The following is a 72089-nucleotide window of genomic DNA, read 5'->3' on the forward strand; positions in this document are numbered from 1 at the left end:
AATGATTTCTTAAGATTTCTAAGAGAGAAAATGAACCACTAGACAGATGCATGGGGATATCCACAACCTGCAGAGGAAATACACACACACCACAGACCAATAAAATTGTCTTTTATCCCTCATTCTCCCTCCATGATGGAAGGCTCATGATAAATAAATTGGAGGAGGCTTCTAAACTATGGTTTTAGGGAATGCAAATCTACAGAATGCCTTGAATGTAGTGTAATCATTCTCCTGGAGATCTATACTACCAATAAGGAGGTGTCCTACGTGTGTCAATAGAGTTCCTGAATGATCTGCTGGTTCCCCCTCGCTGCTTTCTTATATGTGTGTAATTCACATTTGGAAATACTCTAAAGCCACACCCATCATGCCTAGTTAAATCATGGCGCTCATTTCTACTGCATTTTGGGGAATCTTTGATCATTAAGAGATTGTGTTGTTACCCTATTTCTTCTTTCCTTCCTTTTGTCTGAGGTGAGATTTGAACTCAGGACCTCTCATCTCTAGCCCTGGTTCTCAATCCACTGAGCCACCCAGCTGCTTCCAAAAGGAGTGTTAAGTAATGTGGCATAGGGTGCTGGACTTTGAATCAGGAGATGTGGGTTTGAATCCCACATCAGACATTAGCTCCTAATTGCCATTGGATCATGAACATTTCATGCCACCTCTCCATCTCAGTTTTCTCATCTGTAAATGAAGATAATAATTCTTTCACTATATCTCATTGGGCTTTTATGAGGAAAACATTTTGCTAATCTTAAAGCACTATGCCATTGTGGATTATTATTAAAAACAGTTCTTCTATTCTATTCTGGAACCCAGATCATTGTCTGCATTCTTAGACAAGGTATGGATATATACAGTGGATTTACTATGAAATATATTTCATCCATTTGGTTATGATTTGTTAACCTGATTTCTTTTGAATAATCATGGGTCTCCTTAAGGAAACCTTATATTGTTTGGGGCTTAATGTAATTAGGGCGATGTCTCCCTCAAATGGAAACATCTGGAGGACCCCACCATTTAGAGAATCACCCAAGATATTGTCTACAACTTTGGTGAACTACTTTGAGGAATACACGGCTCCTTGTTTTAAGCTTCATTTGGCATTAATAATCAGGGGATCGTTAAGCAGCCATCAATCTCTCTTAAATTTATCATAAACATAAAAGATTTTTCCTTGTAGGAGAGTTTTAAAGTCTGTGCTATTCACTAACAAGTCAAATCCTTTTTTCCCCTTCAATCCACAGATTACAGGTACAATGGGATAGTTTTATATCTTTAATTGTTCAACTGTAGTAATATTGTCTGTTATGAAAAATCCTTCATGAAGCCTTCTATTTTTCCTCCTGCGTTTTCATTGTGGATATCTTTGTTATGGATATAGAAGATTTTCAATAAACTTGTAAATGAATTTTAGTAGTATAGTATTCCAGCTAGGTGGTGCAGTGGATGAAACAACAGACCTCCAATCAGGAAGTCCTAAATTTGAATCCTGCCTCAAATACTTCGTAGTTGTGTGACCCTGGGAAAGTAATTTAAATTCTATCTCAGTTCTGTCAAATGTAAAATGGGGATAATAATAGCACTTAGCCCCCTATGTTTGTTGTGAGGATCAAATGAGATAACATATGCAAAACACCTTAGAACGTCATGTAAATATTTGTTTTTATTTACTATAACTTTTTCAGCCATCCCTCAATTTCTTTTAGACCCTTATATTCTGTCTTAGAATCAATACTAAGTATTAGTTCTATGGTAGAAGAGCAGTAAGAGGTAGGCAATGGGTTTAAGGGACTTGCCCAAGGTCACACAATTAGGAAGTATTTGAGGTCAAATTTGAACCAAGGACCTCCTGTCTCCAGCCTTAGCTCTCAAACCACTGAGCTATCTAGCTGACCCTATTCCCCCAATTTATGAACAACAACTTTATGAATCAGTCATCATATGAATGCTTTTTATTTTCTTCCTCAAATTACATTTTATTTGCTTATCTATGTAAATATTGTATATTTTCAGTTGAATAAAAGTTCCTTGAGGGAAGGACTTAAAAATTTTCTTTTTTAATATCCTGAACTCCAACAAAGTGAACCCCAACAAATCCTGACTTTGCACAGTACTTGGCACACAGTAAACAATACATGCATTTTGATGGACTACTCTATATAGTAGGCAATGGATTCAATTGAATCGAACAAATGAATACATGGAGTGATAGGAAAGAATCGGAACAATGCAGAATGCAAGGAACTGCCATCTGTCTTACTACTTGGAGAGAATCTCTTCATTCTGTTTTACCTTCCAGGGTTCAGTTTGTCTAGTGGTGCTGGTGGAATATGGAATTGATTATTGGGAGACAGAATTTCAAGAGCAGAAAGGACCCCAGTGGTAATTTAGCTCTACCCATTCCTGAGAAGTAGACTTCTCTACAATACCCTGGACAAGGTCATCAAGTCTCTCTTTGGAGACATCCAAGGGCAGAGATTTATTGTTTTTCAAGGTGGCCCATTTCTCTTGCTGAAGAGTTTTAATAGAAGGATAGATCACATGCTAAGTCCTTAGTATGTGCCAGATACTATTCTCATGCCACCCCAAATAAGCCAGTCCAAATAATACAGTACAAGCAAGACAATTCCTGCCCTCAAAAAGCTTAGATTCTTTTTAGAAACTTTCTTTAAAAATTTTATTTTTAAGCATTAGCTAGATGGTTCAGTGGAGAGAGTGCCAGGCTTACATTTGGGAGGTCTTGTGCTCAAGTGTGACCTCAGATATTTCCTGGCTATGTGATCCTGGTCAAGTAGCTTAACCTCAGTTATCTACCCCTTAACTGCTCTTCTGCCTTGGAACTGATACTTGTATCAATTCTAAGACTTAAAGGGTTTTAAAAATTATTTTTAAAATTAAATTTTATTTTTTTTCAATGAATGAAAATCCAACTTCTTTACATCCTGCCTTCCCTCTCGCCCTTGAAAAACAACTGTGTAACTGTGAAAAGTAAAAATTCTGAGAGACTGGGTTTCAGGTAAGAAAAATAAATTAATTGACTAGGCAAAGCAATAATCAATAAATTAATGGTTCATCAACTTTCTTGGTGATCAGAGACAATTTGTCCTGTATTGAATCATTTAAATACAGTTCTGAAAGCTTATTATTTAGTCTTCCTCTAGACATCCCAAGACAACTCTAATTAAGATACCAAACAAGTAGGTGGGCTGATAGTTTCCATTCCATCCTTGATTCTCTCAGGATGGGGGGGGGGGGGGTGAGGGGTAGGGAAGTCTCATGCCTGATCACAGGATTCCAACATCCTTGTTGATCTAGATGGAGAATTTGGCTTGGTTACATTGTTCATCCTAATGAAAGAAATTAAGGACACAGCTATGCTACCCTTGGATATATTTGATTAAAGCTAGTTTTTGCTCATGGGAAAGGACAGAATGTCCATTCTCAATCTTAATTATCCCAATTTTAGATGCTTTGGGGTAAGGAATGTAAGGTCATTAAAGGCTCGAACATAAAACGCAACTTTACAGAGCAATTTTAAATACAGTATTAAGAATAAATCTTCTCACAACAAAAATGCATAGTTGAGCAAAACGAATCCCCGCATTGGCCAGATCTCTCTCTTCTACCCTTCTGAAAGAGCATTTTTCCTTCCCCAATTACTATCAGTGGCCACAAGAGGGCGATGTTTCCCACCCTTTGCGGCCTCTGCTAATTCACATTTGTTTGCAATGGATGGATCGTCAATAAGAATTTATTGTGTGCCTACTAGGTGTCCGGCGCTGGGGATACCAGCACAAAGAATGAAATAATTCCTACTTGAAATGGAGCTTAGCTTGGAAAAACCGAGCGTTATTGGAAGCGATAATGACAGCAGTAACCACTCGTGTATGAGAGCTAAAAAGGACCTCATAGGGCGTCTGGTCCAGCCCCGGCAGGTTACACAGGAGGAAACTGAGGCTTGTGGGAGGGGGGAGTCGTCGTGGATGGAATGAATGGCTCAGGGTTACACAGCCAGGCATTAACAGAGCCAAGATTTCAGCCTGCGTCTTCTGAGCCCCAATCCATGGTTCTTCCACACGGTCTCTAGAAACCCTTCGAGTTTTGGGAGCACGTTCGCCTACGCGGTCCCGCGGGGTCCTACAGCGGCCCCAGAACGTGGACAGAAAAGGTAGCGTTATCCCCACCCGGCAGAGGAGGAGCCAGAGAGGCTCAGAAGGTTTAATGCTATTAAGTAGCAGATGCCGGAGAACTCATTCTGATGCCAAGTCCCGGTCAGGCTGCATGTGTATGTGTCTCTCTATTTATGTATACATTTATGTGTATGTAATAATGTAAACTAATATAATATAATCCAAAAACAAATGTGACCAAGTAATTACTACTTATAGTAGTAATTATAATAAACATGTAGTTTAGTCGTAATTATATAGACACACATTACCTTCTGATTTAATATCAATTAAAAAAAATCTTTACCTTCCATCTTAGAATCAATACAGTGACAGAATAAGCGATAAGGGCTAGGCAATGGGGGTCAAGTGACTTGTCCAGGATCACACAGCTAGGAAGGGTCTGAGGTCAAATTTGAACCCAGGACCTCCAGACTCTAGCCCTGGCTCTCAATCTATTGAGCCACCCAACTGCCCGCAAAATTTTTCTAGCAGAGGATGGTTTCAATCCACTGACCTCTGGGTTATGGGCCCAACATGCTTCCATCATGCCACTCTGCTAGTTCTTAATATCAGTTCTAAAACTGAAGAGTGATGAGTTAGGTAATTAGGATTAAGTGATTTCCCAGGATCACCTAGCTAGGAACTATTTGAGATTAGATTTGAACCCAGGATCTCCTAACTCTAGCCTTGACTCTCTATACACCGTGCTACATAGCTTCCCCAAAAATGTGTTTGTGTGTGTATATATGTTAAAATTTTTAAAAAACTTTTTCTTCCATTTTAGAATCAATACTGTGTATTGGTTCCAAGGCAGAAGAGTGGTAAGGGCCTGGCAATGGGGATTACATTCCAGGGGTCACATGGTTAGGAAATGTCTGAGGCCAAAATGTATATTTTTTAGGAGAGAAGAAAAACATTTGTTTCAGTAAACATTGCATAAAGGTTTTCCTCCAACAAAGCATTTCCCATTCAGATGGGGGAAGAAAAGAAATGCATACATATTTCCATATACTCTCTGGGAGGCATCTGGGTGGCACAGTGGATAGAGAGCCAACCCTAGAGACAGGAGGTTTTAGTTTAAAATCTGGTATTAATTCTAAGATGGAAGATAAGGGTTTAAAAAAAAAGAATTGATATTAAGTCAGAAGGTAAGATTTGTAAAAAAGCCAAATGATTAAAAAATATACATTTTATAGATGTTTTTGCATCACTTACATTTTACATTGTATCCCCTTCCCTAGCCCCTTTCCAAGAGGTATTCCTTATAATAATAATAAGTAAACATTGAATTTAGTAATAAAATAAACTTTTAATAATAAAATGAAAAAGTAAACAATAAACTTAGTAATTATAAATAAGTAAATATTAAAATAGTAAGTAAGACAGGGAAAAACAGTTCCCTAAAACTAACCAACATAGCTAAAAAGCTTGACATTATATGCAGAGTTTGATACCTGTGGCTCCCCATTTCTGCAAAGAAGGGCAGAAGAGAGATATAGTCTCATTTTTCTTCTTCAGGACCAAATTTTGTTTTTATAATTTAGTAGCATTCTGTTTCAATTGCCTTTTTGTTGTTAACTCCATCAATGGAAATGGATAAACAATAAGATCTATGGTAAATACTTTTCTATAATTAACAAATAATAAACAATAGTAAACAGTCATCTTGTATTCTCATTCTCTCTATATTTAGGATCAGAACTATGAAACTGTAAGGGGCCTTAAAAGTCATCTACCTCAAGCCCACATTATAGACCATGAGACTAAAGCCAGGTGTGGTAAGGTGATTTTCCTGAATCAGTTTTCAAAATCCATGCTACACCCTCATAGTTTACTAAGAAGTAAGACTTTCTTGGCAATGGCATCAGTCACAATTGTGAGTGATGTAAGCATTATTCCAGTTTCTATTTCTTAGCTTCCTTTAGAGAATAGTATTTCCCTGGTCTCCCTGTCTGTTTCTAATAACCTTTACCTTCTGTCTTCCATTCCAAGGCAAATAGGCAATAAGGGCTAGGCCACTGGGGTTAAGTGACTTGCCCAAGGTCACATAACTAAGAAGTATTTGAGGCCATATTTCTCCCTAGGAAGTCCTGTCTCCAGGCTTGGCTCTCTATCTACTGGGCTACCTGGCTGCCCCTTTCAGTTGTGTTAATCTGACTCCCTATTCAGAACTTCTGTGAGCTGCATTACCAACTTTTGATGTTCCTACACTAGGTGACTTTCCAGGTCATGGTCCCTGTGAGTGATCCTTTTTGCTGCTTGGATCAGCTGACAGCCCATGGCTATTGTATTTCATTTTATTACTGTTGTAAGGGGGTGGGAGTTTTAGAGTAAGCACTGGTAAGCAATTCATTTCTAGGATGAATCAGATCAGATCATTCAAGTTTCCAAACAATCCAAATGAATGAAACAAATGAATAAATGAAAAAATGAAAAAATACTAAGTATTGACTATGTACCAAACTAAACAATGGAGATATTAATACACAGAGACAGTCCAGTCCCTGTCTTCAAGAAGCTCACATTCTCAACAAAGGATGCAACACATATAAGGAAGTGGCAGAGAAGAAGGAATAATTTGGTTTGGATAATTACAGAGATAGTGAGTGGAGTCACAGGGTAGGAGATTGACACACTTTTTTTTTAGTAGAGATGTCAGCACTAATTTGGTCACAGCAAAAGAACTGAAAATAAACCAGGGAGCAGTATAAAAGGTAGAAGGTCACTTGTTGGAGAGAGAATTATCTCTTCTGAGCTGTGAATCAAATTGAGAGAAAGAATTGAGGGAAGGGGGAATATGGAAGGGGACAGGAAGATTGCCACTTGTAGATCTTCTTATCACATATGACTTCTAAAAGAATAGTCCTTTTCCAACTGATAAACAAATAAAGGATATGAACAGGCAGTTTTTGGATGAAGATATCAAAGTATATGTAAGCAATTATATGAACAAATGCTCTAAATCATTATTGATTAGAGAAATGCAAATCAAAACAATGGAGATATGTCATACTTATCAGATTGACTAAAATGATGAAAGGGCAAAATGAGGAATGTTGGAGGGGATCCATTTGTCCAAAATGGGAAAAGGAGACACTAGTACACTGTTGGTGGAAATGATTTAACCATTTTTAACAGCAAAATGGAAATATGCTCAAAGAGTTATAAAACTCTTAAATTAAAATTTAATTTTAATTAATTAAAAAATACCCCATTCCATAATACTACTTTAAGGTTTGTTTCCTAAGGTAATCAGAGAAAAAGGAAAAGAATGGATATTTTCTAAAAGATTTAAAGCAGCGTTCTTTATAGTGGCAAAGAACTGGAAATTGAGGGGATACCCATCAATTGGGGAAAGCTGAATAAGTTGTGGCACACAACTGTGATGGAATACTACTGCACTAAAAGAAATGATGAGCAAGCTAATTTAAAAAATGGAAAGACCTACATGAAATTATGAAGAGCAAAACAAGTAGAACCAAGAGAACATTCAATACAGCAACAGAAATATTGTTTGAAGAATGACTTGTCTATGTCTACCTCCAGAGAAAGAATTGATAAACAGAAACAAGCAAGACATAGTTTTATATATACATTTTTTGGGTCAAATCTCTAGTGTGGGGAGGGAAGGGAGGAAGGGAGATACTTGGGAACTTTAATGTAACAAACACACAAGTGAACAAATACATTTAAAAAACTGATTTGACCAAAGCTGCCATCATCTTCCTTTTCTAATAATTCACCTTTTTTCTCTTTTGGTCCCTCAACAGCTTCCCTGCTGCCTAACCGCCAACTCTAAGGAACTCAAATCTTACTCAGATACTCAAAGAGATTTTTCTCTCCAGTGATACAGCTCATAACTTATCTATCCTATAGGATTCTTGTCTATGCTATTCCATAAAGTGACTTCCACCCCATGTGATGGAAGCCTTCCTTATTTTCTCTTGACTCCATGAGTACTCCATAGAGTACTCTGGCTGAATGCCTGATATATCTCAACCTGGCCAAATGGGCAGCCTATCTTTATTTTTTGCTTGTATATTTTTCTACTGAGCTCCTTTACTCCATTTCTTCTCCATAATTCCATATTTACTATGTGTTGTTATTTACTTCTGTCCACCACTTATCTCTTCCCTTTAGTCCTTTGTAATTCTTTAGAAACTATGGTGTTAGGGGCAGCTCGGTAGCTCAGTGGATTGAGAGTCAGGCCTAGAGATGGAAGGTCCTGGGTTCAAACTTGACCTCAGATACTTCCCAGCTGTGTGACCCTGGTTAAGTCACTTAATCCCCATTGCTTAGTCCTTACCACTCTTCTGCCTTGGGACCAATACATAATATTAATTAAAAAAAAAGAAATTATAGTGTTCCATGGCTCTCAGTCATAGGAATAAGTATGCAACATAGAAGTATTTCCATAGCACTGTTTAATTTCTTTGGGAATCTGAAGGGAGCTAGAAATTTTGCAAGGTAAACAGACTTGTGAGATGCTGGGAAGTTGTTGAGATTTGCTTGTGGGTGTAGAAATTTCTGACGTTTCCCATTTTCTTCTTTTTGCCCTTAAGTGAGATGTATTGTCATCTTTCAAATGTACAGGGGACCAGAGAGCAAAGGCAACGAGACTGAGGCTTTTGAATCAGCATACAGGTGGAAGACAGAAGACCTGAAAGGTTGTGACCTTATAGTCTCTGATATGCTTCTCCTTGACTCTCACCTCACTACCTGCAATAGAATAGCTCTAAGTTGATGCATCCTATATGGAAAGGCAACATTGGAATTTCAATAAACCAGGGTGAAGAAGTAAGGGGATACAAAAGGAATGTGGGGACCTTTTCCTGTCTGACCCTTTAATAATTTGGGGTGACTCAGTTCCCTCATCCACCAATTCCTCTGAGAACTTTGATGACTTTTGGACTGATTAACTTTGGCTTTTCTTCTCTCCCTCTCTCCCTTGACCCAGGACCTTCTCTGAGATTTTAATCAGAGCTGGGCGTCTGAGGATCATTTCTGGCCTACAGAGTTCCCAAGTTATATGCTCTGGGCTTAGGCTATTTCTGGAGGTTGGGGGGGTGAGGACACTGAGCAGGAGTGAATGTGTGTGTGTGTGTGTGTGTGTGTGTGTGAGAGAGAGAGAGAGAGAGAGAGAGAGAGAGAGAGAGAGAGAGAGAGAGAGAGAGAATGTGGAGCACTCTTTCAAGGGTGTCTCCCCCCACAGTTGTCAGGCAGATTATTTACTCATGGGATTAAACTCATGGGAAAACAGTTTCTGAATTTTGACAGACATCACCCTCCCATGGGCTCTAGTGGTTTTTCTGAATGGACAATAATGGGGTGGCATATGCATGATTTATAGGTAACATTTGCCCCTATTGTCCCTCCCAGTTACACCTGTCTTTGGAAGGAATTAACTTGTCAAATGGTATTCATGCCATAGCCCATTCTGTGGAGTTAGCTGAAATTACCGTGGTGACTTCCTGGATAGATCTCAACTTGTCACCTAGTTAACTATCTCTCAAACAACTCTGATTATCCAGGAGTTTTCGGAAGAAATCTAGAGAAGGGGAATAATTGGGCTTTAGAGAATTTAGGCTTTAACTTTAAGATATTTTATAGATAATCTAAACTTCTTATTTTGTAGCGAAAGAAAGAAAAACTCAGAGAGGGGAGGGGGTCATACAAGTGGTAGACCTGAGATTTGAACTTGAGTCTGCTCACTTCAGATTCAGTTCTCTTTCCATGATCTCACTGGAAATTGGCACTTATTCTCCCTTTAGGAAATCCTTAGTTTATTGCAAGATGATTAGATTTGATAGCCTTTTTGTTGTCCTTCAGCTGGAATTAGACATGACCAAAAAAATGACTAAACAACAACCAACAATCAGACTTCTAATTAAACCTGGGGTGTTTTATTGCCATTGAGTGTGTTCAGAGACATAACTGTGTATTGACAGAGAGAACACTGAGCATGATTTGACATTAATTATCAGTGTAAGGGATAGGATTAATACCATCCCAGAGGAGGAATAGGTGTGGTTCCAGAGAGTTTTTGAGAAAGATATTTGGAGAGAGTAGCAGCGCATACTGAGTTGAGCATTTCTAGAGAGGGGAGATGCTAGGTTCAAATCTGACCTCAGACACTTCCTAGTTGTGTGACTCTAGGCAAATCACTTAACTCAATTCCTAGCCCTTAATATTAGTCTGCCTTGGAAAAAGTACTTAGTATTGATTCTAAGGCAGAAGGCAAGGATTTAAAAAAAGTTAATGATGCCATCTTGGTCGATTTTTGTGGGAAGCATAATCGTGGAGGCTTAGAAGTAGTAATCATATAGTTTTTTCCAATGAGTTTACTCCTAGGACTGATTTGTAGCAGTGTGGCCATCCTTTTGGGGAACCACACTGACCTCCCAAAATGGGTGCATGTGTAGGAAGAGAAAAAGTGAGGAGTTGATCCCATGCCCATGCTCAATATAGATAAGAAAATTGATTCTTGATAGGGATAAGTGACTTGCCAAAAGTCCTATCACTATTTAAGTAGTAGAGTTGGATTCAAATCCAGGTCTTTTGGTCAAGTCTCTAACCATTTTCTGGTTTTCAATTTTCTCCTATGTAAAAATGAAGGGATTGGAATAGATTTTTCCTAACTTTTTTGGTTCCAAGTCATAAAAAAGATCTAAAAGTAGAATTGTTTGTTTTGGGAGGTAATGGGCTTGAGTTAGGTCTTGATTAGTGCAAATAATTATTTGAAATAGCCACGTATATTCTAATTCACACTATTCCAAATTATAATTAAATAACATGTGGTTATTGGTTCCAGTCCAATGGAAATATGAAGTATGAATTAGAATAAGGTAATGATTTAGATGGCTTCATTATTCATAGTAATTGGAATCTGGTTGTAGAGGTCTTCAAGAAGTACTGATAGTATATTGTCAAAGGGATCCTTTTTTGGGGGAAACTGAAGGATTTGGCTCCTGAGTTTTCCTCCCAACTTTGACACTGTGAATAACTATTATTTATAGCACTTTAAAATGAATGAAATATACAATACAGAGCCACAAATAAAGGGAATGGACATTGACCCTCCAAAAAAAAGATAAAATGAATGAAATGCTCTACATACATTGCCTCACTTGTGAAGAGCTGCCTCCTCCTCCTCCTCCTCCTCCTCCTCTTCTTCTTCTTCTTCTTCTTCTTCTTCTTCTTCTTCTTCTTCTTCTTCTTCTTCTTCTTCTTCTTCTTCTTCTTCTTCTTCTTCTTCTTCTTCTTCTTCTTCTTCTTCTTCTTCTTCTTCTTCTTCTTCTTCTTCTTCTTCTTCTTCTTCTTCTTCTTCTTCTTCTTCTTCTTCTTCTTCTTCTTCTTCTTCTTCTTCTTCTTCTTCTTCTTCTTCTTCTTCTTCTTCTTCTTCTTCTTCTTCTTCTTCTTCTTCTTCTTCTTCTTCTTCTTCTTCTTCTTCTTCTTCTTCTTCTTCTTCTTCTTCTTCTTCTTCTTCTTCTTCTTCTTCTTCTTCTTCTTCTTCTTCTTCTTCTCCTTCTTCTCCTTCTTCTTCTTCTCCTTCTTCTCCTTCTTCTTCTTCCTCCTTCTTCTTTGCAGCAGCAGCAACTGCAATTGCATTTATGTAGTGCATAACCCCCCCCCCCCCCACAGAGTTTCAAGTTCTTCCAAAGCTTGAGACCAATTCCTGTTTTTCTTTTTGGAGTTTTGCATGTGATTGCTTATACCTTACTATCCCCTGTTGGTTCTGTTCTTTGCACTTTGTCCTTATAGACATTTTTGAGGGTTAAGTGTTGATTTTTCTGTTGACCCATTTTCCCAGACTTTTTTTGCCTATGGATTAGGAATTGTGAAAGTTTCTTACTGATTCTGTTTCCTCTGTTGCTGACTTGCAGGGATCAGCACTGAAAGCTATTTTCCCCTGTGGCTAGGTCTTTATCACAGCCATGCAGGCTTGAAAGGACCCAGTGTTATAGACTTCTGGGTCTCACTACAGGATGGTGCCAGGTCCTGAAACTTCAAAGAGTGGGTTTGAGGTATTCTTTTGTTGGTGTAGCCCAAGTCCTGGGATCCCAAAGTTAGCCTATGCCCAGTTGCAGAATCTGGCACAGTAGGTGGGAGGGATGGTTGGTCAGCACTCCTCTGTATGCAGTTTTGCTTCTGGTTCCCCCTTATCCCATGAAAATCAACTTTCTCTGCCTACCTTTCAAGTTATGTTTAGCAGGAATGCCCCCTCACTCTGTCTTGCTGTTGGTTTTTGAGTCCTTTTTAGGCACTTTTTAAAGACTGGTTTGGAAGGATTGTCAGAGCAGTTTTGGATTTCACTGTTTCTATGTCACCATCCTAGTTCTACCCCCATTTTCAGAGTTTTGGGGAAGCTGTGGATGACTCATGAAGGCTAGCAAATGACATAAAAAGTTTGGAAACTCAGAAATGCATAAAATATATGTAAAACATTGCATATAATATCAACATTTTTGATCTTTTAATTCCACAAACAGATACAATTTCTTTTTTAAAGTTAAAATAAGTAAAAAGTTTGAAGAAAGAATGTGAAAGTCAGTAGATGACACACAGAAGCTAGAAATTTAGAGATATCCTAATTTTAATCTACACACAGTCTGTGGTCAATTTTTTTTATAACATAATTTTATTTGGTTATTTCCAAGCATTATTCATTGGAGACAAAGATCATTTTCTCCTCCCCCCCATCCCATAGCTGACGCGCGATTCCACTGGGTATCACAAGTGTTCTTGATTCGAACCCATTTCCATGTTGTTGGTATTTGCATTAGAGTATTCATTTAGAGTCTCTCCTCAGTCGTATCCCCTCAACCCCTATAGTCAAGCAGTTGCTTTTCCTAGGTGTTTTTACTCCCACAGTTTGTCCTCTGCTTGTGGATAGTGTTTTTTCTCCTAGATCCCTGCAGATTGTTCAGGGTCACTGCATTGACACTAATGGAGAAGTCCATTACGTTCGATTGTACCATAGTGTGTCAGTCTCTGTGTACAATGTTTTCCTGGTTCTGCTCCTTTCACTCTGCATCACTTCCTGGAGGTTGTTCCAGTCTCCATGGAATTCCTCCACTTTATTATTCCTTTTAGCACAATAGTATTCCATCACCAACATATACCACAATTTGTTCAGCCATTCTCCAACTGAAGGGCATCCCCTCATTTTCCAATATTTGGCCACCACAAAGAGCACATCTATGAATATTCTTGTACAAGTCTTTTTCCTTATTATCTCTTTGGGGTACAAACCCAGCAGTGCTATGACTGGATGGAAGGGCAGACAGTCTTTTATCGCCCTTTGGGCATAGTTCCAAATTGCCCTCCAGAATGGTTGGATCAGTTCACAACTCCACCAGCAATGAATTAATGTCCCTACTTTGCCACATCCCCTCCAGCATTCATTACTTTCCTTTGCTATCATGTTAGCCAATCTGCTAGGTGTGAGGTGATACCTCAGAGTTGTTTTGATTTGCATCTCTCTGATTATAAGAGATTTAGAACACTTCTTCATGTGCTTATTAATAGTTTTGATTTCTTTATCTGAAAACTGCCTATCCATGTCCCTTGCCCATTTATCAATTGGAGAATGGCTTGGATTTTTGTACAATTGATTTAGCTCTTTATAAATTTGAGTAAATAAACCTTTGTCTGAGGTTTTTATGAAGATTGTTTCCCAATTTGTTGCTTTCCTTCTGATTTTGGTTACTGTGGCCAAATTCTTAACCCAAATGTCACAATAAGGCACTGTAAAGACCCTATAAAAAAAGCAGATTTTTCTTGTATGAAGGGAGGGCCAAAGTATTTTAAATGGATTTTCTAGATTATGGGGTTGCTGCACTCCTAACTCCCACAATGTGGAAGGGTTACCTGTACTTTGAATCAAATGCTTTTCACACAAATAAAATCAGATATGAACTACTGGAAAAATATTAATTGCACATGGGTAGGCTGAGTCAATATAATAAAAATGACAAATTTATCTAAATTAATTTATTTATTCAGTGTCATATCAAATTACCAAAAATAATTTTGTAGTTATAAAAAATAATAACAAAATTCATCTGAAAGAACAAAAGTTAAGAATATCAAGGAAATGAATGGAAAAAATATGAAAGAAATTAGCCTAGTTGTATATCTCAAATTGTATTTCAAAGTGGTAATCATCAGAACAATCTAGTACTAAGAAACAGGGTAGTGAATCAGTGGAAAACACTGAGTACACAATACACAGTAAGTATTAACTATAGTAATCCAGTGTTTGATAAACTCAAAGATCCTAGCTTTTAGAACAAGTTTGATCCCAGAATTCAGGCTACACCAACAAAAGAACACCTCTGACCCACCCCTTGAAGTCCCAGGCCTTACCACCAGCCTATAGTGAGACCCAGAAGTCCATAACATTTGCCCTGTGGGAAGGACAGAGACTTTAGAACACTGACCTCTGTGGACCCTGGGACCCTAAAGTCCATTGTGGGTGGGAAGCAAGCAGTGAGGACTTAACTGAGGACCAGGTCACCAGGGTCTCAGCTGCTGATGAGAAAGGGTTGAAAGAATTCGAGGAAGAAGTATACCATCTGGAAATTTCTTATTTTAACTAATTATTTTTTGTTTTTAACTAATTTAACTAACTTTTAATTATTAATTATTACTAATTATTAACTAATCTAACTAATTTTTTTGTTATCTAAATGCTACACTCTGTTATTTCTACCTACTGGAGTGAAAATGCTGCTAGCATCTCTCTAAATCATGTTGCTTTGGGTCAAAGCTTGAGTTGCCCCATTCTAGTTCCTGAGGTTCTTAAAGAATGGGAGAACCAGAAATTAATCTAGTTGAGGAAAATATGCCCTACATTTTGCACAAATGGAAGATTTTCTAAGATTAACAAGCTTCTCCTTAGGCTGCAAATATAACACATCCTGAGTTGTCTATTAGTCATAAGCTGTTTTGCTTAATCCCTTTAATGGTATTAGTTCTAAATCCCAGTGAAAGTAGTTTCAGTGGGGAAGAAGGAAAGAGAAGATTACACAAAACAGGACTGGTTAGACTCCTACTCCCCTTGGTTCCAAAAAGATCTTGATAAGCTGCATTCCCCAAGTCTTCACTCTCTATCTTTACCATGGTTATTGGCAGACTCCCTTAATTGTGGGGATCTCTAGACACCTCCTTCCAAAATGCTGAAAGCTTTTCACTACAAATTATAGACTCTAAGGACCTTGATTTATAGAACCTAGCTCTCTGGACCTTTGTAGATAAATCTGACTTCTTACTTTATTCCATTGATTGCAGGCCAGCTATATAATCTCTCTGTTCCTTGGTCCTTGAGGCAAATGGGGTTCTTTCTGCTGTGGAACCACTATCCATGGTCAGTTTTAGCTTTTTACTTGACAATGTTGAGGCTAGAGGAGTTGATCCTACCCCATGACTACTACTTGGAGGCCAGAAGTTGCATATATTGTTGTTGATCCTTCATTTTGGAAGAGGATCAACGACATCATGAGGGAGATGTCTTGAATTGCTCATGAATTGGATTTAAGTGAGGTAGGGATGCAAAATCTTCAGCCTCACTCTTTCTTCCACAGCCATCAAAGTCAAGTGGCTAGATAAAAATAAAAATTACTGAAGCTCTGAGTATAAATCACCTGGTGCAATCTTGATTAAATTACTTTTCCTTTCTAGGACTCAGTTTCTCTATCAGTAAATGAAGGTGGACTTAATAATTCTTTCCCACTAAATTTTGAATTCAGTTACTCTAGTTCTCACCTTCTTAGAATCACAAAACTTTTGACTTGGAAGGGAACATGCTATTTCCCTTAATAATGATACAGTATTCTGAACCCTATGTTTCTCATGAGTTCGCATGAATAATAATATATTGCTTGCCTTTCTATTGGGCAGGGGAGTAGCTGGAGGGAGGGACAGAATTTGGAACTTGGATTTAAAAAAAACATTGAAAATAAGTAAGTAGACCAAAAAAATGGTTCGCTAAGAGTTCTCTAATAAACTGTTACTTCATCTTTTAAAAGTATTATTTTGTTTTTTTTTCATAAGTTTATTCCTTTAATTTCTTTTTTCTTATCTTATTGATATAGCTAGCATTTTTAGGACTATACCAAACTGTAGTGGTATAGGGGACATCTTGCTTTACCCTTGATCTTACTGTGAAGCTATCTAGTTTATTACCATTACTTATAATGTTAGCTCTTGGTTTTAGATAGATAATACTTACTGCACTAAGGAAAACTCCATCTATTCCTTTAAAAAAAGTAAACCCTTACCTTCTGTGTTATAATTAATACTAAATATTGGTTCCAAGGCAGAAGAGTGGTAAGGGCTAGGCAATGGGAGTTAAGTGACTTGCCCAGTCTAGTTCTTTTTGAAAAAACAAAACAACAAAACAACTCAAAACAAAACCAGATATGGGTGTTGCATTTTGTCAGAAGCTTTTTTTGTTGTTGTTGTTGCTTCTACTGATATAATTACATAATTTTTGTTGTTTGTATTAATTAAATGGCAAATTATGTTTCTAGTTTTCCAAATGTTGAGCCAGTTCTTTATTCCTGGAATAAATCCAGTCTGTTCAGTCTGTGCACAATCTATTTGATCTATAATTGTAGCCCCAATTACTTGACATATGTTAGGAAGATTGTTTCATTAGTTCAATATAAGATGTATTGGCCAGAGAAGTTGAATGTAAGGAACCCAATTAAGAGGCCATTGCTATAGTCTGGCAAGGCCCCCTGCCTTTTTTTCGTAAAATGAGGGGGTTGGACGTTATGAATCTTATGAAATCTTATGAATTTGAGAGCATGCTGGTGCCAGCTTCAACCTACTTGGAAGAGTCAATTGACAGATTTTCAATGTGTAAAAATGAACATGATGACAAATATCATTTTGCTGATATTCTGGATTTAAGAAAGTGATGGAGGAAATATTAAAATTTTTTAATTAAAAGTAATTTTAATTAATTGATTGATTTAATTAAAAGTAGATTAAAATATGTCATACATACATGCTCTCCCCCTGGAGAGCTGGTTGTTTAATATTTACCATCACATTTTTGCCTCTGATTTTATGATATTATGATTTTATTAAACTCTTGGCTGTCCAGAGTCCTCTCTGTTCTTAATGTTATGATTTTAGGCCTCATGACATCCATCTGGGGAGGTAGGGAGATAGTGTGGGGAGAAGTACAGTGGAGAGCTCACTGGGCTTCGAGTTGGGAGAGCTACCTGATGGAGCTTTTGACCCCCGATTATCCTTTCTCTTGATGCCTCTTTCCACACACAATGGTGTAAGGAGAAGGGCTGAGTCCCTAACTTCCTGGTCAGGGTGGAAATTCTTAGAAAAGTGATTAAGTTGGCTTATATGGTTGTTAGGACCAGCCCAGTCATGGAGCAATATTAATAAAAATAATAAAATGAATGGCTTTGTAGTGCTCTGCAGTTTCCAAAGGCAATAGCCTTGGGAGGAAATGGAATTTCAGAAAGTTTAAGGGACTTGATTTATCTCAGAGAAAGACTTCAGAATGCCAGAGAACTTCAGAGCTGAGGGAAACTGAGGTAGAGGAAGTCCACATTAGGACCCTCTCTCACTTTGCTGGTACCCACCTTCCTTTTAGTGACTGTCCTTATTCTCATGCCCAGAGCTCTCAGGAGACAGGGATTTGAGTTAAAATTCTGCCTCAGAAAGGGCTTGATTTATTGTTTTATTATCTGGATTTCAGAAAGAATGGAGAAAATAGTATAGATTAAACTTAAAAATTATGTCATACATACATATATATTTTTTCCCTGGCAGGCTGGTTGTCAAATATTTATTGTCATACTTTTGACTATGATTCTATAATCTTATGATTTTACTGTTCTCCTTTCTGACCCCTCTCTTTCCTAATGGTAAGATTTAATACCTCATGATATCCAAGGAAAGAAGCATTTTTATTTTATTTATTTTTATTATCATTCTTTATAGTATCTCACCTCACGGAGTTGTAATGAGGATCAAATGATACAATACATCTAAAGCATTTTGTAATCTTTGCAGTGTGGTCCCATATAAAGGAAAAACCACTGGTTCAAGAGTGGGAAGGCAGTTAGGTGATGCACTGGATGGCATCTCAGGTCTGGAGTCAAGAAGACTTGAGTTCAATTCTGGCTATTGAAACCCACCAGATGTATGACCTGGGCAAGTCACTTAAGAAGGAGGCAATTTTAGATAGGATTTACTTTAAGACATGTTACTTTCACAGAACTTGGCATAGGACTTGGCCATATTTGGGTACACCTGGCCTCAACCTCAGCTACTCTGTCTTGTCCTAGATTTGGGACAACATCTCCTACCTTAAATTTGGACCGATATGCATTGTGTTTTGGAGAGAATGGGACAAGGACTTGATCCTGTCCTCTCTAGGGTAGGATCCAAGAATAGCCTTGGGGAATAGAATTATAGAGAGAGAGGGAAGGAAAGTATGTTCTTTTATTTATTTACTTTGGACTGTTTAAAAAAATTAACTTTTTTGGTTCCATTTTGAGTTCTGAGTTGTCTCCCTTCCTCCCAAAGCTGCACAAGAAAAGGTCAACATTCTGTATAGATATATATGTGGGACCATCCAATCCATACTTCCATGTATCAGTTCTTTTTCTTGAGGTGGATAGGATTTTCCTTCCTAAGTCTGTTGTAGTTGATTTGAATATTTTTATTACTCAGAAGAGCTTAGTCATTCATAGATATTCTTTAAACAGTATTGCTGCCACTGCATATAATATTCTCTTAGTTCTGCTTGTTCACTTTGTATCATGTCATGCAAGTCTTTCATGTTTTTTTCTGAAATCATCCTGCATCATTTCTTATAGCCTAGTCGTATTCCATCATAATCATACCTCACAACTTATGCATCCATTCCCCTGTTGATGAGCACCTCCTCATTTCCAGTTCTTTGCTACCATAAAGAGAGCTGCTATAAATATTTTAGAACACAAAAGTTCTTTTTCTTTTCCCCTGATCACCTTGGGAAGTAGTCCTAATAGTGGTAATGCTGGGTCAAAGGGTGCACCCAGTTTCTTTTTTAAACCCTTACCTTCCATCTTAGAATCAGTACTGTGTATCGACTATTCCAAGGCAGAAGAGCACTAAGGGCTAGGCAATGGGGGGTCAAGTGACCACCCCAGGGCCACACAGGTAGGAAATATCTGAAATCAGAGTATACTCAGTTTTATAACTCTTTGAATAGACTTCCAGATTGCTTTCCAAAATGGTTGGATCAATGCTAGTGCAATTATCAATAATATGGAAATAGGTCTTGATCAATGACACAAGTAAAACCCAGTGGAATTGTGTGTTGGCTATGGGTGGGGGGAGAAGAGGGGAGGGAAAGAACATGAATCATGTAACCATGGATAAATATTCTAAGTTAATTTATTAAATAAACATTTTCAATTAAAAAAACCAAAATGGTTGGATCAGTTTACAGTTTTACCAACAATATATTAGTATCCCAATATTTCCACATTTTCTCCAACATGTCATTTTCCCTTTCTACCATTTTAGCCAGTCTGATATGTATGTTGTTTTAATTTGCATTTCTCCAATCATTAATAATTCAGAGCATTTTTTCATGTGTATAAATATAGCTTTTATTTCTTATTCCAAATACTGCCTGTTCATATCATTTGATCATTTATCAATTGGGAAATTTATATTCTTTTAGAAGATATACGTGATAAGAAGACCTACAAGTGGTAAACTTCTTAACCCTTTCCATGTCCTCCCTTTCCTTAATTCTTTCCCTCAATTTTATTTGCATCTCAGAACAATTATCTATCTCCCAAGTGACTCTACTTTTCATGTCGTTTCTTGGCTTATTTTCAGTTTCTTTGCTGTAACCAAATTAGTGCTGACATATCTACTGGAAAGGGTGTGTCAATCTCCTGCCCTGTGACTCCACTCACCATCCCAGTAACTTTCCAAACCAAATTATTCCTTCTTCTCTGCCACTTCCTTATTGTTGCATCCCTGGTTGAGAATGTGAGCTTCTTGAGGACAGGAACTGGACTGTCTCTGTGTATTAGTATCCTCATTGTTTAAGTTGGCATGTAGTAAGTACTTAATGAGTGTTTTTTTATTCATTCATTTATTCATACATTTCATTCATTTCACCATGCTGTGTTTGGAAACTTGAGAGATCTGAACTGATTCATCCTGGAAATGAATTAGAAACCATTGCTTATCCTAAAACTCCCATCCCCTTACAGCAGTAGTAAAATGAAATAAATGTCCATGGGCTGTCAGCTGATTCTAGCAGAAGAAGGGATGGATCATGGAGACTATGATCTGGAAGGTTCCCTAGTGTAGGAATACCAAATGTTGTAATGTAGCTCACAAAACTCCTGAATGAGAAATCAGATTAAAATGTAGTTGAGAGGGACAGCTGGGTTGCCCAGTAGATAGAGAACCAGATCTGGAGAGAGGAGCTCCTGGGTTCAAATCTGCACTCAAACACTTCCTAACTATGTGACCCTGGGCAAGTCATTTAACCCCCATTGCCTAGTCCTTATCCCTCTTCTTCCTTGTAACTAATGCTTAGCATTAATTTTTTTTGAAACCCTTACCTTCTGCCTTAGAATTGTGTATTGATTCCAAGGCAGAAAAATGGTAGGGACGAGGCATTGGGGGTTAAGTGACTTGGACAGGGTCAGACAGCAAGGAAGTATCTGAAGACAGATCATGGAACTTAGATAATGTTAATTTGTGATTTTCTAGGCCAGTAAGTGTTAAGGTCCGGGTTTTCACCCACCACCAAGGAAGTCCGGACAATGTAATCAAGCAAGGAGAAAGCCTTTATTGGGAAAACTGATATGCGCATCAGTGGGAATCTCTACCATTAGAGTTCCAAATTGCTTTTGACAGGCTGGGGTTTAAATACTTTTTCATGAATAACCTTTGTTGAAAGTTGCTTTTTGTGCCTGGGGTCTCGGTGCTGAAGTTTTATCAGGGACCTTGGACAGGCCCCAGCACAAGCCCGGAGCTTATCTGTCTGTGGGGACTTGGCATTTTTCCTGGCTGAATTTCTCAGGGCAACTTTCAATTTTGATCTCCCTCATAGGTAGTTGGCAGGAATTCTTATCTATGGTTTAGTGGCCCTTTTTTCTACTAGATTTTGATACCACTGCTTTAGTCCAATTCCTTCACCTTATAGATGAAGATATTAAAGTCCTAAGAATGATAGAATTTGCCTGAGGAAGGAATAAATATCAGAGGTAGTATTCAAAAAGAAGTCTTTTGATTTGAAGCCCAGGAATCTGTCCATTATTCCATGCTAACTCTTCTGGTTAGATATAGCCAAAGTTCCTGGAGCCTTTCTCCCATCTTTTTCTTTTTCCTCCCCGTTAGTTAAGATAAGAAAGTCAAAACTTAGAGGCTCCAAAGTGGGCCTCTAGTTATTTATTTATTTTTATTTTTGGGAAAATTTTATTTAATTAATTAGTTTAGAATATTTTTCCTTGGTTACAAGATTCATGTTCTTTCCCTGCCCTCCCCCCCCAACCCCCTTGTATAGCCAATGCACAATTCTACTGGGTTTTACATGTGTCTTTGATCAAGTCCTATTTACATATTATTAATATTTGCACTAGGGTGATCATTTAGAGTCTACATCCCCAATCATATCCCCTTCAACCCATGTAATCAAGCAGTTGTTTTTCATCTGTGTTTCTACTCCCACAATTTTTTCTCTGGATGTGGATAGTGTTCTTTCTCATCAGTTTCTCAGAATTGTCCTGGATTATTGCATTGCTGCTAGTAGAGAAGTCTATTACCTTCGATTGTGCCACGGTGTATCAGTCTCTGTGTACAATGTTCTCCTGGTTCTGCTCCTTTCACTCTGCATCACTTCCTAGAAGTTGTTCCAGTTCACACTGAATTCCTCCAGTTCATTATTCCCTTGAGCACAATAGTATTGCATCACCATCAGATACCACAATTTGTTCAGCCATTCCTCAATTGAAGAGCATCCCTTCATTTTCCAATTTTTTTGCCACCACAAAGAACACAGCTATGAATATTTTGGTTCAAGCCTTTTTTATCCTTATGATTTCTTTGGGGGTACAAACACAGCAGTGCCATGTGGGTCCCTAGTTATAATGAATGAAATGAAACAAATGTCTATGTCCCTAAGTGCTGGACGTTTGCCCTGGCTGGTACCACTCCTCCCAGGATAGTGGGGACAATGGACAGATCCATTCAGCTCCCAACTGCTTGGGGTGACTCTACCCAATCAGACCAGAATTCCATGTGGAGGCACTACCTGTGTGTACAGTTATGGGTTCTGGCTTGGGCTGTAGAGGGTAGGGGAGGCAATGCCAGTACATATGAGATGATAATTAACAAAATAAGGCAGCATGATATGGTGAGAGGAACTCTGAAATAGGAAGGAGACAAGTATTATTAAGTACCTATTATGTGCCAGGCACTGGCACAAGTTCTTTACAAATATTATTTTATTTGACTCTCACAAGAATCCTTGGTTCTTGTCCCAGGGTCACACAGCTAGTTAAGTGTCTGAGGCTAGAATTTAGGTCTTTCTGCCTCCAAATTCATTGCTCTGTCCATTGAAATACCTTATTGTTGTTGTTTAGTCATCCAGTAGTGTCCAACTCTATGGGACTTCTTGGAATTTTGTCTGTGAAATTTTCTTGGCAAAGATACTGGAATTATTTGTCATTTCCTTCTCCAGCATGTCTCCATATTATAGATAAGGAACTGAGGCAAATAGGGACTAAGTGACTTGCCTAGATTCACATAGCAGTAAGTGTTTGAGACTGGATTTGAACTTGTATCTTCCTACCTCCACTCCCACTGCTCTTTCTGCTGTACCACCTTGCTTCCCTATTGAAGTCTACCTGCCTCTAAGTTCCAGAAACAAAAAGTTTTATTTAGTCACCCTGCTGCTAACTTGCTGTGTATCCTTTGGCAAATCACACATCCATTCTGGGCTTCAGATTTCCCATCTGGGAACCTAATGGCTGAAGGGTACTTCAGAGGCCATCTAGTACAGGTTAGATCTGATGGGGAACCAAATGTACAAACATCCCCAACAAATGGTCACCCAGCCTTGGACTGAAGTCCTCTCATGATTGGCAACTCACCAACCTTTTGAGGCTTGGCACTTTGGGGAAATGCTGATTGTTGTTACATTTTCCTTTATATCAAAATTAAGTATACTGTAGGGAGATGACGGTGAAAACAGTTCCCCTGAAAAAGATCTGGAAGAGTTGATGGACTGTAAGCTCAAGAGGAGCCACCAGTGTGATGTCAACCAAGAAAATCAATGGAATCTTTGATTCCAGTAAGAGAAGCAAAGTGTCCTGGAAGAGGGAGCTGAGACTCCTGCCATACCCTGCCCTGGTTAGATCACCTCTAGGGGACTGCGTTCAGTTCCATGTATCATCTTGTAGGAAGGGCTGGCATAAGGCAGAGAGTGTACAGGGAGGGCAACTAAGATGGCAAAGGGTTTGAAGAGCATGTCACATAAGGATAGTGTGAAGGAATTAGGGGTTGTTAGTCTAGAGAAGAGAAGGAGATGATCTTTATCTACACAGGTCCAACCTTCCGGATAAATGTCAAATCACTGCTATACATAGTTCTAAATAAATACAACAAGCTATTAAGTAAATACAACAAATAAACATAGTAATAGATTGTAAGCTCCTTGAGGGGACTATCTTTTGCCTCCTTGATATACATCACAGATGAAAGCGCACAATGACAATCGTCATCCTCTGGTTACCGAGAGACTACTACTATAGCCAGGCTTAGCACAGTGCCTGGCACATAGTAGGTGCTTAATAAGTGTTTATTGATTGATTGATTGATTGATTGATTTCAGCCCCTACAATGAGTTCTTTGGATGGAAATGAACTTCTTGGACCTTTATACAGGTCTAGTTTTCAAGATCCTTGTTCTTCCTTCTTGCTTCACATGGTGACCTGGGAAGTTTCATCTTGACCTGGGGTGTAGGCTGTGGACTGTGAGAGTGTGTGTAACTCCATGCCCAGGGAGAATTCTCTTTTTGGGGGTTTAGTATTTGCTTTGGTGGATCAGTTCACCTCAAAGCCTTCTCTAGAATCTGTTTTCCTTTTGTGAGTTTCACTCAGATCAATTGGAAGCCTAGTGGGGAGGAGAAGGACCCAGTTGTGAATAGCCAGAAAGTCAAGCTGTGGGTAAATGGAGGTCATCATAGTAGGTTAAGTGTACAGCTTGGGGGGCAGGGTCCCTCCTGGCTTCCCCTAAAGGTTGCCCTGCTACCATCAGAGCCCTGTCCTTGGCGTGGGAGGGGAAGAGAGAAGAGGATGTTCCCAGCCTGATGTGTGTAGATGCAGAATATCTTGCACATGGCAAAGGTTTAATAAATGTCTATCATATTGTGTTCAACCAATCAATCAACATTTTTATTAAGTACCTACTATGTGCCAGGCACTGTGCTAAGTGCTTGACATAAAAAAAAGAGGCAAAATATGGTCCCTACCCTTAAGGAACCCACAATCTAATGGGGGAGACTGGAAACAAACATATACAAGCAAGCTATATGCAGGACAATTTGGAAACAATTCACAGAGAGAAGGCACAAGAATTAAAAGGGACTGGGAAAAGCTTTCTTCAGAGGTGAATGTAAAGACACACAGAAACACACAGAGAAATAACTTGGATGATTTACCCCCAAAGAGCTCTAGATATCAGTAGGTGGTGGGAGAAAGCAAGGAGAGATTGGATATGGGGTGGGAGGAGGTATTTTAGCTTTAGCTGTAAATTTAGATTTTGTAATATCAGTTACAACTGGTATTTATTGGCTAGTTTCTTGTATTCCTGGATATAGATTTCCCCCTTCTATTCTTTGAGGTTTAAACTAGTATCTTTCCTTGTTTACTTCTTGAAATTCCATTGTACCCTTCCTGCCTATATAACCCAAACCATATAATGTAGCTTAAAAATGCTGTTCTGAGCACACTGATTTTTTTTTTTTTGATACATAGTGAATGAAGGCTTGTCCTCTGAGAGTAATAAAAGTACTTTGCTTTGTTTGCATTGTTGATTTGGTGACCAATGGCAGTACCATGTCAATGGACCACTGGCTAATAATTTTATCACAAAGACAATTAGCATAATGGAAAAAGCCCTTGCAAAGGGTGCCTGAGCCTCTTGCCTAAAGTGGGGCAGCTTCTGGATGTGATTTACATCTGAATTTTGGGAAAATGGATGAAAGGTTTGTGGTCTGGCTCTGTGACCCCTGTTGGGGATTAACTTGGCAAAGACACTAGAATGCTTTGCCATTTCTTTCTTTAGCTCATTTTACAGATGAGAAAACCAAGGCAAACAGGTTAAGTGACTTGTCCAGGGTCATACAGCTAGTAAATGTCCAGGACTCTTTTTGAACTTAACAAAAATGAATCTTCCTGACCTTAGTCCTGGCATTCTATATACTGTGTCAGCTAGCTGCTCCAGGATTAGGGGCTATAACATTTTAGATTTAATAATAATAATAGCTAGCATTCATATAGTGTTTTAGGGTTTGTAAAGCACTTTACAAATATGATTTCATTTGATTATCACAATATATCTTATCTGAGGGATAGATACTTTCTTGACCTTTATTTTATAGATAGGAAGTAGGCTGAAAGGGATAAAATGACTTGCCTTGTTAACAGCTAGTAAGTGCCTGAGTCTGGTTTTGAACTCAGACCCTCTGATTCCAGGCTCAACACTCCATTCACGGTTCCACTTACCTGCTAGAAGGCTGTGAGAGGTCATCTAGTCTAACCTTTTCATTATCCAGTTGTTTTCCAGTTGAAGAAACTGAATTCCAAAGTAATTAAATGAATTGTTCAAGGTCACACAGGGAGTAAATAATAGTACTGGATTCCAAGGCAGGAACTTTAAACCCAATCCTAGTTTCTGAGTTCAGATCTTGCTTTTGCAATTTATTAGTTATTAAAACTTGCATGAATGTCTTAAACTTCTTGGAGTACAGTTTCCGCACCAATAAAATGAGGGCTTATGGAAGATGATCTATGTCAGTAGTTTGCATGTTTCTAGTTTTAAAAATATCTCAATTCCTTGCAGTAGTTGGGGGTACAAGAGGTTCTGGAAGCCTTAGAGCGTTTCTGTCTGCTGTGGGTGGGTGCTGAAACAGAATTTGCCTATGACTCTACAGATGCTTTCCCCTCAGCTGAAGTTGCTTATTCTGCAGGAAAGAGATTTTAAGGTTTACCTCATTGCCTGGGGTATAGAAGGTAGGAAAGGCTAGAAGACTGGCTGGGCTGTGATGATGGAATCCAGGCTTCTACCCTCTTTATCCTCTGGCTTGGCAGCTTGCTCAACCTAATTATTCTAACCTGTCTTGGAGTTTAGAAACACTTAACTGAACCATCCAGTCAAGAGTCAAAAATGAAGTCATCCTATTTAGCCTTTGTTCTGTGCTGGAATGGAAATCTATTTGAAACTTCTCTTGGACTGAGGCTTTGTGATGAGTGATTGAGTCTCTTGTTCTAAGGTGGATGTGATTTACATCTGACTAGTGGAAATATATCCTTTTGAAGTTCTTGTAATCACCGATGTCTGTCATCTGGTCTAAAAAACATCTAAAGAATGAATCTCTTTTGAAAGATGGAATTTTCATCTTGGGAAGCTGGTTTTCTGCTTGAAGAGGTCAAGCTGTGGTGGCAAGTGGGTGGTTCAGTGGATAGAGAGCCAGGCCTAGAGACAGGAGGTCCTGGATTCAAATCTGACCTCAGATAATTACTAGCTTGTGTGACCCTGGGCAAATTATTAAATCCTGTTAGCCTTAGTTCCCTCATCTGTAAAATGAGTTGGAGAAGGAAATGGTAAACTCCTCCAGTATCTTTGCAAAGAAAAACCCAAAAGGAATTACGAAGAGTTGGAAAAGACTAAAATGACTCAACACCAACAAAATTTAGGTCTCATTTATCAAATATATAATGAACTAAGCCAAATTTATAAGACTCCAAGTCATTCCCCAATTGATAAATGGTCAAAGGATATGACTAGGCAGTTTTCAGATGAAGAAATCAAAACTATTAATAATCACATTAAAAATTTTCTAAATCCTGCTTGCTTAGAGAAATGCATATTAAAACATCTCTGAGGTATTACCTTACACCTATCAGATTGACCAATATGACAGTAAAGGAAAATAATAAGTATTGGAGGGAATGTGGCAAGATTGGGACACATGCATTGCTGGTAGATTTGTGAACTGATTCAACCATTGAGGGCAATTCGGAAAGAATGCATACCTTTTGATCCAATAATACCACTAGTAGGTGTTTATCTCAAATAAATAAATAAACAAATGGGAAAGGACCTGTTTGAACAAAAATATTTATAGCTGCACTTTTTGTGGTGGCAAAGAATTAGAAACTAAAGGAATATCCTTCAGTTGGGGAATGGCTGAACAAGTTTTGGCATATGATGGTGATGAAATAGTATTGTGCTATAAGGAATAATGGACAAGATGATTTCAGAAAGAGCCAGAAAGACCTACATGAACTGATGCAGAGTGAAATAAGTAGAACCAGGAGAACATTATACACAGTAACTGAAACACTGTGAAACAATCAAATGTGATTGACTTTGCTACAAACAACCATACAATGTTCCAGGACAATTCTGAGGGACTTATGGAAGAGAATGTTATCCACTGCCAGAAAAAGAACTGTTGGAGTCAAAATACAGATGAAAACATATCATTTATCACTTTTGAGAGGGGGTATATGTTTTGGGGTTTTGGTTTTATAAGATTATTTACTTACAAAAATGAGTAACAAGGAAAGATGTTTTGCTTGATAATACATATATAACCCATATTGAATGGCTTGTCACCTTGGGAGGGAAGAAAGGAGGGAGTCAATGTGGATCATATAACTTTGGAAAACTTATGTGGAAATTTGTTATTAAAATAAAAAAAACTAAAAAAAAGAACAAAACAAAATTCCCAGAACAATGTTTGCACATATTGGGCTCAGAATAATTAAGATAATATTTTGTAAGGGGCCTTACAGACCTTAAAATGCTATATAATTTGGACTATTATTAATAAGTATCTATTAATTGCTTTATACTAGCTATATCTATACAAAGTAAACACTAATTCCCTTTGATTTCTGACAGTAATGATATTTTTGAAGTTAAAAATTTAAAATGATAATCTATAATCATTCTAGAATTAATTAAATTAATTAAATTGTTTTAGGTATTGCAGATTTGGGGAGAAAATAGCTTATTCTATAGTTCTTAGCAAAATTCTTGATGCTGAGAAATATAATAGGTAGGTGAGATAGTGGATAGAGTGCTAGATTTGGTATCAGGAAATCCTGAGTTCAAATTCCTGCCTGAGCTATTTACTTAGCTGAGCAAGTCATTTAGACACCCTCAGTTTCCCTATCTGTAAAATGGATATAATGATAGCATGGATCTAATAAGTTTGTTGTGAAGATCAAATGAGATAACATAGCTGTAAATTCATTTGCAAACTTTAAAACACTATATATACATTAGTTATTTTTATGCCACTTTAACTTCTACAAAGTTTAACTGAGTTTACATACTGTATGTTAAGAATGTAGTAAGCTTGATCACTCTATTACAAATATTAATAATGTGGAAATGGGTTTTGATCAATGATACATGTAAAATCCAATGGAATTGTATTGTAAGAAATGAAGAAAAGGACAATTTTGAAGAAACCCATGAAGACTTATATGAATGGATGCATAACAAAATCGAGCAGATCTAGGGAAGCAATTGATACAATTGTGAAAACAGAGAAATAAACAACTTTATAAGACTTAAGGACTCTTATGAACGCTATCACCAACCATGATTCCGGAGGACCACTGATGGAGTGTGCTACCTACCTTCTGACAGAAAGGTGGTCATAGAGTGCAGAATGGGACAAAGGTGTTTTCAGATATGGTCAATATGAGAATTTGGGTTTCTTGCCAACACATATTTGTTACAAAGGTTTCACCTTTCCTTCTCCCCCCTCCCCCCAATGGTGGAGTGACATCGAGAAAATAGATTTTTGTTCATTGAAAATAATTAGGGGCAGCTGGGTAGCTCAGTGGATTGAGACTAGAGGCCTGGAGACAGGAGATCCTGGGTTCAAATCTATCCTTGTACACTTCTTAGCTGTGTGATCCTGGGCAAGTCACTTAACCCCCATTGCCTAGCCCTTACCACCCTTCTGCCTTGGAACCAATACACAGTATTGATCTTAAAACAGAAGGTGAGGGCTAAAAAAAATAATGAAAAGGATTCTGTGATTCTAAATCTAACCCTTCTTTCCTATAACTCTTCAAATTCTTAGAGAGGATCATAATACCCTTTTCTTAATACAATCTTCCCTTTTTCAGATGAAACACCCCTAGTCAATCAATCAATTAATGAATCAGTTTGTCAACTATTCCCTATGACTTAGGACTTATTTCAAGGCTCTTTTTTTCTCAAGACATGCTACAACTTGTCACTTATAAAATGTGGTATGCAAAACTGAAGACTGTTTTCTAGGTGTGTTCTGAATAGAGTGAAATCTTTTCCCATTTGTATTTTGTTCATTTCTTTTAGTCATGTCTGACTCTTTGTGACCCTGTTTGGAGTTTTTTTGGTAGAGATACAGATACTGGAGTGGTTTGCCATTTCCTTCTCCCCAGTTCATTTTGCAGATTTGGAAACTGAAGCAAACAGAATGAAGTGACTTTCCCAGGATCGTACAAAAGTAAATGTCTGAGGCTGGATTTGAATTTAGGTCCTCTTGACTCCAGGGCTACTGCTTTATCCACTCTGCTGCCTAACCTTCCTTCCTTCCTTCCTTCCTTCCTTCCTTCCTTCCTTCCTTCCTTCCTTCCTTCCTTCCTTCCTTCCTTCCTTCCTTCCTTCCTTCCTTCCTTCCTTCCTTCCTTCCTCCCTTCCTCCCTTCCTCCCTTCCTCCCTTCCTCCCTTCCTCCCTTCCTCCCTTCCTCCCTTCCTCCCTTCCTTCCTTCCTTCCTTCCTTCCTTCCTTCCTTCCTTCCTTCCTTCCTTCCTTCCTTCCTTCCTTCCTTCCTTCCTTCCTTCCTTCCTTCCTTCCTTCCTTCCTTCCTTTCTTCCTTCCTTCCTTCTCTCTCTCTCTTTCCTTGTCTCCCTTTCTCTCCTTCCTTACTTTATAGCACTTTAATGTTTGCAGAATGCTTTATGTGGGTCATCTCATTTGATCCTCACAACAGCCTTGTGAGGTAATTTCTATTATTATCCCCATTTTATATATGAAGAAACAGAGGTAGATGGAAGTTAAGTGACTTGCTCTGGTTTCCACAACTGAGGCTGAATTTGAACTTAGTCTTCCTGAGTCTTGGTCTAGCCCTAAATTTACAATGCCATCTAGCTACCCAAGTTTCTGCAGCTTCTAAAATATATCAATATATTCATCTTAATTATGATAAAAACATCATTTAGGGCATGACTGAAGAGAGAGTCATCATAGAATCAGTCTACAACTGGAAGGGACCTTAGAAGTCACTTGGTTTGACACTTTCATTTTATAGATAAGGGAACTATGGCACAAAGGGGTTAAGTGACTTATTCAAGGCCAAACAAATGGTAAATGGAGGAATCTGGATTTCAATTCAGGTCTCTTGATTTTATCATTCCATCCTGCCTCATTCTTGTAGTCAACTTACTCCCAGAATATGAATTCTAATCTTAATCAACATCCTTTGAAAATGGCAATTCAATTGATTTAAAATCTACATAATTGTATTATTATCTAGCCCACATTTGTACATTTTATCTATGAGGATATTATGAGACATTTTAAACTGCCTCATTAAGATCCATATGGTCAGTGTCTATGACATTTCTCTGATCTATCCCTTATTTGTTCCTGTCAAAAAAGGAAACAGAGTCAGGATGGCATGGCATTGCAGTCAAATAGGCATTTAACTAATAGCAATCATTCCTTCTTTAGTATCTACAAACTGTTTATTTAATAATAAGTCCTCCGATTCTCTAAAGAGCATCAATGAAACAAAAAATTACATAGATCAGAAGAGAGTTTGGGAAATACTGATAAGAAGGACAGTATTGGTTTTGCTGCTTTTTAATTTAATATAAATGTAAGTGGCCATGCACCATTGGAATTCAGCAAAGCTGAAAGCTGGAAGGGACAAAATCAGAAACTTCACAATGTAAAAGGAAAGCCCTTTAAGATGTAGAAGGAACACTGAAGTCAAGTCAAGAAGCATTTATTAATCACCTACTAGGTTTCAGACACTATAGCATAAAAAGAAAGGCAAAACCAGTCCCTGCCCTCAAGGAACTCATAATCTAATGAGAGAGACAACATGTAAACAATTCTGTATCAACAAGATAAATACATTCAAGATAATCTCAGAAGGAAATTGCTAACATTAGCAGGAAGCAGCTAGATGGCTCAATGACTTAGAGCCTGACTAGTGACAAATCTGGCTGCAGACCTGTCATAGTGTGTGACCTTGGGCAAGTTACTTAACCCCCATTGTCTAGCCCTTTCTGTTCTTCTGCCTCAGAACCAATTCATAGTATTGATTCTAAGACAGAAGGTAAGGATTTAAAAAAACAAAAAGAGGGATGGGGAATGCTTCCTGCAAAGGTAGAGATTTTATCTGAGACTTGAAGGAAGCCAGGGAAGCCAGGAGGTATGGGTGAGGAAAAGAGAGAGTGTTATGGGAATGCAAGAAAGCCAGTGAAAAACACAAGACAATAAGTGGAGAGTGGAATGTCTTGTGTAAAGAATATCTTGTGCAAAGAGGCCAATGCCACTGGATCACAGTAAGAAGAAAATGAACTTGTGAAGAGTGAATCAAATTCTCTTTGTCTATCAAACAATACTTTTAAGTTAATCAATCAAAATCTCAAGTACCCCTACTTAGTACCTTACCAGCCACTAAGTATGAGAGTTCATAAGTCACTTTCTAGAGTGGGTGACAACTCCAGAGGCCACTACCCCACCCCTGGGCAGTGCTAGGCAAATTGAAAGACTGCGATTGGTTCCCATAAAGTAGGGAAGGGACAGGAAGTGACATGGAAAAAGGACTACAAGAAGTCCAGAACTTCCTGTCCAAGGGACTGCTCCTTGAAACTTCTTGGGAGTTCTCCTTTGGAGTCTATGCTCCTTGGATCTTTTCCTTTGGACTTCTTCTTTGGAGGATGGCTCCTTGGGACTTTGGACTTTGACTTCAACTTGGAGCTTTGGGCCTTTTGACTGGAGTTTTTAACTTCAGGACTTCGACTTTTGGCTTTGGAGCTTCTTGGAGTTGGGGACTTTTTTGTTGGGTTCACTGCTGCCTTGGTGAGCTTAGCTCACAAGGGTTTTTCTTCATTGGGATCTTGTCTGGATCCTGCCCAGTTTGCTGTTGAGTCACTAGGATTCCAACATGGAGATTGGAACTCTGTCAGGTAGAGAACTTCATTTTACTAGATCAGTGTTTAGGGAAGGCTAGGCAGTCTACATACCTACATACCTCTTTTCCTTCCACATTTCCCTCTTTTTACTAATAAACAAAATTGTTAAAAGCTGCTAATAGTTTTCCTGACTTCAGGGATAATAATTGGTGACCACTTTTTATAACTCTCTCTAGTCAAAATCCCAATTTAACCATAATAAACTGGAGAAGGAAATGGCAAACCATCTCAGCATCTTTGCCAAGAAAGCCCTCAAAAGGGGCCACAAAGAATCATGCATAACTGAAAAATGACTGAACAACAAGAAGGCAGGAAGGGACCAGGTTTTGAAGGGCTTTAAAAGCTATGTAGAGAAAAGTTTAATTCTATAGAAACATATCAGCAGAGACAATTTGCCCCTTAGGGCACAGACTGCCTTTATTCCCAATATCTCATTTGTGTAAGACTCCAACAGGAACCTGGGAAGTGTAACTATCTCATCAGCTACCATAAATAAAGGCAGAGTACCTCAGAGTACTTGCTCTAATGAGAGGTTAGACTCTCTCATCTTCTGCTTGGTGGTGACAAAATTCAGAGTGGGTCCTGAGGTAGGCAAGGAGAAGAGGCTTCTGCCAATTCTTCTGCCAATTATCCTTGTTAAGAAGTACACCATAATATCTAGCTGGACCAGTGGCTAAAGGTGGTGTATACTTCATTTGCCCATTGAAGAAGGATTTGAGTAGAAATATCTCTATGGCAGAGATGCTGTCCCTGTGAAGAGGCCAGTGCCAGATCAGCAACAATCATGCCCACTGAGGAACTGGATTTGCAACTGAGTGACTTACTTTACCCAGCTTTGTGTTTGCTGGTGCCATGCCTATAGTTAACTTCTTCAGGACCCTCTGGAGAAAGAAGGGACATTGAGGATCTGCAGTTCCAGAGTTCTGGTTTGTCTTAGCCATATATATTTCCTACATAGGTGTGTGTACCTTGCTGCTAACATATGGTAAAAAAAAATTAAACTCTAACCTTCTGTCTTAGAATCAATACTAAGTATCAGTTTCAAAACTGAAGAGCAGTAAGGGCTAGGCAACTGGGGCTAAATGACCTGCCTAGGGACAGCTAGGAAGCTAGAAAGTATCTGAGATAAGATTTGAACTCAGGACCTCCCATCTCCATGCCTGACTCTTTATCCACTGAACCACTTACTTCCCCTATGTATGGTAAATTTGTGTCTGCTCTTCACCCCATATACTTACTATCCATACTCCCGATTTTTTTTTTTGGTGGGGTGATAAGTGCTTTGTAATTTCTATTCTTGCTATGCCAAATCTTTTTTTTTTTTTAAACCAAGTGAATTGCCTGACGTTGTAAAGCTCATTAGTCTCCTAGACTAGCAATATTTAAGAGAGATACATAGATGTAGTCTGGGGTACAGAGTTTAATTGACTTGCCCATCCTAAGTCTTGGTATGTCCCAGAAGTTGGTCTTGAACATGGATGGACCTTCCTGACTGTAAGACTGACCTATTATGCTATGCTTCTTTTCTTTTGAACATCGTTTAAAATCCAAGCTTGTTGGAGGGGAAGCTGTCTTTTAAACCCAGAAAATATTCAGCCTTGGCTGATTTCCTTCTCAAATGGCAACTTTGGGGCAAGGATTGTGTGGGCTGTTAGGGCTGAGTATGGCTCTTGCTTTAGTCATAAGATCAAGGCATTATTGCTAGAAGGGATCTTCGAGGTCACCTAGTTCAAGCCTATCATTTTACAAATGAGGAAGCTGAGACCTAGAGAGGGGCAGCAACCTGTCTGAGGTATTGCTGGTAGTATGTGGTTGAGCTAGAATTCTGCTTCAGATCTGACTCACTCTTTAAGGCTGTCATTTATTCCTTCTTCCCACCAAAACTATCTCCAGTTCAATGGTTTGGGGAAGAGGGATTCTGGGGCCATTTGCATGGGACAGAAAACTTTATGGATTGCCTTGTACACTCCCCAGTGAATGTGTAGCATTAGCTTATAGTGAGGTCACACCATAAATGAATCACGAGTCCCTTACCCAAACAAAGGCATCATCTTATCATGACCAATTTTGCAAAACTCAGGAGGCGAGTCTTCCTCTATATTTCTGCCCTTATTGATCAAGTGGTCCATTGGATCTTCCTTCCTTCCTTCCTTCCTTCCTTCCTTCCTTCCTTCCTTCCTTCCTTCCTTCCTTCCTTCCTTCCTTCCTTCCTTCCTTCCTTCCTTCCTTCCTTCCTTCCTTCCTTCCTTCCTTCCTTCCTTCCTTCCTTCCTTCCTTCCTTCCTTCCTTCCTTTCCTTATCTTAGAATTGACACTTAAGTATTGGCTCCAAGGCAGAAGAGGGGCAAAGGCTGGACAACTGGGATTAAGTGACTTGCTCAGGGTCCCACAGCTAGGATATGTCTGAGGGTGGATTTGGACCCAGGACCTTCCATCTTCAGGCTTGGCCCTCTGCCCACTTTGCCACCTAGCTGCCCTCATCCCTTGCATTTCTATAGCATTTAGATACTACATACTTGAGTATGAGATGTCTTCTATTGGCTTTTGTTTCCTGTGTACCAGTTTTGTCTCTTCAACTTGTTTGCAAACTCTTTGAAGGCAGGGATCATGTATGTCTTATACTTTAGGCACTCAATCAGCACAAAGTAGGCCTTTTAGAAATGTTAGTTAAATTGAATTTATACCTTAGGGAAGTGGACTGTGGAGTGTCCCATCTTGAACTTGACACATCCAAGACTGAACTCATTATCTTGCTCCACTTCTTTCTCTAACCTTATCCCAATCTTATCCCACTTAACTTTTTCACTTTTGTCTAGGATCTAGCCCCTAGAGGAACCACCATTTTTTTAGTTTTCCAGATTAAAAAACTTGAGTTATCCTCAACTTTTAACTCTTATTCACACCAAATAGCCAATTAATGATTATGTTTTGGGGCAACTAGGTGCTGCAGTATATAGAATGCTGGATTTGGAGTGAGGAAGCCTCATTTTCTTGAGTTCAGATTTGGCCTCAGACACTTCCTAGTTGTGTTACCATGGACAAATTACTTCACCCTGTTGGCCTCAGTTTCCCCATCTGTAAAATGAGCTGGAGAAGGAAACAGCCAACCTCTCTAATATCTTTGTTGAGAAAACTCCAAATTGGGTCACAAAAAGTCAGACATGACTGAAACAACAGAACGATATTACATCTTGTTAATTCTGCCTCCATAGTATTTTATTGCCTTTCAAAACTCACATAGTCCCTTTCTCTTAACTTACATCAACAATCATCTTGACTCAGCTCCTCATCCCCTCTTGCTTGGGCTGTTATAGTCTCCTAATTGGTGTTCCTTTCTCCAGTTTTCCCCTCTCTAATCTGCCTTCCACATAGCTACCAAATTGATAGTTCTAAATCTCAGATCTAACTACTCCCCTTCTCTGTCCCCAGTTTAAAGAAGTTTCATTGTCTCCCTGTTTTGCTCTGATAAAATACAAACTCTTTTTTTGGAATCTAAAATCTTTCACAATATGGCTCCAATTTCTTTTTTCAGGCTGATTACACTATTCCTCATCATTTGAGCTACACATATCCCAGCCAAACTAGTGGACTTGCTGTTCCTGGGACAGGAAATTCCTGCCTCCATGACTTTGTAGAAGCTGTCACCCATATTCAGACTGCTTTTTCTCATCACCTTTGGGCTTTGTAAATCTCTTTGCTGTTATTAAGTTGTTTCAGTCATATCCAATTTTTTGTGAGTCCATTTCCTTTTGAGATCCTAGAGTGGTTTGCCATTGCCTTCTCCAGGTCATTTTACAGATGAGAGGAAACTCAAGCTAACAGGGTTAAATGACTTGTCCAGGGTCACATAGCTAGGAAATGTCTGAGGCCACACTTGAACTCAAGAAGATTAGTCTTCTTGATTCCAAATCCATTGTTCTATCCATGGTGCCATTTAGCTGCCCCCCTTGTCACATTTGCTCTCAGAACCTTTGTCTTTCTTCAAGACTGTTAGAAATAGGAGACTGTATCCCATTCCCTTTGCAAATGTAGTGAGAGGAATTATGGGTGTGGAACAGTAGACATGATATTTGACCTGGGTGATATGTGGCTAGTTTTTCTGACCCCCCCCTTTTTTTGTTATAAGAAATCTCTTGTGTAAAAAGTCAAAGAGGGAGGAATACAGCAATACCTTAGTTTTTGTTGATAATTCACTAGAAAACAATTGGTCAAATCCCAAACCAATGAAAACTGAGGCAATTATTTCCATATGAATCATTGTAAATTCAATTAACTCATTCTAGACACTCCAAAATACATACCAAAAACACATTTTATAGAGAATATAGTGTTTAATACTAAAAACAATAAGAATTAATGTAAAATGAATATAAAAGACTAATGTAAAGAATAAATGAACATTTAACATGGCATTTACCTTTCTGAAGACTCTTCTTGGCATATGGAAGACAGCAAGGAGGAGAGAGAGAGAGAGGTTATTGTTTGGAAGGCGAATCCCCCTCCATAAGGACCTTAGGTATCAAGGCACTATCTGGAAAAACTTTGTAAAGAAGCTGATATATAGAGGAGTTATTGCCTTGTTTATGTCTCTCTTCTCAGCTGAGATACTATGGGATAATTTCTACTTGACTGAGGTGAGATATCTCACTCCCAATGAGAGAGCTCATTCATTTTGTATATTGTCAGGTATATATTCTCCTCCATATGCTTTATCTGATTTTGGTTTGCTATCTGTAGGGATAAATGGATAGGGATAAATTTATTTGCTTTTCAATACATGTATTGCTCACATGGAGCAGAAGAACACATGGGTCGCCCTTTGTTTTCTCGAGGTCAAGTAGGCACACCAACAAAATTGGAGGCAACCAACAAAAACCAAGACAAATTTTTTTGCGGAAAAAATTATCAAAAACAGAAACTGATAACTGATGTCAATGAAAACTAAGTTATTACTGTATATTGGTTAATGTAGGTAGCAGCTAGATGGTCCAGTAGTTAGAGTGTTGACCCTGGAGTCAGGAGTTTAAATATGATCTCAGATACTTACTACCTGTGTGACCGTGTGAAAGTCACTTCAACCTGTTTGCCTTAGTTTCCTCCTTTGTAAAATGAGCTGCAGAAGGAAATGGTAAGTCATTCTAGTATCTTTGCTGAGAAAATGCCAAATGGGGTCATGACTAATAATTTAACAACACCAGGCAGTTTAAAAGCAAAAGATAACATTAAAATGAGAAATTTTTGATATGGAATTACTTTGTATTTTTCTCATATTTACTTGGGAATGGGTTGTAGCCTTCCAGTACACTATGAGGTCAGTGATTGTCTCGTTTTACTATTTGTATGCCCAGGATTGGGAATAGTTAGTGAGCATTTATTAAATAGATAATATTTACATATTAAATAATTTATATTTTCCACAGTAGGCTTTTACTAAATGTTCATCAATTGGTTGATCGCTCTAGGAACTCTGCTTTAAAAGCCTTTGACTTTGGGACTGCTTATCTTCTAAGCTTGTATCTTGTAGAGCGCTGTCCAAACCACATCCCTACATAGCTCCTGGTTTCAGAAAATTCCTTTCCCAACGACTGAACAAATTGTGGTATAAAATGGTGATGGAATACTATTGTGTTGTAAGGAATGATGATCTGGAGGATTTCTATATGAACTGGAAGAACCTCCATGAACTGATATAGAGTGAAATGAACAGAACCAGGAGAACATTGTACACAGAGACTGATACACTGTGGTACAATCAAATGTAATGGACTTCTCTACTAGCAGCAAGGCAATGATCCAGGACATTTCTGAGGGACTTATGAGAAGGGATGCTATCCCCCTCCAGAGAAAGAACTGTGGGAGTAGAAACACAGAAGAAAAGCATATGACTCATCACTTGTTTATATGGATATAGGATTTGAGGTTTTGGATTTAAAACATTGATATTGCAAAATAAACAATATGGAAATAGGTATCAAATGATAACATTTGCATAACCCAGTGGAATTGTCTGTTGGCTCTGAGGGTGGGAAAGAAGAGGGGAGGGAAAGAAAATGAATCATGGAAACATGGAAAAATATTTAAAAAAAATAAAATTTTTTTTTCAAATAAAAAAAATGCAAAAGAAAATTCCTTTCCTGTTAGGCCTAGACATGACTGGCTTATGGTAGAGTGGTAAAACTTGTCTCTCATGATATCCTGAATGTACTTTTTGTGTTTTTCTCCATCCTTTCTCAGTGCCCTCCCCTCCTCAGTCTTCTTTCTCTTCCTCTCTCCCTCTGCTTCCAAGTTGAGACAGTTTGGCTGTAGTAGAAAGAGCACTGAATTTGGAATCAAAGACCTTATCTTTTAATTTTTGGGGCAACAAGGTGGCACAGTGGATAGAGGGTCAGACCTGGAGTCTGAAGAACCCATGTTCAAATCTGACCTCAGACATTTTCTAGCTATGTGACCCTGGGCAAGTCACTGGATCCCATTTACCTAGCCCTTGCCCTTCTGTCTTAGAGTTGTTATTAAGACAGTAAGGATTTGAGAAAAAAATGATGTTTGGGTTTATGTTTTGCAGTTTTAGTTTTATAAGATTATTCACTTACAAAAATGAATAATATGGAAATATGTTTTACATGAGAATACCATGTATAACCTGGATCGAATTGTCTGCTAGTGCTGAGAGGGGGAAAGGAAGGGAGGGAGGGGGGTGAATTCAATCATGTAGCTTAGGAAAACTTGTATGGAAATTTGTTATAACATGTAACTGATAATAAATAAATATCAACAAATAATTAAAAAGTGCTTTTTTAAAAAGAAAAAAAGGAATCTTGCTTTATTGTTCATAAGTTATGTGACCATGGTCAAATCTTTTGCCTTCAGTTTCTTTATCTGTAAAGTGAAATGGTTGGACTAGTGGACCTCAAAAAGTCCCTTCTAGTTCCAAATGTGATCATCAACCATTCAACTAACATTTATTAAAGATCTACTATGTGCCAGGCATATGCTGAGGATTCATATGCAAAAGTGAGACGTCCCTGCCCTCAAAGGAGTTTACACTCTAATGATCCTATGAACCTGTTAATATGTAGACTGGTAACCACAGAATTTAGCCTGATATAGTAGAAAAAGCAACAGAACATGGGTGCAGCTAGGTGGCACAGTGGATAGAGGATCAAATCTGGAGTCAGGAGGACCTCCCAACACTTCCTAGCTGGGTGACCCTAGGCAAGTCACTTAACCCCATTTGCTTTGCCCTTGCTCTTCTGTCTTAGAGGAGTTAGTAGGACAGAAGGTAAGGTTTAAAAAAATCAATAAAGTGATGTTCCTTAAAATTCCTCCCTTCAAAAATAAAACTATAACAAACTCTTTTGATTTATCAGGTGTAAAATTGGACTGGGTATCCTCTGTATCCCTTTTGTTTTTGAAATTTAATGATTTCCCAAGTCCCAGGATTCTAAAAGAAAGAGGGGGAATTTTGTCAGAACCCCCAGAGTTCTGATTTGAGTTCATGATGAACTGTAGGGAGCAGGAAAGGCATGGTTCCCTGGACCTAGACTTTAGGGTTGTTTGTGGATGCAAAAGGAATTGAGTGAAGTACTCAAAAAGCTTGGGGAAGATTCATCTAAGCCATCTCTCCAGTGTGGAAAGGACTACTGCCCTGGGGAATGTGGGAGTGTCTGTATGGGTGCCAGGAATAAAGTCTTTGGGAATATTAGGCAGAGTTGTTGCCCAATACTCTATTTCCTATTTCACACCCAGAGGACACAATGTCACAGATTTCGGGGTGTGACTCCAGAGACAAGTTCTATAAAAGGACTGTAGGTGGAACTGGCTACTTATTCATCCCATTCTTTCCTTCTGCAGCTTCTTCCAGGTAAGTCTGAGAAGGAGAGCACTTGGTTGGATCATGGATAACTACCTTGGGGTTACTCACAGGTGGCTTGTTCCTGGGTCATCTTGGGGAGATTATAGCTGGGAGACCTTCCAAATTCCAGTCTGATGCTAAACTTCTGGGCAGTCTACCTATGGTCATAAGGATAGGGTGGCTAGTGTGTCCAAGGCCATGGGTCCAAGAGAATGGGAAGAGTGAAAGCTCAAGATTTCCTTTGCCCTAAGATTTCTTTGAACTCTACACTGTTCAAATGCCCAATGAAAGCAGCTGGAAGTTTTCCTTATGATGGAGATCTAAAGGCTGAGGATGAGGATGAAGTGAAAGGAATGGGAGCTTGGTGTCAGGAAGGGAGACAGAGACTTTTAAGAGTTAGGTAGAGTCTATGATTCTCAGGGATAGAGCAGCCTCATATTCTTTGGTTTGTGTCCTGGTGGCAGAAGGGAGGAAGGGTCTTTTTGGGTAACCTTTGGAGTAGGAGAGGTAGTAAGGCCAAAGACCCAGAGGAAATCATTACCAGGCATGGAATGTATAGATGGGAAACACTGTTGTTCTTTTGATTTCATTCAGGAATTCCCTCTTTATTTTTCTTTCCAGGTCCTACCTGAGACACTGAGCCATGGCATCCACAAAATATACTGTTGCTGAGGAAAGTATCAATGAAATAATCAAAATCTTCCACAAATATTCCAGAAGGAACAAGGATAGAGATGCCTTAGAAAAGGAAGAGTTTGGAGGACTGTTGAAGAATGAGGCCCCTGCGTTCAGTAAATTTATGGTGAGTAGAAATCAAGGACATCTGCCCTCTCCATAAGGAACCTCCAGGGAACAGGACAGGCTCTAGGAAGTTAACACTAGCTTTCAAAATCCCAGTGGGGGATCATACTGTTAACTTTTGGGGTTTGGGTGAAAGAAAGAATGCCCTGAGCAGCCAATAGTGTATCCATAGGTAAATATTGCACTCCTCTCCCCACCCCTCATGATGGCTACAGGGAGGGAGGGGGACTCTCTTGACTGAGGGGCAATCATGGGCATGCCTATGGGCATATGTATGTTCATGGAAATGGGTTGAATCATTCACAGTGCAGATGATTTGTGCTCAAATAATGGGAAATCTTTGGGCTCTTCTTTTTCAGGAAAAGAATAATATCTCTCCGGATGCCTTGTTCAAGAAGGCTAATTTGGATAAGAACGAGAGTTTGGAGTTTCATGAATTTATGCTTGTGATCAGCATGATAGCCATAGAAATGCATGATGAATATCACAAAGTTCATGGCCCAGAAGGACCAAATGGCCCAGAAGGTCCTGGCCACCACAGCCATGACCACACACATCATCACCAGCATTGAGAGGGATTAGAGCCAGAACTAAAGCCAACCAGCCTTTGAAAAATCTAGAATGGAAAACCATTGGAGCACTCAGTCCCTGACTAATTTCTGGATACTGATGTAGAATCAATAAAAACCTCTCTTTTAAATGATCTAGTAGTCTTTGTCTTCTCTGTCCAGTGGCACTTATTCAGAAACTCCCAGGGTGATGGGAGGACAACTGGCTCCTAAAATTGAGATATGGTCTGAGAGCTTCCACTGTAGGAGACAAGGCTCTACCCTCAATGTTTTACTAGTCTGAGGCTGAAACACAGGGTGTTTATGTTATTTGGTCTTTTCATTTGTGTCCAACTCTTCATGACCCCATTTGGGGTTTTTGTGGCAAAGATACTGGAGGTTTGTTATTTCTTCTGTTCATTTTACAGATGAGGAAACTGAGGCAAATAGAGTTAAGTGACTTGCTAGGGTCTTATAGCTAGTAAATATCTGAGGTCAACTCCCCAACTCCAGGCCTGGTGCTCTATCGACTGCATCACCTAGCTATCCAAGGCTACATTTACTTAAAATACAAAGATTAATTTTGAAGATTGTTCCATACTTGGAGAACATAAAGATAATGAAAAAATCATTGCTGAGGTGGTTTTTGATAGAAACAGAGGCCTTTTCTCTATCTGCTCCCAAGGTATCACTATCTTGGATCATCACGTCATCTTCTCTTCCCTACAACATCCCCAATTCACTTTAGTTCCTCCTTCCCTCAAGGAACTTACAGTGTAATATCTCTCCTTTACTCAAGAAAGTTCAAGGATCCCTACTGGCTTTAGGATAAAATATAAACTTCTCTGTCTTTTAGAACCATTCACAATCTGATCCCAGCCTAGCATTTTAGCCTTATCATGCATTTATTCACCTTCCCACAGTCTATGTTCATAGTCCATGTTTCAGCCAAACTGGTCTGGCCATTCCTCATCCCTGGCTCATCATCTCCATGTCTTTTTACTAGTTATCTTCCAGGTCCAGAACACACTCCCTCCTCATCTTCACTTTGCAGGATCCCTTCCTTTCTAGGTGGTTAGGTGGTGTAGTGGATACACCATCAGCTCTGGAGACAGGAAAACTCATCTTCCTGGGTTCAAATCTGGCCTCAGACACTTACTAGTTGTGTGAACTTGGGCAATGCTTGTGCATTTCTATGGCAATAATCTATTGCTGGGGTTTGTTGTTGTTTTTTGCATAACAAAGTTCATAAACCAGTAGCATGCTTTACACTTTATTCTGTCTCACATAATTTCACTCCTTTAGATTATGAAAGCATATGTTTTATATACGACTTTTGCTGTTAATTAAGAAGCACAATGTTAATAAATGATGTGGCGATCGATAAAAAAAAGCAAAAAATCATTTGAGACCAATAGAATAAGAAAGAATCCTTCACCTTTCAGGCAATACCACCAGGCAAGGGAGGACCAAGGTATCAAACAGGGTTTTCTATATAATCTGAAAATCCCAAGTGCCTTTGAGGGGAGAAGGGGTGCTGCCTGGGTGAAATAGATAGAAAATTCATTATTTCTCAGAGGTCCAAGTGATGAATCATGATGTCCTTGGAAATTTCCAAAGGAATTCTGGGTTCATGGTCCATGGGGGTGGTGGCAGTGGTGGTGGTAGAATGGGGAGAGTAAAGAATGGCTCCTGTTATATTTTTATATGTACAGGACATTTCCACTGATAGAATATGGATTCTCTGAGAGCAAGGACCTTGGAAATCAAATGGAAATCAGGATTTAATTTAATGTTTTGTTAATTGTCTAGACTTAAGGAAATGATGGAGAACATATCAATAATGCAGATCACATTTAAAAGTATGTTTGTGAGCAAAATTGTTTATTCTTCCAGCTGACTGTTAAATATTTACCAGCACAGGGGGTAGCTGGGTGACTCAGTGGATTAAGTGCCAGGGCTGGAGATAAGACATTTGGGTCCAAATCTAGCCTCAGATACTGTACTTCCTAGCTATGTGACCCCAGGCAAATCACTTCCATTGTTTACCCTCTACTGCTCTTCTACTTTAAAATAAAAAGAATATTGATTCTAAGATGAAAAATAAGGATTACTAAAAAAATTATCAGCACCACTGCTTCAAGTCTTGCCTCTGATGTTTCTTGGCTTTGTAATCTGGACAAATCATCTAACTTCCCAGTACTCAGTGCAACCCTAAGGCTTTAAGATTCAGAAGATCTGCCTATTTATTCTAGCAGAGGGAGTTTTCTAATTGGAAAGTTTCCCAACACTAGCAGCTAGGTGGTACAGTAGACCACCTGGATTCAGGAAGATCTGAATTCAAATCCAGCCTCAGACACTAGCTGTATGACCATGGGCAAATCAAATAATGTCTGCCTCAATTCTTCATCTGTAAAATGAATTGGAGAAGGAAATGGTCAACTGCCCCAGTATATTGGCCAAGAAACTTCCAAATGAGTTCAGGAAGATTTGGAATGATTCAAGTGACCAAACCATAACTTTTGAGAAGAAAAGGAACAAGTGATGGGGTCTGGAAAGAGCTCATGTCAGAGAAGTAACCCCTAAACTTAGTCTTAAAGGGAGCTTGGATGCCCATTTGGTGGGGGATGACCTACAAAGCTAATGATTTCACCCTTTGAACCTTCAAGTCAGAGGAGGATGTATATAGCTGGCCTCAGGGAGAGTCTGGACAGCTGAGCTTGCCCTTATCTTGGTGGAACATTGATATCAGTCCTTCAATGCAGCCACCACTATACTCTATAAAGCTGACCACTGCCTTCTGTAATTTGTGGTACACCCAAGAGAAGTGTGTGGGATGAACCATTATTATCCTCCAGAAGAATAATGACATTTTCCATTTATAGGACTATAGGATTAGAAGCAGTCAAAGAGCACATCTAGTCCAATTCCCTCATTTCTAGATGAGGAAATAGAGACTTACATAGGGGCATAGTGCATAGAGTACTGGATCTGGAGTCAGGTATACCTGAGTTCAAATCCTACCTCAAATCCTACTAGCTTTGTGACCCTGAAAAAGTCCCTAACCTTCATATATCTTAGTTTTCTCATCTGTAAAATGGACATAATGATAGCACCTACCTCCCAGGGCTGTTGTGAAGATAACATGAGATGGTATTTGTAAAATGCTTTGCAAACCTTAAAGTACTATGTAAATATACACTATTATTATTATTAGAAGACTTGTCCAAGGTCACACAACTTTTAAGTAGCAGAGCTGGGATTTGAACCCAAGTCCTCTGATTCCAAAGGCAATGCTTGCTCTACTTATCCATACTACCTACTCAAGTTTTTTGTTTTCTAAAAGACTTGCATTTATTGTCTCATCATATCCTCACAGCATCTCGTGGGTGGGGATAACTGTCTCCTGTTAAACAGATGAGGAAACTAAGTTTTAGAGAGGGGAAATGTTGGGCTTGCTTGAGCTAGTTAATGTTGGGAGAGCTAAGGTACCACCTCCCCATCCAGCCTCATTGACACTGAGGCTGCTGTTCTTTCCATTCTAACAAGCTTCTTTTCCTTTATTAGCACCAATCTCCATATTGGATCCTGTCATGGATGGTATCAATTTTTTCAATTAACCCACTGAAATCTTGTCTTTGGTGTACCTCCTACTTTGCTTTCCATTTATGGGATCTTTGAGTACACTGGAGAGGCCATTATAGCAAGGATGGAGGCTAGGATCATTGAGAAGGAGGCCCAGTGTGAGCAGTCTCTGGACTCTGTGTGGAAGACCAGAAACAAGGTGGGCTCAGGGATGGAGTGGAAAGAAGAGTCTAGGAGAAGAGGCAGCTAGGTGGTTCATGGGATAGAGAGCCAGGCCCAAGATGGGAGGTTCATATCTGGCCTCAGATACTTCCTACCTATGTGACCCTGGGCAAGTCACTTAACCCCAATTTGCCTAGCCCTTACCATTCTTCTACCTTGGAACTAATACTTAGTCTTGATTCTAAGACAGAAGGTAAGGGTTTAAAAAAGCAAAAAGACTCCAGGAAAACTGCTTATTGAACAAGGATGGTAGCTCAGAAGCACGTACTTTGACATTAATGCTCATGGCTGACCATCTCTTACTCATAACTGGAAGTCCTTCCTAGACCTCCTTCACCTGTGAGAGTGCTTCCCATTTCTAAAGTTTCAGCTTCAATGAATTTCATTTCAATTTGATTTAATTCATTTCACCAAACATTTATTGACTAATGTATGTGCTATGCACTGTGGTAGTATCTGAGTTGATTCCAAATCCCCCAAATCCCCAAACCCCAACCCCTAAAACAGAACCTACCTTAGGGAGCTGGTATTCTTCTGGATCAGTTTTCTTTGATTATTTCAACACAAAGGGATCTTCTCTCCCTCTGATGACCTTCAATAGACCTTCTATTTCTAAAGTCATTTGGCTCTTAAAAAAGGATATCAATGTCTCTAAAAATAAAGGAGTCATTAAGGAATGAGAAAAAAGGTAACATAGGTCAAGGGCAGAGCAAGGCAAAGAGGTATTCCTCTCTTTAGTTTTGTCCTTGGCAAACATGATTGATCTTGTTCATTTTCATTGGGAATGCACTGAAACCAGAAGTTGTGCAAATGGATTTTCAGAAGTATCGTCATTTGGATCAAAAGATATTGGTTGAGGGGGCAGCTGGGTGGCTCAGCAGATTGAGAGCCAGGCCCAGAGATGGGAGGTCCTGGGTTTAAATCTGACCTCAGATCAGACACTTCCTAGCTGTGTGACCCTGGACAAGTCACTTAACCCCCATTGCCTAGCCCTTACCACTCTTCTGCCTTAGAACCAATAAATATTCTAAAACAGAAGATGGGGGTTAAAAAAAAAGAGAGAGAATGGAGAATAAAGAGTCTCTGTCCCAAAAGGGTTTTCAAATGAGTTGTTTGCTGACTTGAAAAATGAGTGTTTTTTTTTCTGGGAACTGGCTTTGGTAGTTAATTTCTCTCAGTCAAGAAGTTTGGCCAATATCTGTAAAATGGGCTTACTTACAGCTGGCACTATCAATCAAATAATCAACATTTATCAAGCATCTACTCCATGCTAGCTACTGGAAATAAGAAAAAAGACAAAAGATATCCTTGTCCTCAAGGAGCTTACTACAGTCTAGTAGGGAGACAACTTGCAAACAAATGTATACAAAGCAAGCTATATATAGGAAAAATCAGAAAGAAGGTATTAGAATTAAGAGGATTTGGAGAAAGTTTCCAGGAGAAGGTGAGAATTTCCTTGGAACTCAAAGGAAGCCAGGGAAGCCAGAAGGTAAAGATGAAGAGGAAAACATTCCAGGCTTAGGGGACAGCTAGAGAAAATGCCTAGAGCCAAGAGAGGGAGTGTTTTATTCTTGGAACATTCAGGAAACCAGTATCACTGAAGTAAAGACTATTTGTTAGGAACTAAGATAGAAGACTGACAAGGTAGGAAAGATTGAGATAATAAAGGCAGTGAAACCTTTATTAGGTAAGTGAAGGACCAGGTAAGTGGGGAAGGTATAAGATTAGAAGGCCAAGTTTAGGCAGCTATAGGTGGTACAGAAGATAGAACACCAGACCTAGGGTCAGGAAGACTCATTTTCCTGAGTTCAAATCTGACCTCAGACACTTTCTAATTGTGATACCATGGGCAAGTCATTTAAGGTTATTTGCCTCAGTTTCCTCATCTGTAAAATGATCTGGAGATTGAAATGACAAACCATTCCAGTATCTTTGCCAAGGAAACCTTAAATGGAGTCATGAAGAGTAGGACATGACTAAAGAGCAACAACATACTAGCTGAGTGACCTTGGACAAATCACTTGATCAAGCAGCTTGGTGGCACCTAGATAGAGCTCCAGGTCTTGAGTTGGGAAGACCTCACCTCAAATATGGCCTTAGGCACTTTCTAGGTCTTTGACCCTGGGTAAATCATTAATCCCAATGACCTCATTTGCCTAGCCTTCGCCCTTCTGTTTTAGAGTTGTTACCAAGACAGATAGGAATTAAAAAAAAAAAAAGTGGGCATGTTTGAGAAGACTTAATCCTACCCTCCTTTCCTAGTTTAGTTCTGACCCCAAATTAATCCTTCTTTTTCTTCCTCTTCCTATCCTGATGGGAGGGGACCAGTATAGGAGGAGTTACTTGTCTATCACTGGCACAATGAGTTTTGTTGATTTGTAGAATTTAGGGTAAATTTAGAGGTCAAAGATACTGCCAGACTTTCAGGCACACCCTGGGAAGGAGAAAAGTCAATTCTTTAGAGAGCTACCCATCCTATTCTGCTGTCCTCATTGCTGGATCCAAGTTTCTTAGCATATTCCAGGGTAGCTTTGACTCCAGGGCCAGGAATCTCATCCACAATCTTCTTTCAAAGAATTAGAGTTCCCAGAAGTTATTGCATTTCCCTTCCCTGACCCTGGCAGAGAGAACCTTCACCCAACTCACTTGGAAAAGAATCCTCTTTGATTCCACTTGAAACTCCATAGAAATGGACTTTGGGTTTTCCCAGACATGCTGCAAGGGAGAATTACTTTGACTCTTTTCTCCCTTAACTTTCTCTTTTTCATCCTCCCCATTACAGGTATAGCCCTATCCTAGGCCATAGTAAGTATACAGAAGAAAGAGAGAACACAATGGAAGTGTGACTCACATACAAGGAATTGTCTTTCTTGCCAAGTTTGGGCTGATCTGTGCTGCCACCACTCAGAGATAGGTTCAGGGACTTCCTTTGGTTTGCCTTTGATTTTCATTCTTTGTCTTGAGGGCAGAAGTGCTGAACTCCACAGTAACTCTCTATAGTAACTCCATAGAGAGCCCTCCAGTCCTCTCTTGCCTTTGGAAGTCACTGGATTTCAGGTCTATGACAAAACATGAAGAAGCTTAGGAAACAAGCACTTATTAAGAGCTTACTATGTGCTAGGCACTGCTCTAAGTGCTTTATAAGGGTTATCTTATTTGGATACAAAGGAAGATATGGCAAAATTCTGTTTTCTCTTCCAAGGAGAATGATCTTCAGATATGAAGGGAACTCATAGGCTGTTGTTTACCCAAGATCAATGAGGAAGTAGAGTAAGAACACAACAGACCACCCTTGATGAGTTCAAGCATGGCTAAAGAGTTCACCACCGAGTGGCCATTCTATTACTGGTTAGCCTTTCCTGGCCCAGCTAGACTGGCCCGTACTTGAAGCCTTTTCAGAATGAGAGAACCTGATGCAGTCAGTAGATATGCTGCATTACTTCTAGGACACAATGAGAAATTGTAGCAGTAGAACTAGATGAGCTATTTAGAGCCAGTATAGGGTAGTGAATAAAGAGCTGGCCTAGGTCTTAGGAAGATCTCAGATCAAGTCCTGGTCCTAATACTTCCTGGCTATGTGACCCTGGGCAAGTCATTTAACCTCAGTGCCACAGGTGTACTCATACTTCTCTGTTAGCAGAATTTAACTCATTTTATTCTGTTGGCTTTGGGCAGTATTAAGAAGGATTTCTCTTCCTTGGATTTACTTGAAAGCCTTCAATACTCTTGCAGTGACTCTAGCTCCTTCTTGGGGCTTTGACCTTCTCTTGATTTCTCATATTCTGCCTTCTCTAGCCTTTAGCTATCCACCACCCTTCCTTGTCAGTCTACTTTTCATAGATCCAGGCATACACATGTAAAGAAAACAACCCCTTGACCACAGGCATGAGAATGTAGGATTATGGGATTTAACATTTCGAAAGGACCCTTCTAGATTATCTTGTTCAACTCCATTATTGCACAAATGAAGGAAGTGATGGTCAAGGAGATACAATGGTGGAGATTATACAAATATTATGTAGCAGGACTAGGAATTCCAACCAGTGGTATACAGGTAAATGTTTAACAACTGGCTCTTAGTATGCACAATACACTTTTAGGTTTAATCTGCATTATTAAGATTTTCTTCTTTACTTCCTTTTTGTTGTTCAATCATTTCAGTTGTGTCTGACTCTTCATGACCCCAAATGGGGTTTTCTTTGTTTTTTTTTTAATTGTTAAGGGATTCCTTTAATTTACATTTCCTCATATACTTAAAATGTATTTCACAAAAAAAGAAAAATTTCCTATATACACATGTTGCATAAAACAAGGTGCCTTTCCCATTGTTTTTTTTAAATTTTATTTAATTGATTAATTTAGAATATTTTTCCATGGTTACAAGATTCATGTTCTTTCTCTCCCCTTCCCCCCTCCCCACCATAACCAATTCATAATTCCACTGGGTTTTACATGTGTCATCGATCAAGACCTATTTCCATATTATTGATAATTGCACTAGGATGATCATTTAGAGTCTACATGCTCCATTTGGGGTTTTCTTGGCAAAGATACTGGAATGGCTTGCCATTTCCTTCTCCTGCTCATTTTATAGATGAAGAAACTTAAGCTAATGGGGTTAAATGACTTGCCCAGGGTCACACAGCTAGTAAGTATGGGAGGCTAGATTTGACATCAGGTCTTCCTGACTCTAGGTCCACTGCTTTATCCACTGAGCCACCTAGTGGTCCACATTGCTTTCTTAAGTCTAGACAATCAACAGAACAATAAATTAAATCTTAATTTGTAGCATTGAGGATTTCTGAGGTATAAATGCTCACACTGAAAATTTAATATTATGAAAAAAATTTTTAAACATTTGTCTCCCTCTAGCCTAAAGGAGGAGCTGGCCCCACCATACCCCTGAATTCACCCAAGATCATTTTGACTTTACATTCAGAGCTCTTTCCATTACACTGAGGTTGGATCTTAGAACTATAGAGGTTTAGGGGTAGAAAGGTCTGCTAGGCCATCTCTGAATTCCAACTGACACTCACTAGCTTGTGTGATCCTGGGATCACAAGGTGGGTCTTTAAGCCTCGGTTTTCTCATCTGTAAAATCAAAATAACAATACCTACTATATGGATGAAAGAAGAACCCGAGATTCAGGTGATCACTTGCCCAAAACCACACAGCTTGTGGTAGTGCCTGGGATAAGGGTACAGATGATGTTCATTGAATAGATGCTGAACATGGTGGAAAGAGCATTGCTTTGGGACTCAGAAACCCTGGGATAGCATCCTTGTATGCTATTAACTGGCTAGGGGACATTAATCAGATTATATTGTTTCCCTAAGCCTCATGTTCTTGAGTAAGAAGTTTGGTTAAGAAAAAACTCCCACGAACGTCAGTTGTGTGACTGAGTAGATAGAGAGCCAGGAGGACCTCGATTAAAATTTGGTCTCAGACACTTTCTAGACGTGTGACCCTGGGCAAGTCACTTAACCCCAACTATCTAGTCCTTACCACTCTTCTGCTTTGGAACCTACACTTAAGAATCAATTTTAAGACAGAAGGTGAAAGTTTAAAAAAAAAGAAAAATAAACTTCTCAGGGTTGCTTGTAGCCCCCAAATTCTGGATTTGTGGTTCCATTGACTTAGAGGTGATGAGGTAGCCCATTGGATAGAGCTTTGGGTCTGGAGTCAGTTACTAGCTAGGTCAAGTCATAGTAGACACTTAATAAATGGTTATTGATTGACCTACTTAACTTCTGCCTGCTGAAATTTCTCCATCGTATTCATGAATGAATACAAGTGAATTTGGTTAGACATCAGAAAATGCCAAGATCATCCACTATATCCCAGGCCATCACCAGTCATCTTGGCTTTTGCCTTGCTACTGGACTTCAATGACTGGAAAGGAGAGCAAGGCTAACAACTCTGTGCAATTCTATTTCACTTAATCCAACCCTGTGATATCATTGGTCCTCTTTGAAAACAAAGGATAAACAAGAAGATTTTAGTGGTGGGTTAGGGCACCATATAGAAAGCCTTGAACGCCAGGTTTATGAGCTTGAATTTTAATCGTGATGATGATGATAATAATAACTGACATGCAACATTTTAAAGTTTTATTTTATTGCATTCAACAAATGGACAAGATATTGTTGTATATGCTGTGGTTTGGAAGAAAAAAAACCTCAGACAATTCCTGAATTCAACTACATTATATTCATTATCCCATTTCAGCCTTGTGTCATTTCTTTGAGGAAAATACTGCCTGCAATATTTTTACACCCATTTTTTTAAACCCTTACCTTTCATTTTGGAATTAATACTATGTATTGGTTCTAAGGCAGAAGAGTGGTAAGGGCTAGGCAATGGGGGCTAAGTGATTTGCCTAGGGTCACACAGCTGGGAAGGGTCTGAGTCCAAATTTGAATCCAGGACCTCCCACCTATGGGCCTGGCTTTTGATCCACTGAGCCACCCAGCTGCCCCCTATACCCACTTTTACAGCCGGAGAAACCAAGGCACAGAGAACTTAAGGGACTTGCTGGAGGTACCCAGGTAGTAGCATCAGAGGTGAGCTTTGAACCCTGTTCCTTTGACTCTAAACTCATTGAAATTCCCACTGTAACACTATAGTTTCTGGATATGGAGCCCCTAGAGTTTTTTGGAAAACGAGTATACCATGGTTGGATCCATACATTAGGAAGATTATTCTGATAATTAGTACAGAATGGTTAGGAGAATGTGATAAGAGGAGTAAAGGGAGGTAGAGAGAAAAGTGGCAAAACGTTCTTGTAAAAGTTCAGGAAGGTGATGATGAGATGGCAGGAGTGGCAGGGACCAGAGGTGCTGGGATGGATGAGTGGGCAATGGATAAAGGGAAGAGAGAGGGAAGGTGAGGGAGCAGTCAAGAATGATTTAAGGTTTGAAACTCGGGTGACCAGGGGAAGAGTGGTACTATGGGCAGAGACCAAGAGGTGAAGAGAGGATAGTTGGTTTGGGTGATCCTGATGAGGCCGGTGACTACATCTGTTTGTTGCCACATCTGTCGATGCAGGATAGCAATAACATTTTGAGAGCAAGGTGGCCCTTGGTGTTATAACTGGGGCTCTTGTTATTCCTTCTTGGGGAGCAGGAGGAGGAAACATACAGTGAGTCAAGGAGGTAAAGCCCAGAGTTTCTGCTGAGACCTGCCTCACACCAGGAACCTCAGCTTGGGTCTCCCCCTACAGTTGCAGCATCTACTCTAACCTCCTTCCTTCCCGATTCTTCTAGCAGGTTTGGGCACATTAGTAACTGCTGGAATGCTGCTTTGTCTGAAATATGCAAAGTTTGTCTACAAATTGAGGAAGGATGTAGTGGACCCCAAGGCAAAATCTCTATCACCCCCTTCCTTTTTCCTCTTTAGCCACCTTTTACCAATAATTAGGATGGTAATAATAAGAGCATTTATATGTTCAGTCACTTTTCAGTCATAGATGTCTGACTCTTCATGACCCCATTTGGGGATTTTGTGGCAATGATACTAGAGTGGTTGGCCATTTTCTTCTCTAGCTCATTTTACAGACAAGGAAACTGAGGCAAACAGGCTTCAGTGACTTGCCCAGGATTACAGTTTGTAAATGTCTGAGGTCAGACTTGAACTCAGGAAGATGAGTCATCCTGACTTCAGGTCTGTACTCTCTCCACTGTGCCCCCTAGAGGTCCAGCATCTACATAGCACTTTATGAACATCTCATTTATCCTCACAACATCAATCCTGGGAGGTAGAAGCTATTATTTTTAAAAAATCCTTACTTTCTGTATTAAAATCAATACTGTATTGGTTCCAAGGCAGAAGAGCAGTAAAGGTAGGAATTGGGGGTTAAGTGACTTACTCAAGATCACAAAGTTAGGAAATATCTCAGTCCAGATTTGAACCCAGGACCTCCTATCTCTGAGCTTGGCTTTCAATCCACTGAGCCATCTTGTAGTCCCTCTACAATAGTATTTATAAAGTGATGGCTATGTTTTTGTTTCTATTTGTCTAGCAGAGATAAAAACTTCACTAATATCTAGTGCTAAATCTATGCGTCCATAGTCTTTAATAACATTTATTTTATCTGAGATCTAGGCAAATGTGACATCTTCCATTGCAGTTCCAGTTCAGCAGGAATGTATTGAGTGCCTACTATGTTGCTGTGCAATGGAGTATAACTGGCACAGTGGATAGAGGGCTGAGCTTGAAATCAGGGAAGAATCATCTTTCTGAGTTCAAATGTGACCTCAGACAATTACTAGCTGCGTGGTGTGATCCTGGGCAAGTCACTTAAGCCTACTTGCCTCAGTTTCCTCATCTGTAAAATTGTCTGGAGAAGAAAATGGCCAACCATTCCAGTATCTCTGCCAAGAAAATCCTAAATGGGGTCACAAAGTGTCAAGCATAATTGATACAACTGAACAACAAAAAGCATTTATATAATGTTTTAAGGTTTGCAAAGTGCTTTACAAATATTCTCCCAGGTAAGAGAAGGATGATAGAATCATTTCTGCCCTAAGTGAATTTAAAATTTATTGGGAGGGGGAAGAAATATGTACTTTTACAAGTATAAATATTTTTTAATTTACAAGTATATATATTTACATTATATTATATATATTTATAAGTATAAATAATATCTAATGTAAAATATACTGTACAAGCACAGGAGAGGTTGAGCTGGGAAGTATGAAATTTGAGGAGTTGTGGTTAGCAGTAAGTGGTATGTGATGAGGAAGAGAAGGAAAATCAGGGAATGCTTCATGAAGAAAGGGAAGGATGTTAACTGATAGAGTGCAGGAGAGGGCTTCATTCAAAGGCTGGGGAGCTGGGGGGAACAACCCAGCTCTAGAGGTAGGGGACCCATGATGCCATAGAAAGCATGCTGGATGGAGTCAGATGTCTAGAGTTAAAATATGGCTCTGATATTTACCCTAAGTGACCTTGAACTAATAAGGGATTTGGACTAAATGACCTCTAAAGTCTCTCTCAGCTTTAAATCCTGTTACACATAGTAGACATTTAATAACTGCTTACTGACTGACCCTGTGATAGATAAGAGCCTATAATGAGATAAATCAGATTGGCTGCAACCTTGACTTTGAGAAGGGAGGGAATTCAGAATCATTGAATGTTAGTGATGGAAACTACTTTAAAGATCATCTGTCTTTACCCTCTTATTTTACAGCTAAGGAAACTGAGGCTTAGAAAAAGCAAAGGGCTTATTTAAGGTCACACAATTGATTTGAGCTAAAGTAGTTTTTAGGTAGATTCTGGGGAGTTGAAATGAAAAAACAAAACAAAGCAACAAAACCAGGCAGGGTTAAGGGGATTCTTTGCCCCCTTCTGTGGACCCTCTGCTCTAGAATTTCCAGATATACCTGGGACATAAGCCCTGGGGATGTGGAGAGACAAGGAGAAGAGGACACATTTCCCATTTCCAGCTCCTCTGATGTTGCAACTCAGCCTCTTTAATGGTTTCCCAATTCTCTACCCTCTGGCCTCTTTGGGGAAAATCAGAAAAATACGGAACAAGTGAATCCCATCAGGGCACAGCCCAGGTAGATAAGCCTGTTCTATGGACAAGGTCTGGGTGTGTCTCTCCTACTGCAAATGGTAGCAGCCTGAGAAGCCAAGAATTGCAACAGTCCCGCTTGACATCTGGTGATGGCCCAGTTCTGAGGGGTATAAAAGGAACAGTCCTCTGCTGGGGTTCCACATAGCTCTTATCCTCCTTCTGGGATTCCTCTTCAGTCTCTGTCTGGTAAGTCCATTCATTGCCACTCTATTTCTTCCTGTAGGTTCCAGGTTCCATGTTCCAGCCCAATCTTCTTTGACAATAGGTTTGGCCAATGGAGAATAGATGGTGAGGAAACCCAGTTCTGTCACTAACTTGCTACCATCCACTTGGCAAAACCCAAGTGAGGAGGTACCCATGACTAGAACCCTAGAATCCCTTTCTTTTTTTTCTTTTCTTTTCTTAAAAAAAATACCCAACTCTTTACTTTGTTTTAGAATTGATACTGTGCATTGGTTCCAAGGCAGAAGACCAGTAAGGGTTAGGAAATTGGGATTAAGTGACTTGCCCAGGGTCACACAGCTAGGAAGTATCTGATTTGTACAGATATGAACCCAGGACTTCCCATCTCCAGTCCTGGCTCTCTATCCACTGAGTCCTCTAGCTGCCCCTCATTGGAGGTCTTTTAAATGAGATCTGGGCAATCCACTTAATGGGTATATTGTAGCAAGAGGCGATCAGGACACGACTGACACCACTCAACAGTAACAATAAAAGAGAGGATTCTGTGCACTGGGCTGGATGGCCTTCCGACTCTGTGAGTCTGTGCCAGTGTGTAGCTGGAAAGGCATGCTGGTGTGGATGATCCAATGTGCTAGATAATTGAAAGATAAACTACCATCCCCCCTCCTTCAATGAAAAAAGAAAGCAGCGTCCTTTTACCTGAGAGGAAAATGATTAACTATCCCTCTCTGAGGGAAATTGTAATTGCAGCTTTTGGGCCATGTGGTTCTGTCTTTCTACAGGACTTTAGCTCAGAAAGATCTATATACTTACATGCTAAGGTAGATATGCCAACCTGGGGATTCCCAGCACATTTTAAATGGCTGTTATTGAGGGGAGTAATGACAGAATATTGTCACTGCTTTGATTGTGAGTAGATTCCTGACCAGTCCTAGGATTTGGATGTCTTCTTGCTTTCAGACCTCTGGGAAAGGTCCAGTTGCTGAGACTCAGCCAGACTTATGGCTGTCTCCCAGTTCTAGTCCTGCCGGAAACCCCACTCCTAAACTGTTTCTAGGGTAGTGGTCCCATTTATTCAATGGGTGGGAGAGTGTAAGACCTGGCCCAGAGACATAGATTATTGACTTAGAGCTAGAGGGGACACTAGAGGCCATTTAGTTTATCCCCTTCATTCTACAGATGAGGAAACTGAGGCCCAAAGAAGTTAAGGGATTTACATAAGGTCACTCATGTAGTAAGGAGCAAAGTTGAGAACTGATCCCATGACTTTAGTCTCCAAATCCTTTGGATCATGATTAGAGATAGGGAGAAGAGAAGTGTACAAGAAAGAAGTCCAAGGAGATTCCTGGTGTTAGGGCTAGACTGAATCCTCTGATTTGTAGGCTCTTCTCAGAGTCCCCAGTATCATAGATAATAGCAGGTCAACAGATCAGCAATCTACAGGTTTGATCCCCAGGGTCATTTTCCTCTGCCATCTGCCCAAAAGGCACTTTCTGAGCTTCTAGATGACAGTGGGACTACTGTATTTTGAAGTTCTCCCTGCCTGATTATATGCAGTCCTTTATATGTCTTCCAACTCCCCAATAATTCTTTTAATAGCCCTTCCTTCCCTCAAACTCCCACAACTCCTTCCTCCCTCCCTCCCTCCCTCTCTCTCTCTCTCTCTCTCTCTCTCTCTCTCTCTCTCTCTCTCTCTCTCTCTCTCTCTCTCTCTCTCTCTCTCTCTCTCTCTCTCTTATCCCCACCCAACAAACTCTCTTCTACCTCTCACAGCTCTCTTATTCTCTCACTGTGATCCCATAGGACCTCACTCCTATCGCTCCTTAATTCCCTCATTTCTCCACAGTCTCTGTCAGAGACCTCATAGTCTTTCTTCCCAGCAATCTCTCATCTCAACCCTCTCCTTCTCTCTTGCTTCATAATCCCACTCACAGTCAGGTGGTTGAGGAGACAGTGGGCTTATTTGGAGCGAGAATCTCTTTTCAGGTTCAGTTTCCTCATCTGAAAAATGAGAGGGTTGGACTAGATAAGTAGCTCTAAGTCTAAATGTTATGAATTCCAAGTCCTTTCTCTCTTAGGAAACAAGCCCTATTGTTTTTCTTTTTTTTTTCCTAGATTGTCTTTTTCTGAACCAAAGATGGTGGCTACCAAGCTAGAAGAGGACATAGTTAAACTAATAGAGATCTTTCACAAATACAGCATAAATAAGGAGGGCTGGGATGAACTGAACTTGAAAGAATTGACCCAGATCATTAAGAATGAGTATCCTGTTTTCATTTTAACCTGTGTAAGTGAGGGCATTATATTAAGGGGATAAAGGGGTTGTCTTCTCCAAGTAACATTCTCTTCTCATGTGGGGAATCTGAAACAAAAGTGTTTTATGTTATATTTATTATTATTTTGTACATATATGTCCCATAGAATCCCAGTTGGAGATAAGTACCCTCATTCCTTCTGGAGGTCAGTGGCTAAATCTAGGGAAAGGGACTTTGGGAAGGGACTATTCTGAAGTAGCTCTCAAAGACCCATTTCCATCTCTAAATCTAGGTATCATAAGGGGAAAAATTATACCTGTTGATTATTTTTGGTTATACAACTCCTCAAACCTTAAAATATCAAAAATAATTCAGATATTTCTTGCATTTTTTCACAATATTATTATTGTTATCTTTTTTTAAACCCTTACCTTCCACCTTAGAATAAGGCAGTTGAGTGGTAAGGGCTAGGCAATGGGAGTAAAATGACTTGGCCAGAGTCACACAGCTAGGTAGAAGCCAGAATTGAACCCAAGACCTCCTGTCTCTAGGCCTGATTCTCAATTTACTGAGCCACCTAGCTGCCCTTTCACAACAATATTATGAGGAAGATGATCCAAATAGTATCACATACATTTTAATGATAAAGATACCGAGATGTAGAAAGAGGTTACCTAATTTATCTAGATTAACACTAGATTAATGTCCAGTGTCCAACCTAAGTGTCAGTGTCTGAATTCAAATCCAGATGTTGACTCCAAGATTGTTTTTTTGGTCCTCTCTATCAGGACACCATCCATGCAGATATTGTATCCCCCTACTTAATATTCCTTTATGGGAACTCAGAAGAGCATCTAGTCCAACTACCAAGACTAATTAGATGCTTAATTAATGGAGATGGTTTACACATGTTGAATAGTCCAAGTCAAGTTCCCATATTCCTCAAACTCCTCTTTTCAGAGGCTCCAGTAGCAGAAAGGACTCTGAGCTAGTCTTCATCTTGACCCTGTTTAGTACCTGAGTGCTCTTTGTCAAGAAAAAAAAGGCATAAAAAATCTCATTTGCTCAAAATATGTCCTCCCACTGTCCTGTTGTTAGGGTCTGCCAATCATTCTTTTGAGTTCAGAATATATATCTGTCTAAAATCCCTGCTAAAATGCAGAAATGAGCAAATGTAGCCTTAAGTACTGACAAGCACAAACTAGTTTATAAGATTAACCCATGTGGGGCAGCTGGGTGGCTCAGTGTATTGAGAGTTGGGCCTAGAGATGTGAAGTTCTGGGTTGAAATTTGATTTCAGACATTTCCTAGCTGTGTGACCCTGGGCAAGTCACTTGACCCCCATTGCCCAGCCCTTACCACACTTCTGCCTTGGAACCAATACACAGTATTGATTCTAAAACAGAAAGTAAGGGTTAAAAAAAAAAGAATGACTAATAGTCTGGGTCTGAGGGAGAGGGGGAGAAGACATATCAGTTTGGGAAGGTCTTTCAATTTGGGGGATTGAGAAAAGGCTAGAAGTGTTAGGTATGGAGAGGATGTAGTTTCTAGCTGAGCTTCACTTAGTTTGTCATCTTCTTTCTCTAGAGCTCAGGTGATCCGGATGGTTACATTAAAAAGTATTTTGATGAGAATAAGAATGCAAACAATGAAGTCAACTTTAATGCTTATATGAAAATCATGGGCAAAATAGCCAACATCTACCACAAACGGAGCCATCATGATGAGACCTGTGATGATAGGAAATGAACACTACTGGATCATGGTGACGAGATCCATGGATAGAAGGGATAAGACTAGCCCATCCTAAAACAAGGAGTTCCTGAGAATTTGAATCAATAAATCATCTCCTTTACCTTATATTATGGTACCTGTGTTTTTTTCCCCCTACCTTGACTCAGAACTTTATTTTTATAGGACAGTCAACTTTCAACTTTTAGTCATCTGATTTAGAGATTCTATTTCAATTAAATGTTGTCTCGTTCATGTGGGTTCTCCCTCCACTCTTAAAAACCCACAGCCCATGCCCTCTTTCACTTCCTGAATGATTCTTGCTCATATCTTCTATGCAACCTAATAAATATATGAATATGGAAGAAAGGTGCTGTCCTATAGGTCAAAATCTGGTCAAAGGTTTTGGATGAATTCAGAGTTGTATACCTGAGTTAGACCCTGGGTGGTGCTTTGCTCAGGTTGCTTTCGACCAAATTTTTATTTATTTTCTTAAACCTTCTGTCTTAGAATTGATGCTAAGTATCAATTTCAAAGCAGGAGAGCCACGAGGGTTAGGCAATTAGGGCTGAATGACTTGCCCCAGAGTGACATAACTAGTCAACTAACTTTTTAACATGCTGTAATATCTTGAGGCTAACCGACAGGTCTCAAGCCCATAGGTGGGTTAGGGGAATGGCTACCCCAAACATGTGAAATCTTTCCCTAGCAGAGGGGGCAGATGAGAAAAATTTGTGCCACAGCCAAGATGGTGGTGGAAGCAGGTGCTTTGGAAATTGGTCAGACATCAAAGACACCGAGGCTATATCCACTTGCATCCCGGCCATCACCAGTTGTTCTGGCTTCTGTCTTGTCACTCTGGAAGTGAGGCTGAGGACTGTGCAACCCTGCATCACTTAAATCCAATTCTTGTGCAAGTCAAGATATCACCCATGACATTATCTATCCCCTCTGAAAATGGACAACATGCTGTAATAGCTCCTTTGGCCACTGGAGAGCACTCTGACTCGTGCCTGCAAAGCTCTACCAGCGATGTGCCTCATTTTATGTTGACTCCGAAGCTGTTTCACTCTTGGCATCTAGGGATTGAAATGAAATATTAAATTATTGAAATCAGTGCAGTTGCCTGGCTTCACCTTCACCAATTTCAATAGTTCAGTTTCTCAGATCTTTTCCCTTGGAACCCATAAGGGGATAAAATTCAGAATGGAACATCATTTATTTTATCAAGTATAGAAGGAAAAGAAGCAAAAATCTCTTTCACTTCTGTGCAGATGATTATGGCTAATCAACTTAACTCTACACTGTTTTTTTTTTTTAAATGTTGAATCTCTCCTGCCTTTGTCCAATTACCTAGCTTGTCCAATTTGTGAGACTGAATGGAGCTGGAGGAAGCCAGGCAATGGAATTGACTAATTTATGTTTCTAACAAATTTATGTTTCTAACCTCAAATGACCCTTACTGCAGCAATTCAGGCCTTTTGTTTGTCCCTATTTGATTTCATATCCTGTTCCTTATGGAAGCTATTCCAAATCTTTTCTTTCCTCCTCAAATATCCCATACCTTTGTAAAAATTGAATTATATTTCTAATAATAAAAATATTATATTTTATGAGGTTTACTAAGGATCATTAGAAATCAGGGAATAAAGAAGATTCAAAATAAAAAAAAAACCATGTGCCCATGGCTGATTAGCCCATTTAAAATCCCCACACTTAGCTTACCACTATACTTGTTACATCATTGCAAAAGAAGAGAAGAGAGTATGGGGGCCACCAGTTAAATACCAATTGTGATCTCACCAACGTGGAGACTCAGGTGGGATTATAGGGAATTCTGGGATATACCAAGACCTTCTGGAGAATGAAGTCTAGGGTTCAAAATCTCCATTTATACACCTTCCCCTCTTTCTATTTTCTTATCTGAGGCCCTGATCTCATATTTTACTGAGAAAATTGAGATTATTTATTATAAATCCTATCTTCTCCCTTTCTTCACCTAAAAATCCCTTCTCCACACCTATTTGTTTCTTTTCTTCTAGTGCAGTCATATCGAGGTAACCTTTCTTCTTGCCAATGTCAATTCTTCCATATGTGCTTTTGAGCCCAATTTAATTTCAGTTGTTTCAGTCATGTCTGGCTCTTCATGGCCCCATTTGGGATTTTCTTGGCAAAGATACTGGAATGGTTTGCCACTTCCTTCTTCAGTTTATTTTAGATAAGGGAACCAAGGCCAACAGGATTAAGTGACTTGCCCAAGGCTACACAGCTAGTAAGGGTTTGAAGCTGGATTTGAAGTAGGACTTCCTGACTCCTGGCTTGGTGGTCTATCCACTATGGCACCTCGCTGCCCTTTGACCTCATCCCCTCCAATAATCTGCAGTAGATTGCCCCTCAAGAAATCTTTCTCTCTCATTGCTAATCATTGATTTCTTCCTAACTGGTTCCTTCCTTGGGACCTAGAAAGCGGGCCAAGTTACCCCATCCTTAAAGCAAAACAGAAAGAAAACTTCTTTAGGCTCTCCCTACCTCTGTAGTTTTTGTTTTGTATCTCCCTTCTCCTTTCTAAGTATAATATACTATTATAATAATTTAAAATTTTTACTTTCTGTTTTAGAATCAATATTGTGTCTTTGTTCTAAGGCAGAAGAGCAATAAAGGCTAGGCAATGGGGGTTAATTTACTTGCGCAGCATCACACAACTAGAAGTGTCTGAGTTCAAATTTGAAACCAGTACTCCCAATAATGAGTTCATTTTAGACCTAAGGGGTAGGGGAGTACAATGTACCTAGTACATGGTGAATGCTTAATTAGTGTTTGTTGATTGATTGATTTCATTCCCTTTTCCCCTCTCTGAATTTTCTGTGTGGTTAGGGCATTCCCCCAGCTGGTGCTAGTAAAAAGGAATGAGTTAAGGGATATTACTCTGTCTCTAATTTATTAGTCTGGTCATGGATTAGATTCATTAATAATTTGTAGAATTTGCAGAATCTGGGTAGAGATAATTTTTAGCTGTCCCAGTGTCCTCAGGTGATTGTTGTTGCTCAGGCCACTCTCTCTGGACTCCTTGGAAGTCTGAATCGGATAAAGATGGCATGAATGCAGATAGGATACCTTTTATTCTATGGTGTAGCTCCTTGGCACAAAGGAATCAGGATTATCCTAGTGGGGAAAATTCCACTTTAGTAGTAAGATCTCAAAATTTGCTATGGCAAGCCTCCTTCTTTCTACTATTCTAAGTTCTTCAGATCTTTATAGAGACAACAACAACACAAGGCAAAACTTTCCTTGGGTACATAAGGTTGTAGATATAGAGCTGGAAGAAAGGTCAGAGGTCATATTGATAGTTAGTCCCTTCCCCATTTTGCAGATAAGGAAACAGAGAACCATGATAGCTAAATGATTTTCCCAAGATCACACAGTTAGTAGTAGAAGCAAGATGTGAACTTAGGTCTCCTGATCTCAGAGTCTGTCTCTTCTACTATATCATGCTTCCTTCTACAAGTTGAGCATCGAGTGCTTATTTTAAAGTTAATAAATCACTTTTTTTGCCACTCATTGAGGCAAGTAACATAAATGTGGGGAGCCACGTGGTGCAATGGATAGAGCACTGGTCTGAGAATCAGGAGATTGATTTTTCTTGAGTTCAAATCTGGCCTCAGATATTTACTAGCTGGATAACCTTTGGGACATCATTTAACCCTGTTGGTCTCAGTTTCCTTATCTGTAAAATGAGCTGGAGAAGGAAATGGCAAACCATTCTAGTATCTTTGCCAAGAAAACCCCAGCAGGAACATGAAGAGTTGGACAGGATTTAAAAATGACAGAACAATCACAAAACCAAATGTAAACATTGTTTTCATGTCCTTATTTTACAAATTGTAAAATATTTACAAAATGTAAATATTTTACAATATTTACAAATTTGCCTCAAAGAGGCAAATAACTTGCTAATAAGTGTCAGAGCCAATTCCAACTTCTCAAATTAATACCTATTTCACCTTATACAAGTTGCTGAATTTCCCTTGGCCTCAGTTTCTTCAACTGTAAAATAAGGCTTTACATTAGATGGCCTCTTAAGGGTCCTTAGAGCTCTGGCTCTATGGTGCTGCCTATTATCTCTAGAATTCCTGGTAGTTGAAGGGAATTGGTAATCTCATTGCCCCATGTCAAAGATGAGAACCTTTTCTGATATACAGGCCACAGATCCAAAGTGGAGAGGAATAGTCACGAGGGTGGGCCTTAGTTGGGTACTGAGGAAAGAAGCAGGTCCAGAAACAAACTATAGCTATATAGCTCTGATCCTAGAGGCACAAAAGGGGGTTCTATTCAAGCTTTCAGCCTAGCATGGAAGTCTGTGGTAGAATAACCAAGACAAGATTCCTGGACTAAAGGGCAGCCTGAATCTCAGTGGTTCAGAACTAGCTGAACCTCTCAGATGGATAAGTGATGATGGAGTCTAGTAGTTGTTTACTGAAGCTCTCAACCAGGGATTAGCTGATAGACCCAAATGAGGAAGCTAGTGGTGCAAGTAGGTAGAGACCTGGGTCTGGAGCCAGAAAGACCTGAGTTCAAATCCGAATTCAGACACCAGGTGTGACCCATTTGATAAGTCATTTAGCCTTTGTTTACCCAAGTTTCCTCAATTATAAAATGGGGCTAATAAGAGCATTTTTCTCACAGTGTTGTTGTGAGGATTGAATGAGATTATATTTGTAAAAGTGCTTAGTTTAGTGCCTGACATATAGTGGGCTATATATAAAAGCTTATTCCCTTCTCTTTTCCCCTACACCCAAACCTGCTGGGTCAGGAACTTATAGAGATTAAACCAGGAGGGCAATGAACAGACCTCACCCTAGATCACATCACTTTGGTAATACTGAAAGCTTGCAAATTCTTAGTCTGTGCTGTGAAAGCAACAGAAGGATATAAGAGGACAGAAGCTCAAGCTAGACATTCTCCCTAGAAGTATGCAGAGCTCAGCATTCACACAAAGTCCAAAGTTAAAAAGTAGGTTAGAAGAATGAGCAATCAAAAAAAGAACCTGCCCATAAAGACTTCCTTTGGTGATAGAGAAGTTTGAGACAAACATAGAAGAGAATGGTTCCAAAATAGCTATAAGTAAAGTGTGGATACAAATCCAACAAGAATTCCTAGAAGAATTAAAACAATAGCTTTTATAGAAAGGCACTTATACTTCTTTTTTTTTTTTAGGGAATTATTTTCTTGCTTGAGGTTTTGTACTTCCTTTTTTAAAGATCTTTTATTTCCTCTTATAATTTTTTTCTACCTTTCTTATTTGTTTTGTGATCCTCTTTTAGAGTTCTTCTAGGAATTCATTTTCATCCTGATATTCTTTCACATTTGCCTTTGAGGTTTCACACCTCTTCTGAACTTATATTTTGGTCTTCTCTATTGCTGAAATGGTTTTCCAGGGTCTGACTTTTTCTCTGTCTTTTGCTCATTTTGGAGGGCATTTTTTTCATGAACAAGCCTATATGTTGAGGCTCAGCTCCACTTCTGGGGTGGAGGAAGTACTGCCTTTGACTTCCCTTGGGTGCTAGGCACATGCACTAAATTGAGCTAGAATCGTCTCTTCAGTTACCAGTTCCCCAAGGTGTTAAGATTTCTGGGTCACTCCTTCCATTGAGGGTTCCCCTGGGTATGCTTGTACTAGGCAACCCTTAAGTTCTTCAGCATCTTCTGGTCAGATCTTCACACTGCCAATTCCCATTGATCTCTCTTCTTACCCCAACAAGATGAGTTCTTCCTATTTGTTTTTGTATAATTTCTTTGGCTGAGATCCTGCTTTATTTTCTCTTTTGCTGGTTCTGCCCAAAAAGGAACTTAAAAATTACTTAAAAAAACACTTGAGGGACAACTAGGTAGCTCTTGCTTTCAAGTTTTCTGGCTACAAAAGACTTAAAAAAACCAAATGATTCCACCCCACCCGCCAACTCCCATTATTATTCCCTCACGTTTGGAGATATTTTAGAAGTAGTCATAGAATAATTGGAATAATATGACTCAGCTAACCTGGAAGAAGATTGGGGACAGAAGGATGGAGATAGATAGAGAGGATAGAGAGTCAGAATTAGAAATGGGAAGTCCTGGGTTCCAAACTGGCCTCAGACAGCTGTAACCCTAGGCAAATCACTTAACCCCTAGCCTTTACTGTTCTTCTGTGTTGGAAACAAACAAACAAACATTTGTAAGTGGAAGAAGCAAAAATAGGAGAAGCAAGAGTTAAGAAAGGAAAATATCAAAAGAGAACAAATATCTTGGAAAAGAGGTACAACACCTTACCAGAGAATATAACTCCTTGAAAATCAGATTTGGTCAAATAGAAGATGAATAAATGATAATATGTATTTTTGGGTCTTATGAAACTTAGATGAAGATAAGAACTTTAATGGGGAAATTAGACACCAGTTACCTTTGATGATTTCTTAACAACAATAATGATAATATTATATAGTATTTACATAGCATTTTAAATTTACAGAACATTTTATATATATTAACTCAATTGACCCCTACAAGAATCCTGCTGAGTAGGTGCTATCATCGTCATTTTTTACAGATGAGGAAACTGAGACTCAGAAAGTTTTAGGGATTTGCCCAGGGTCAACATACAGCTAATAAATATCTGACACAGAATTGGAGCTCAAGTTTTCCTCACTGCAAATCCTACATTTTAATCCATTGCAATGCCTAGGGAGTTTAAAGCCAAGGTGAAATGTAGCATGTGATTTAAAAGGACAATTGATTCATGAAACTATATGACATTTGAAAACCTATACTGAGCCCAGAGAAATCTGGGAAGCTGTTTGCTGCATTTAGGACAACTCCCTAAGGATCCTACTAGAAAGCATGAGAAGAAACTGAGCTTCTTCTTCCTACCTTTAGTGATAGGATGAAATCTTTCCTCTGATGAAGGTCTGTCCTTATGGCTACACCTGGGATGAGAGTTTTGATCATCATTTCTGCATCAACACTTATTACATTCACAAGTGGAATTCCTCCTTAGACCCATGAACAAGTGTCTATTTTCTGTTGTCTAGTGGTGAGTCAATTTTACCCATTTCCTCCCTCCTGCTTTTAGGGCCCAGGTAATATGCCTCCCTTTTGAGTCAGCACCTCTTAATGAGTTTTGGGGTTGGGAAAGGCACTCCCATTCTCTCCCAGTTTGTCCTTCTGCCTCCCATCTCCTTCCAGGCTAGCTGGGTCAGATTATTCTAATTCTCCTATGGCTGCTTCTAAAATATCCCCAAATGTGAGGGGATAGGAAAAGGAATGGGGGTGGCCAGCGGGCTGTTTGGTTTTTGTAGCCTGTTATAGCCAGAAGACTTGAGAGCAAGAAATTCTGTTTTCTTTCTGGCACTGAGGAGAGAAGATTTGTAGTCCTGATCTAAGTCCACCAAGCAAAAGGAGACCCAGAGCTCAGATGGTCAAGCTTACAAAGACATTAAGTTGTTGGTTCATTTAACTCTCACTCTTTATACTGGGCCAGGTGAGAACCGCCTCCCTTCCCCACTCCCCAATTCCCTCTGAACATTCATATTTTAACTTGAAATCTTCAAATCTGAGAGTTGAAAGAACCCGAGACATAATCATCTGCTGAGACAGAATCCTTGAGGTCAGGGAGTGTTTTATTTTTGGCTTAGTGACCCAGAGTGCTGAGCATAACTCTTGGAACATAGGAGTCATTTCATAAATACTTGTTGGTTGATTGATTGATCTACTCCAATCCCTCACCAAAGTATGAATAGCATCTTGACTTATGCCCTTCCAATCTTTGCTTTGAATTTGCCTCCAGCGATTTTTAAATATCTTTTACAGCAACCATAAGTGGTGAAGTAAATACAGTGCAAGGCCTGGGGTCAGGAAGACTCATCTTGAGTTCAAATCTGGCCTCAGACTATCTGTGTAACTCTGGGCAAGTCACTTAACCCTGTTTGCCTCAGTTTCCCCATCTGTAAAATGAGCTGGAAGAGGAAATAGCCAACCACTCTAGTATCTTTGCCAAGGAAACCCCAAATGGGGTCTCATAGAGTTAGACACAAATGAAAAATGACTTCACAACATTGAAACCACTCATTTGGGCTGACGCAGTGGATAGAGAGCTAGGCCTTGAAACAGGAGATCCTGGGTTCAAATTTGATCTCAGACACTCCTTAACTTTTTTTTTTGGTTGTTGTTGTTCATCACAACAGGGTCTGACATTCATTCTTTTTCCAAATATTACAGTTGAAACCCAGATGGGATATTGGTCTTAGCAATTAGAAAAAATCACAAGTTATTTATTTATTAAAATTTTATTTCATTAAATTTTTTTTCATGGTTACACGATTCATGTTCTTTTCCTCCCCTCTCTCAGAGCTGAAAAGCAATTCCACTGGGTTATACATATATTATAACTCAAAACCTATTTCTATGTTATTAATTAAAAGTCACAAGTTCAGTTTGGCCATTAAAAATGATTTACAGATGAAAAATGAGACAAAACAAAAACTTCCTAGTGACTCTAGGCAAGTCACTGAATCCCAGTTGCCTAGATCTTAGCAGTCTTCTTGCCTGGGAACTGATACTTAAAATCTATTCTAAGACAGAAAGTAAAGATTAAAAAAAAGAAATGACAAAGAGAAAGCACAGGGCTAGTTTGTGGGTTCAGTAATGGAGGAGGGGTGAAAGAGAGAGAGATAGAGACACAGAGATCATAAGAGGCACAGAGAGGGGGAGAGACCAAGATGCCAAGACACAGACAAAGAGAAAGATGATAGAGGGGGTCAGCATCATCTGCTTGTAGAAGAGCTGGGTGAATTTTGGGGAATGAAGGCTTATGGCATAATGTGAAAGATAATTATTTGCACACATTTTTAAGTCATAAAAATCCTAGAGACTCTGTTCCATGACTCTCTGGTTATTAATATCTAGTGAGGTATAAAATAGGGAAGATGAAGGGAATTAGCAACTATTAAGTGCCAACTATGGACCACACAGGATGCTAAGTGCTTTACAAATATTATCCTCTTTGATCTTCACAACAACTCTGTGAGGCAGATGTTGTTGTCATCTCCATTTTACAGTTGAGGAAACTGAGGCAGATAGTGGTTAAGCAACTTGCTGAGGGTCATACAGTCACCTAACTGGCAGAGAGGAATACACTCTCCAAAGTTGTTCCCCACTATCATGAAGACTGTCCAGGGTTTTGCTACTAAAAGCAATGCAATGATCCAGGGCAATTCCTAGGGATTTATGAGAGAGAATGGTATCCACATTGAAAGAAAGGACTGTGGGAGTAGAAACACAAAAGAAAACATATGATATATCATTTGTTTATTTGGGTATATGATTTGGGATTTTAGTGTTAAAAGATTATTACAAAAATACAGAAATAAGTTTTGAGTGATAATATATGTATAACCCAGTGGGATTGCTTGTCAACTCCAGGAGGGGGGAGGAAAGAGGGGAGGGAGACAACATGAATCATGTATCCATGGAAAAATATTAAAAATAAATAAATAAAATTATATTTTAAAAAAGAATGTCCAATCCTGAATTCAAATGGACGTGGGATTCCCTAGTGATGGTGAGGCATCTTCCAAGCTCTGGTTCACAGATGGCATTGTGCTAAAGAACAAAAGTATCAAAACCTAAGAAAATAACTCATGAGTAAATTCTCCTGCCTGGCACTCACCCAACCTCCTCAAACCGAGTTCAGGGGAAAAGAGAGAGGGCGGAGCTACACTCAAAATCTATCCTCCCTATGTTAGCATGTAACGTAAACACTTAAATGGGACACCAGGATTTAGAGTCCTGGGGAGCAAAATTCTAATTACACAGTGCGGATGGTCATCAAGCTTCAGAACGTTGCAAAGCCTCCTAAAGGAGATCACAGTCACTCAAAGGAGTCTTGCCTTACTCTTTAAACAGAAAAATTCAAGTAGATAAAGAAGGACTATCTCCTGAATGAAAGAATTGGTCCAACAATACAGATATCTTTTTTTTTAACCCTTATCTTCCATCTTGGAATCAATATTGTGTATTGGCTCCAAGGCAGAAGAGTGGTAAGGGCTAGGCAATGGGGGCTAAGTGACTTGCTCAGGGTCACACAGCTAGGAAGGCCACATTTGCACCCAGGACCGCTGGGGCTGGCTCTCAATACATGGAGCTACTCAGCTGTCCCCAATACACACATCTTGGATAGACACAGCTCCTGGATAATGAACTGAGCCAGTAATGAGCAGGAGAAAGGAACAGGTCTCAACACACTTAGGAATTTGTGTGGTGTTTGATCCCAGACTTCTCCCTGAAACAAAACCCCATTTTAAAGAAATATTACTGCTGAATAACAGAGTTAGAGGGAGGGCTGTGATCTTCGGAATATTGAAATCTCTGAGGAATCAAAGATTTCCGTTTTCTCAGAGGGGAATGGTGTGGGTCCAAATGCGCTTTGGTTTATTTGAGGAGAAAAAGGCATGTAATGGAAGAGGAAGTGAGTTGGGCACATAGAAACTGATCACAAAGAGTTTGTATGTTCCACTGGTATCTGTAAAATATCAGGAGGTCTTGAGGAGGTCTTCCTCACCTTTGGGCTTTGAGGACATGGATAGGAGATTCATAAGAGGAAAATATTTGGGTGGAATCTTGATGAATGGTGAAATAATACCCAGGGATGAGCTTATAGGAGTGCTGGAATTTTAAAGTTTTAAAAAAGAACTCCATTTTTTTTGGTAAATGGAAGTATATGCAATACAGAAACATAAAAATGGACTGTGTATCCTAAAACGATCACATTTGGTAAATATGAAGATGTGGTCTATTTCTAAAACAACTCCCCTATGAATGACTTGTTCCCATTCAGTCTTCGCTTTGGGTTTGCTTCCAGGTGCTTCAGTGGTTAGAGTGCCAGTCTTGGGGTCAGGAAGACTCCTCTTCTTGAGTTCAAATCCTATCTCAGATACTTCCTAGCTGGGTGACCCTGGGCAAATTTCTTAACCCAATTTGCTAATTTCTTCATCTGTAAAATGAGTTGGAGAAGGAAATGGCAAACCACTCCAATATCTTTGTCAAGCATCGTCTCAAAGAGTGGAACACAAGTGAAAAATGACTGAACAACAACACTGAATCCATTCCTTTGGGGCAGCCTGAGGGATGGAGAGACAGGCCTGGGGATGGGACATCCTGGATTCGAAACTGACTTCAGATGCATCCCAACTTTGTGTCCCTGGGCAAGTCACATCACCCCAGCTGTCTAGCTCTTTCCACTCTTCTGCCTTAGAACCAACATTTAGTATCTATTCTAAGATGGAAGGTAAGTATTGTTTTTTTTTAAAGACAATGGGAAAGGCCAGGGTTATTGAGTGAGTTCAATTAAATTCTGAAGTTCTGTGTGTGTGTGTGTGTGTGTGTGTGTGTGTGAATTTTTGGTAGATGAAAAAAAAAATCTTAAAAAGTTCTTGGAGGGGAGTGACTGGGCAGCTCAATGGATGGAGAACTAGGGCCAGAGGTGGATTGTTGTAGGTTAAAATCTGGTCTCAGACACTTCCTAGCTGTGTGACCCTGGGCAAGTCACTTGACCCTCATAGTCTATAGCCCTTACCACTCTTCTGTCTTAGAATCAATACTATGTAAGGGTTAAGAAAAAAAAAAAGTGCTTGGAAAAACCCGTTCTCCTGATTTTGTTGTTGTTGCCTTCCACTTTTTGGGTCTTCCCATTAGCAAGCTTGCAGGGGTTGGAAGGACTAGCCTGGAAAGAGCCCTGGATGAGGCTCAGAGTTGGGATGCTTCGTTTTAGGAGCTTGGTGCCGTTGGGCAAAGTACTTCATCCCACGGCGCTTAATCTCTTCATCTCTCCGTGAGGGAGTTCCCCTGACTTGGGCAGTATCCATTCCTCATCTTCTTGGTTTTTCCCAGGGTGGATTGCCAGTCTAATTTCTTTTGAAGGGCAATGGCTTTCATTGAGAAGACCCTGGCCCCCTGGTCCGGGGCTGGACGCGATCAGTACAGGCTCATCTGCAAGCAGATGCCACCTCAAACATCTCCTACGGCCGCGGCCAGGACCTTGGTGAACTTGTTCCTCCGTTTTGTGCCAGCCTGGTGTTGATAATTAGAGGTTCATTAAGCATGCTTATCTGCAGTCGCTGCTATCAAGGAATCTTGTATGATTTTTGCGTGGGCAACACCTTGTTGGAAAGCTGCTTTCAGATGGAAAGGGCTGGGCTTCATGTTCCTTATCACCAGTTTCCAGCTTTTAAATTTTTGACTGTGTACTCCTAGCAGTAAAAAATTTTAAACACAAACCTGATATTATATATTAACTTACTATTATTATTAAAATTCTTACCTTCTGACTTACAATAAATACTAAGTATAAGTTCCAAGGCAGAAGAGCGATAAGGGCTAGGGCCGTTGGGGTTATGTGACTTGCCCAGGGTCACACAGCTGTGTGTGTAGTATCTGAGGTTACACTTGGACCCGGGACATCCCATCTCCAGGCCTGGATCTCTATCCACTGAGCCACTCAGGTGCATCTGTGCCTTCTCTTTTGATGACCCCTGATTTATCCTTTCTACATCTTGTTTGCACATAGTTTTTGTGTTGTCACCCCAAAAGATGGTAAGCTCCTCCAGGGCAAAGACTATGGGTT

General features: G+C 39.5%; 1 protein-coding gene and 1 long non-coding RNA gene across 2 annotated transcripts; both read left to right on the top strand.

Annotated features, from left to right (window-relative positions):
* Positions 1 to 40452: 40452 nt before the first annotated feature.
* On the top strand, positions 40453 to 42023 carry LOC103100169 (protein S100-A8-like). Its single transcript, XM_007481922.3, has 3 exons — positions 40453 to 40534; positions 41147 to 41327; positions 41686 to 42023. The coding sequence occupies exons 2-3, from the start codon at positions 41169 to 41171 to the stop codon at positions 41896 to 41898; spliced, it is 372 nt and encodes a 123-aa protein (XP_007481984.2). The 5' UTR covers positions 40453 to 40534; positions 41147 to 41168; the 3' UTR covers positions 41899 to 42023.
* A 13292-nt stretch (positions 42024 to 55315) lies between these two features.
* Positions 55316 to 59570, top strand: LOC103100001 (uncharacterized). Its single transcript, XR_008915936.1, has 3 exons — positions 55316 to 55454; positions 57567 to 57738; positions 59294 to 59570. It is a non-coding gene; the product is annotated as an uncharacterized LOC103100001 (long non-coding RNA).
* The last annotated feature ends 12519 nt before the right edge of the window (positions 59571 to 72089 follow it).

The sequence above is a fragment of the Monodelphis domestica genome, chromosome 2, assembly GCF_027887165.1.
Source record: "Monodelphis domestica isolate mMonDom1 chromosome 2, mMonDom1.pri, whole genome shotgun sequence".
Lineage (NCBI taxonomy): Eukaryota > Metazoa > Chordata > Mammalia > Didelphimorphia > Didelphidae > Monodelphis > Monodelphis domestica.

Coding starts and splice junctions, on each gene's coding strand:
- LOC103100169 (XM_007481922.3), top strand. CDS start 41,169: ATGGCATCCACAAAATATACTGTTGCTGAGGAAAGTATCAATGAAATA. Junction 41,328..41,685: donor CTGCGTTCAGTAAATTTATG/GTGAGTAGAAAT, acceptor CTTCTTTTTCAG/GAAAAGAATAATATCTCTCC.